The following is a 72,089-nucleotide window of genomic DNA, read 5'->3' as shown; positions in this document are numbered from 1 at the left end:
AACTGCAACTATCTTTGCATCGACGTCTTGAGTCTAGACTATTCTTAGCTTTCCTCCGTTTGTGATCAAATATTGTACCTTCAGCCACGATTTGGGATGTGCTCTCTATTCGTTCAGGAAGATCAGCTCTGTCGTCCATGAAGTTCATGACAGCTACCAGTTGCAGATTGGTATCTTGTAGAGGAAAGTTGCTTGCTTCCAAGTTGAGAAGCTCCAACTGATCCAGACAGTATCTATTGTTTCTTTTTCAGACCTTCATGACTATGTTCAACAGCACCTGATAAAGACAGGTTGAGCTCAGCAGCCTCAGGCTCAATTGATTTGGTCTGAAACAATCTTTTGTCAGACTCACTAGGAATGTATGGTATCTACTTGGCTAGGCTCCTCATTCAAATTATTTGCGAGAAAATTGGTATTCTTAATCCTCAGGGCCTGAAGTGATCCATCAATATCCGTCACATAGTCCATACAACCGAGAGCAATCTTCAGAAGGCCAGACACACAAGTTTGGACATGGGGGATAAATTCTGAAACACATCAGGAGCGGTGTCTGGCGCTCGTGGAATGAGTGGAAGAAATTGCTTCAACTACTTTGAAGCACAAACCAAATTAGCCCAGCAGTTCGGCTCTCATCGTCCAATCTACCATGACCCGAAGTACAAACTGCTTTAAAGAGGCACTTATTAATCGCATCCAATGCTATTGAAAATGCCCCAATTCTCTTCTGAATTTTTATAGACCAGTCATACAGCCTAGCATCCTGACACTGGTGAGGAGCTTCAAGCAGAAATTGCTATCTTGCTTTTACATCAGTCAGAAAACGAGCCAGTTCACCTTCTTCTCCAGCACCTCTCAGACCAAGTAAAAGATAAATCCACCATCCCTTAATAACAATTCAGTGAGGATTTGCTCCAGCGTCAGATTTTTCTGCCATTGCTGACTTTTATTACCTCTTCCAGTTCATGACAACTGTCCATCTCCCCCTGCAGCGGCAGCTCATGCATAATATTTCAATACTGTTGAAAGATCATCAGCACGTAAATACATTGATCTATATTGTTGAATCATGCCAGATGCCTCTTGTTTCAGATTGATCAGTAACCTCTTCTAGAGCACTTGGAGAGAAGTTCTGCTTTTCAACTTGTGAAAGCTTCTGAAGAAAGGAGACTATTTCCTTTGAAGTGAGAAACCCACTTGAGGCACTTGAAATTCCAGGCTTGTTGAAGACATCTTCAATCCAGCCCTTTACTACATCAAGTATGCATAGAAGCACACTGGCATCAGTACCTTTCTCAGACAACAATGCATTAAGGATCTGAGTTATAGCTCGTTTGCACTCCGGAACAAGCATGACCCTTTCACTAATTAGTTTCAGGACAGACTTTAGATTAGAGATAACTGCTCCGATATCAGCACCTTGACGAGAAGAAGTGACTGTAGAATCTGGATCTGTTCGTTGACCTTGCCTCATATGAGAACTAGCGGACGTTCCCATATCTCGTGCTAGGCGTTGAAGGATGCGAACCAAGATGTAGGGACCAATGAGGTTCTTTTGCACTTCAGTCAACGTTTCTCAAACTTTGATCTCTCATGTCTAGATAATGAAGGAACTTTCATCATCAATTTTCCACTGGTAGTGTTGCAATTAAGGTCTCGTTCTGGCCTAACTCTGCTGACAATTTCTCATTTTCAGAAACATGCATTTCTATCATAGAATTGCGATCCCAAGAAGCTTGATTTAAACCATGGCTGATCTAGCGAGCATATTTTCTTGTTAAAAGCATGGCAGTAGTTATTTACCCGGAAGAGGATTGTCTTTTGCGTTCTGAACATTCCATTAACTGCTTGAAGCTGGTAAAGGATTAGGAGGAGTGGACATTTGAACTTTTATTACAGCTTTGCTATTTAAATTTGAAGAACTAATTGGTTTGCACTGTGTCTCAACAGCACTGCTGTTGGATTTGACTTGCTTCGATTTACTATAAGTAGTAAAATCGTTCTCAAAATCCACCAACCCAATGGACTCTGGGGAGAAAGGTCCAGCCTGATGCATGCTATTAGCATTGGAAGTTGTCCCGATCATAGCAAGATCAATCAGACTTCTACCTAGCTGACTTATCTTCATTTCAATCATAGTATCTTCGAGGAGCAAACTGTCATTGGACTACATGTCGCACATGTCCAATAGTAGGAATAATTGGCGCTTCTCTGAGAGCTTCACAAAAGCAATATGTGTTTCATCAACGTTCAGATCAGATATTGGAGTTTTCTGTAAACTGGCGGAACTGTTGGAGACTTTGGCATCATAAATTGCAGCAAGATTGAAATTCTGAATTACATCTCTAAGTGTTTCAGAGAACTTAGTCACGAAGCTTTTGCACAAAGATGAACTTCCCACCAGCAGCAGTAAGAGACTCCTATAGAGAGCAGTGATATCTGACAGTGAGGAAGATAAATTTCCATCAGTTCTAGTCTATGTTGACATGGTTCCGCCATGGGATCCCTCAAGTCTCTTTATATTTTGTCCGAACAGATGTGTAAAGTCATATTCGTGCGATATCTGCATTGCAGCTGGAAAATCATCAGTAAAATCCGGGGAAAAGAAAAGATCAGCCTGTTTCTCTGTAAATCCCAGTTCCCTCGAGTTGGATCCAAGTTCAATGACATGTAGCTTTGAGACAATCTGTCCAGCATTAAAGGATATTGTGGCAAAACCAATAAGTGCACAGGATTGATCATTCCCTGGAACTTTACATGTGGCGAATGATGCAGCCTGAGTTTCAAGAGCTTGACTACGATGCTGTTCAACAGAGAAAAGCTGCATATTCCTTTTGATAAGTTGTGGTTTCTCAAGTGAACCCAGAGCAATTCCAATCAAATCCAACCACTTTTCATACGGATTATATCGACAGTTAATTATCTGATTGTTTACCAAATTAATAGTTTCTCTCAAACATTTTTACAGGTTCTGAATCACCTTCGATTGATCAATGATATACTGAGGTCTACGTGACTACGCTCAGCATCTTCAGGGTAATCCACTTCCAGAAAACAATTTGTTCAGGCATTTGGTGTGATTTTATTTTGGCTTTGAATGATCGAGGACCTTGGTTCTCAGCATCTGAACTCGAGCGAAGTTCACCCGTTCGTTCCCGCGTTGACGTAATAAAATATAAATGAAAGTAGCACTTTCTGAGCAACTCAACAGGTCTTGCATTTTATAGCTGAGTCCTGAATTTCTCAGTCTTGAAGGATGCTTTCGAGGTGCCCATAGAGAACTTCAATCTTTCAAGAGGATATGAATTGGAGTTGGGAGTGAGTCGAATTTTCTTTTGAAAGATCCAACAATGTGCTTATTGTCTGAAGTTCTAGGCAACATGACCTTAACCACATCATTCTCATCAATACTTGCAGTTTCCATATCAGAATTTTCATCTGATGAAGCAAATGGAAGAAAGACACCTTAAACTTCAGCTTGCAGGTGTTGCACCAAAAGAGTTTCCTGCAGCAAAACTAAATGTAGCGCCACAATCAGGTACTTCATATTAGATTTCCTCATTACGTACTCTATTGTATGACAGAGAGTCTCAAGAAGCCTCACTCCTCTCCTCGCAGCAAGTTTGCCGTCTTGAAACATACAACGTCTAATCATTCATGCTTCCAGAACCACTGCACACAGGAGAGCCAGCATGCGTTGAGGGCGGCTTTGCACATTCAGTGATAGAATTCCCCGAAGACTCAAATAAATCATCTGATCCCTTTTGTTATAGAATGTGAAGCCTCTGAGTTGAATGAATATCTCAGAAACTCACCCGACCTTTGCATTAAGTTGAATAAATTCGATGCCCTTTTTTTTTTATTGCCTATATTGTGCATCACGAAATCATTGTATTCTATGCAATAGGGTCCTTGTGGGGCATTTTATCAAATGGCTTAAAAGCAAAATCTCTCACCTTGGCATATGTACTGACCATTGCCGTTTGTCACACCAAATCTGGCTCACAAATTGATGAAGACACCCAATGGCAAGCAACCAAACCACCCAATCCTGTGTTTATGTAAATCAAGCCACTTTGAACATGTGGCTCATGCTCAAATCCATATTTCGCAACGGCACCATGTGTAGATGAACCAATCCCATGCGCTAATAGCTGAGCAGAGGTGCAAACCAAGAACATGAAAGTGTAGTTATCAGAGGCCAGATAGCCGACAGAAAGAAGAATTCTACTATAGATGTGAGAGTTCTGACCAAAGAGTCGAAGATGAAGGAAGTTGGGTTCTGAGAGTTGTGACAGAGGCTTCATTGGGACTTCAATCCTTGATTGTTCTGTGAACTGAAACTATCACACGAAAAACATGCGAAGTTGGATGAACTGCTCGTCACTAATTCCCGCTCAATCACCCTCCTCTGTTTTCTGCTCAAATCTGACCCCTGATTTGCTCAAAGATAATAAACAGAAGACCCCGCAATTATGTGGTAAACAAGTGCAAAACTCCTCTGCCACATACGAATCTTTAAAATCCCATTAACAAGTCAATCACGGTTCTGGATTCAACAATAACATTAGTAGGGAATTGGACTGTTTGAAGGGATTGTCGGACTTGCCAAACAAAATGTCTTTTGAAACATCTTTGCATCGGAAGAATTGGCACCATTAAACTATGGCAGTGGCTTGAGCGGAGCTTCAGTCTTTAATTTCTCAGCAAATTATCAGCAGGTTCCAGAATTTTCCAATATCCGGAATACACTAGGATTGATACACACCTCATCCCTCATCCCTCATCCCTCATATCGACACTTCCGTCATTCCCCAATGCGCACCCAAATACAAAAGCGAGGATTCGAACACCGTGTGGGGAAAGGAATATAGAACAAATAAAATAATAATAATAAAAAAAACGAATTAAAACCCGGGGAAGGAAGGAGCAGAGGGTATTGATCAGTAAACGTAAATAGCCCCCACTTCAAGTGTTAATCCATGGGTTGATAATAGTGGGAATAGAGCAGAATAGGATTTAAACAAAAAAAAACGAACATGATCACATTCAGGCATGGAGTCATATACTTTCGAAGACATCTATAAACCCAAAATCAAAACAAGGCAAACAAGCAGGCAACGAATCTCAACAAAACAAATTGTGGCCCTTTTCGTCCACACCAATCAACAATACATTGAGTATTCGGAAACGAACACGAGGAAAACGAACTGCCGAGGACAGTTGGCAATCTGCAAGTCAAGACTTTACAGAGGAAGCTTATCTAAAAATACACTGATCTACTGCAACAACCTGTAATGCTTATTCTTAACCTGGAAGCTACACAAAGGGGAATAAAATTTAAATCATTCCCCTTATTTTTATGAATATTTAATTTTTATGGATATTTGAACTTCTAGAATATGGGAGCTTAGTAAGTTATTTAGAATGAGGTTGGCCACTGATGGAGGGCAAAGCATTTCTATTGGTTGCATATCTTATCATTACCAATGGGATGCTATAAAGTATAGTAAAGATAAATACAAAAAGATTTCTGGTAAGAAATATCAAGCCAATAGAATTTATCAAGTACAAAAAATAAATAAATAAAATAAAAAAAAATAAAATAAATTAGTAAGATATATTTCATTCCCAATTACAGAAAGCCAGGGCAGCTAGTATTAATTCTTGAAGCAACATTTGCAAACACAAAATGTTGGATTCATATGTAGTCCAGATTCACCACTGCATTGTTCATCAGTTAACTAGAGTGGAAAAGTTGAGTCCTATGTTCAATGTCATTTAAATTTAAGGTTTAATTAAGCTGCTGCTCTTGGATTCATGTGAAGGTCAAGCAAAAGTTCTATCAAGAGAATGCCCGGCAAAAAAAATTTCAGAGTTTGACCTTAATGGTATGTTGCCAAAGGCGCATGGTAGAGGTTAAGCTAAACCAGTTTGAGTATTTAAGGTTCAGAGTGTGATGAGTTAAGTCCCTTTTCATCAATAGATGTAAAACAAATGCACCATCTCTCAATTGATTGCAAGTAGCCTACAAGGATTCTCGAATCTTGACTGAATCAGATGTTGAATGACTACATTGAAAGGGCTGGTCTGCAATTAAAAAATGAACTAAAAGAATTTTAATAGGGAACTGTATAACAACAGCGTTTACAATTTAGTGTATGGAAAATAGCATAAAGAAACTGTCAGGGTGATAACAGAGCATAAAAAGCTTTGAAAATCACATGCTATAGATTAGTACCAAATTCAAATATATCTATCAGCTAGCATAACTTACAGTCATAGGTGAATCACAATACCATGTAAAAGAAAGGAATCAAAATCCTAGTGACAGTGGGATTTGGTTTCCATACTAATGAATCTTTTATTCCCACTTCCATTCTAAAAATCAATTCAAAGAGATTAATGAGTAGAAATGGAATTGATTTCCCATTCCCATTCTCTATTCCAGAGATCCAAACATGACCTTAAGGTAATGAGTCTAATGACTATTTTGGCAGCACTCCCTACCCCTTGGAAGTTAATTTAGCATGTTGTTAGTAGTGTGGTTGATTCACATTACATGCATTAACTTTGAATAAAAATGGAGGCCACATTACTCCAAATTTAACCCAAATTCACAACTCATATCAAACAAAATACATAAATAATACATACATATATACACACATAAGCTTGCATTCATTTTGAAAGGTGGCAGCATCCTCTGGGTAATGTCTCCTCCAGGTAAATACCCTCATGTATGTTGAGTTAAATGTTACATTCATTCTGAATGGTTTAACAAGTTTCATATCTATTGTCTACTAATAAAACCACCAAACCCAAAGAAAAAAAATAAAAATACAGTAAGCGCCTAAAGCGATTGGATAGCAAATAAAGTACCCAGATACCAATTCTTGACGAGAATGAAACCCAGATTCGATTCACTCATGCTAATGCCACCACCCAGAAATTCCAAGAATTGATCCAAAATATGACCAAAGGTAATGCCACTCAAGAATATTGAAAATTTGAATTATAACACAATGTATAACTCAATTCATTGTTGACAAGTAATTGTTTGAGACAATCCAACAGAAACCTTACAATAATACGCCCAGCATTAGTATCAAAATAGATGCACATCCTTCTACCAAGTGATACAGAATCAACCAACTCTATATGCTTGAGCTTTCACATTGCCTTCAGCGTGCTTCATACTGCACAACTGTAGAAAAAAATTAAAGAAAGTAGTGTTCAATGATTATAATATAAGTGAGAGCTAATAAATAAACCAACCAAACCAACAATTGAGTTAGATTCAACCCATTAATTGTTCCCTTTCTCTTTTCCTTCCTTTTTTTCAATTTGAATAATTATAGGCAAGCAAGAAAACCAAAAGGCACAACACTTGTGCTACCTAGCTCTTAACCATTCCATAATAACACATGCTCTCTCAATTTTTTGCTCCCCTCTCTTGTACACTAAGGCAAGGGATACTTACTCTGCATGCTAGGAAGTTCCTAATTGTAGAAAATCAGCATTCGTTCTCTATAGACAAACACCCACTGAAGGGGCCAAGAAATTAGTCCCTAACCAGATACATCCCCCACAATACCAGAACACCTAGAAAGGGGGAACGAACCAGACAAAAAAGGAAAACTAAGCTACATGCCTTCAAGACCAAACCTAAAAAAGCAACTTGCTGCAACCCGCTAAAACACAAAAACACAGACAATTCTAGAAAACTGATGCGAAAGCCTGCTCACGGAGATCTCCATACCCACCCCACCACAAAAGCTCTATTACGTTCTTTCCAATAAGTCTACAACAAGCTCAAAGAGGCTGCTTTTCGCACCACTGACCTTCTCTATAGACACCATAAATTTTTAAAACACAACCCTGATAGCTGAAAGAGAAGCAACCACAAATCTGAATTGGTTCAAATAAACAATGCAAAATCCAATGGTCTAATGTCTTGACACATCTTTCTTACAGATACAACACCAACAGCATCTCGCCAATATTGTTAACATATCTTGGAAATCACACTCACTGTCAACTGGAATGACTGGAAGGAAGAGGAGAAAAATGCAGCAAGAGAAAAGGAGAACACAATTAAAATAGAAAAGATAAGCACCATTTTCAAGGGGAATTTTCATAAACATGATAGTCAAGGTGCCCACATCGAATAGAGCTGCAAATAAATGATTTAAGGAATTCATATTTGAATTGTCAGCATGTGCAAGAAGATTATGACAACCTCTACCAAGAATGTCGGCTATGTTGCATGAGCAAATTAAGCAAAAGTTCACTTAGTATGCTGTCAAAATTCATGAACAAAACATTAAGGAGGTCAATCACCCTGTAGAAAAGTAGGCAACATGACACAATGCATCACATTTTGGATTAAAGTAATTGCTGATGACTCTTTCACTACATACATAGTGACATTAATATAAATTGAAAGGCTGGAAAAAATGTAGTTAATGAAGGAGGAAACTGAATACAAAAATGCATTTTTAAGTCAACTGCCATAGAGGCAGTTATTCAAGCCTTTCTGTGCAATAGAAATTCAATTTAAGCATCATTTTCTTCAAATCTGTCATTCATACCTTGTGATCATCCTCTCTTCTTAAGAAAATTTCCTATAAAATCTAAAGAATTCTTCTCAACATGGCAATATCCTAATTCAATGTCAAAAAAAATAAAAAATAAAAGCTACCATGCTTACACCTTTTAGATCCTCTTCCACCATCCCTCCTCCCTCCATTTCTCCCTCCCTCTAGTTTACAAACAAGAGAAACATTTAGACCCAACCTAAATCTCCATTTCCATGATTATCAATGTCAACCCCTTCTGCTCCATTTACAGGACAAGGATTCAACATTTCCTTAGACTATTCTCACTCTCTGATTTTCAAGACGGTGTGTCATGTTACACAACCAATACTTTTGTCCTATCATCTTCTATATATATATTGATAGTCAATATACAAATGGGCACACAAAAGCATACACAACATAAACAATGGAGCCACAAGGCCAACTAAAGCTGAGGAATACACACAAAGCAGCTCTCTTCCTCCTTTTTCCCTACAAAAGATCCATGCCAACTTAGAGCATTCTTTTCAAAGAACTACATCACCCACTTTATTCCAAAAAGAGTGTAAATTAGATGTCACAAGATGACTACTTTTGAGCATCAAAGGAGAATGCGATCAACCGTTTCTTCTCCTTTGCACAAATAGCACATGTTCAGCATCTTCCATTTCCTCCTTTTGAGCTGATACAACATTAATATCATTCCCCACACAGCTTTCCAAGCAAAAAAAATCCAGCTTTTGACAAGTCACAAGGATTCCAAACAATGCTGGAAAGAAAAGTCCCTATTCTTCCATTAGATAAAGTGTAAAGAGATTTAACTAAAAAATTGCCACATTTCAAGTTCAATTAAACCATTTTATCTTCAACATCCTTGCAAATTGATAGTGCTTGGAATCTCCTAAAAAAGATCCACCCCATCTAGCTCTCAATCATGGATGTACCTAGTGAAATGAGGTTTGCAAAAAACTCCTCATTTTTTTTTTGCTCTCACACATCAGTTATCATCTTTGGCAATAGCTATGGAAAACAACTCAAGGAAAGCCTCTCCAAGAGATGGGTTAACACACCCTCTATCCTTCCAAAATTTCTACCTTCACCCATTGCCCACACTAAACCGGTTCTACTGTTGAAGGCCTCACTTCTGATAGTCTTCCACACTCCCCACTTCATACCCTTCCCTTGCTCCTCTTCACCGTCATCCCCTTCCTTCCTCCCCATACTTCCCTATAATCACCTTCTTCCAAAAGGAGCCCTCTTAGCAACAAATCTCCAACAACATTTGTCAAGGAGAGAGCCTTGTTAAGGTTGGACAAACTTCTAATACCCAAGCCTCCATTCCTCTTATCCATATATGGACCAATTCACTAGATATGGCTTTTGCACGAAAGCAATTCCCCTCTTTGCAACAAACAAGATTGGGGTCTAAGAGCAAGATATTGATTGGTTCCTCAATCAAGATCAGTTTCATGATTGTCCCTCGTGATGCTACTTATTTTTATAATAAACATGTTCAAGCAGGGGCAATTAATTTTGATTTAGAAGACAGGTCTTTCTATTTGAAAGCAAGTATCCTAAAAATGCCTTGCTGCCATTTCTTCCTTCATCTCTTTACAACACAACCCCCACCTTTGGGCACCACCTCCCACCTTGAAACCTTTTGTCCATATCACCAACAAAGCAACCAGAACAAAAACCAAGTACAAGTAACTCAAGAAACACCTTTAGCCTGCCTCAATATTACAAAAGGATTAATTTTTCAGAAAATTTTCACATATCCTATAATTGCCGTCAAAGCAGTGGGAACAAAAATCAACTATATAACTAATGGAATACCTTTATCCTACCACAAGACTACAAGAAAAGGATTAATTTTTCTGCAAGTTATCACATAACAACTGCCACAATCTCCCCCATAAAGATCATTTTGTACACTTCTACTTTATGTTCCTACAGCTACACTATAACTCAACCAATCCATTACTAAAAAGGGGCTCCAAAAAAAGGAGAATAAAGTGGAGTGACTTCAGAAAATGAAAGGCAAAGAACTTAAATTGGGACCATAATACAATTTAATGTTTTTTTGGGTCCCCATTGGGACTTGAACTTCGAAACTCCTGTAAACCCACCCCAACCCTTTGCCACTAGAGCTAGGCCTCAAGGGTCATACTACAATTTAGTGTTAAACAAAATATTCACAAGCTGAAACCAATTCAAGGCTGAAAGTAGTTTTTTCTGCTAGGTTTCTAATAAAGCAGTTAGCCCGAATCCCAAAAGGGCCTATGGGATCAAAACAAACTCATGAAAAAACACTTTATAAGAAAATGGAAAAGCCATTAATGCAGGTTCCTCAAACAAATCACTCCTATAAATGGGGAAACAAGCAAATTAATGAATAAAATTAACTCAAGTAGAAGTATAAGAGGTTAACACCATGGCCATGGACAAGGACAGTGGCAGAGCCAGAGAAAGAGTGGAGGGAGGGGGGCGGGCAACATATGATCTTTACCTTACATTGGGGCAAAATGAGACCAAAGTGCCCATATAGCCTGGTGGTAGATATGTATATTTTGCACAATCTGGACCTGGGATGGGTGGGGGGCGGCATGGGCATAGCGAAAAAGATGGTTGCAACTCAATTCAATAATGAAGAAAGAAGCGAATAATCCTACCCAACAAAATGACTTGGAAGAGATAGTCATATAAGGCCATATAGAAGACTAGGGTGTAACTACTTCCGGTATACTGTGTTCGCAACTTTAGTTATATATACATATACACAGTATACTGGAAGTAGTTACATATATATATGTATGTAGTTATGTATATACTCTTATTTGCATATCCAAAAAGGAAAAAAAAAAAAAAAAACCTGAGGGTGTAACCAATAATAAATTAAATGCTACAGTTTGTACCACAATATTTTGCAAATCATGTGAACATGTTCCACCATATAAATCAAACAAACTACAATTTATGTAATTTATATCCTTTCCATCACTTTCTCACAAAATTCAATTCCTATTTTTCCCTTCCAATTTAATTATACTACAATATTAGGGCTTAACCGAAAGCCCCAATTATGCTAAATTTGATAAGTCTCAAACCCGAAGAAATAAACCAAAATATATGAGCAACTTTCAATTACCAATAAAATAACCAATTTTCAAGTTTATAAAGTGAATATCAACTAACACACTAATAAAGTGAAGATGCTTCAGATATTGCTTACTTCTGCGGGTTCGCTTTTTGTACAAGATGCGGTAACCACATTCACGGCATTGAATCACATCGCCAGGCTTCAGGGTGTTTTCTTGCCCACAGTCTACATCCAATTAAGGGTCAGCCACTAAGAACCAAACATCTTCATGGTGATAACAAAATTATTTTGATAAAAAAAAAACAGCGAGAAACTAATAAAGCTCTGTTCGTACGCCCAACAAGAGGGAAGAGGAAAAGAAAATTCCATAGCAATTCAACCAAAACTCGTTTTACATTACATTCCTGAGATTTCTCGGGAACCAAACAAGTTGAACATCTTTAATGTGGGGTTTTATGAAATTATTGAACATCTTAAAGGTGAAAACGATTTTATGTTTGGTTTGGGTTTTATAATCAATTAATTTATTGTAAGGATGATAACATGGTGGGTTTGGGTTTAGAATGAGTCACTCCACCCCGATTTTATGTTATTTATATAAATTAGTTTTTTTCCCCATCCTAATAAGAATATTAAATGAGATGGGACTAAGAATGAAGATCTTTCATCCCTTTTCTATCCGACTTTTTGGTTTTAAGGAGCTTTTGCCTTTGCCAATTCTATGAGTCTTTTTCTTTTTTGCATATGACATTTTTATTCCCTTTATTAAGATCTACTAATTCAAACTAAGTTGTCTCATGATATTTTGAACCCAACTCATATACCGTTTTAATGGACGAACAATTTAATTCTTGAAACATTCTATAACCTTAAATAAAGAAGAACCAATAGATTTGATAATTATATTAAACTAAATATATTTTATGAATAAATAAATATTACAATTTTTAATATATATATATATATATATATATATATAATTGTGATGACACAGGATAAGATTAAAACTTGACTCAAGTTATAAAAAAAAGTTACCAAATCTATCCCTTTTCCGTTTACTTTTATTCTAAATTTGAATATCCTCATTATTAATAACATATTGAAAAGGGGTATATGCTCAAGCCAATTAGCCAATGATGGGAACGATTTGAGGTTGGGTACATGCATGAATTTGCCAATTCATCAATTTGAAAAAAGGGGGTTTAGGAAAGGAAGTTGATTATGGATTATCAATAATCCTAGAATTGATTCTTCTTGGGTCGATGCCCGAGCGGCTAATGGGGACGGACTGTAAATTCATTGGCAATATGTCTACGCTGGTTCAAATCCAGCTCGGCCCAATAATTCGCTGATCCAACATGAAATACTATAACCCATTTGTTCGTTAGAAATGTCGGATACAGAAGAATAACGAAAGTCAGATTTTCTGATATATACCTACCCCCATTTATTTGTATTTGCTTTACCTACAAATTCTGATCTTGCTAATGATCTAGATTCATATCAGGATTTGTAAGTATAAAGTCTAAGGAAAGGAAAAGAGTAAAGAAAAAAAATACTTTTTTCATTGAAAAATGGATGTACCTCCACAGATGTAGCTAACAGGTTCGGGTTGCGGATCCATTTTGGAAACAGAGCTGCTGCTATGCAAGGCGGCGTTAGGGTTCTGGAGCTGCTGCTATGCAAGGCGGCGTTAGGGTTCTCCTACAGTAAAAGCGGTCAACATTGAAATGAGAGGCGCAGATCTTTCTGGAGATATGTATTATGTTCCCGGCTGGACCGGAGCAGGGATTGAAAAATCGGAAAATGTCGCCGATATTTCGAAGAAATATCGGATATCGGACAGCGCCGAAACGATAATCGTCACCGATTATCGATCGACGGAAAAATCGACAAAAAATCGGCAAAATCTCCGATATATCGGCGAAATATCGGCGAAATACCGATTTATCGGAAAATTTCCCAATATTTTCCTACCAGTCCAGCCCGCGCACAGGATACAAAATCTGGCTCAAAAATCGTGGATTTAGGGTTCGTGAAATTTAAATCCAATGGCACAACAACAAAGAGACCCTTAAAACAGATCCAGAAAACACAGGGAGCAAAAGAAAAGCAAATTTTTTGGTTTTCTTTGGGGGTTTTGAATGGATTTTCTCGGAAATCAAACGAGAATGAATTTTCCCGGAAATCAAATGGGGGATGGATTTTCTTGGGAATCAAACGGGGGTTGCAAAAAAAAAAAATATCAACGTGATTAGATTAGTACCTGCGAGGATTGAGAGTGGCAGAGGAAGATAGGTCTTGGCTGGAGGGCAGCTTCAGCGGCTGCCGAATTCTCTCGGCTGGAGGGCAACTTGAGAAGTGGGTGGCCCTTTTAATTTTTAGATTTAGTAGAGGTAAAAAAAAAAAAAAAAAACCAAGTTGGAGATATGTATTCTGTTCCCGGCTGGACCGGAGCAGGGATTGAAAAATCGGAAAATGTCGCCGATATTTCGAAGAAATATCGGATATCGGACGGCGCCGAAACGATAATCGTCACCGATTATCGATCGACGGAAAAATCGACAAAAAAATCGGCAAAATCTCCGATATATCGGCGAAATATCGGCGAAATACCGATTTATCGGAAAATTTCCCGATATTTTCCTACCAGTCCAGCCCGCGCACAGGATACAAAATCTGGCTCAAAAATCGTGGATTTAGGGTTCGTGAAATTTAAATCCAATGGCACAACAACAAAGAGACCCTTAAAACAGATCCAGAAAACACAGGGAGCAAAAGAAAAGCAAATTTTTTGGTTTTCTTTGGGGGTTTGAATGGATTTTCTCGGAAATCAAACGAGAATGAATTTTCCCGGAAATCAAATGGGGGATGGATTTTCTTGGGAATCAAACGGGGGTTGCAAAAAAAAAAATATCAACGTGATTAGATTAGTACCTGCGAGGATTGAGAGTGGCAGAGGAAGATAGGTCTTGGCTGGAGGGCAGCTTCAGCGGCTGCCGAATTCTCTCGGCTGGAGGGCAACTTGAGAAGTGGGTGGCCCTTTTAATTTTTAGATTTAGTAGAGGTAAAAAAAAAAAAAAAACCAAGCAATTTTCCTCCACCCATATAAATAATTATAAATTATTGAATTTTATTTTGATTATTAAATAAATTAATATTAATAAAAAAAAGTTGTTACTATATGTTTTTAATAAAATTTTAAAAATTAAATCTCAAATAAAATATTTATATAAATTAATTTAATTTTTATTTAAAATATAATAAAACATATTTTAATAAAAATATTTTAAAATTTTTTAAATAAACATTATCTTCAGCAAATTGGGTCATCTTCATCTAACAATATAATGAAATCACATCGATCTCTTCATTAATATAAGGACTATTGTAATATCATATGTATTATATTTATGTATAAATTATTTTTATTCAATAAAATCAAATATTTTTTAATTCAATTCTAACTCTATATACTTTCAAAATTCATATATATTATTTTTAAAATTCAAATATCGAATCTACCAATATATCTTTGTTTAAAATATCTTTTTAATTATATATATATATATATATATATATATATGTGTGTCAATTACACTTACAAGATAACTTTAAAATGTGTATTTTTACTTATTTTATCATTTTTTAAAGTTTTTTCAAGCATTTCTATTAATTTTAAATAATTTTCACTTTATCGATATTTGTGAAAAAATATCCACCGATATTTCTCCGATATTTCCGATATATCCGTAAAATCGAAGTATCGATATATCCGTAAAAACCGATATTTCAATCCTTGGACCGGAGGCTTTCACTGGTCCCATATTGGTGTTAATGGGTGGGGCCCTGTGCTGTTTTTAGTTATGTGACCTATCATCCTCAATTGTATGGCTCTCGCTCATTCCATGTCCTTGTGCCTTTCGTTCCGATCCTCATAAGATCCTGCTTGCTCTCCATTTATAATGCAATCCGTTGAAAGTTAAATCACCACCTATATATATATCAAATAATTAAATTAGATCCGATATCTACATTATCCATATATGGCCTAATTTTTGTGATATGTGGCCTAATTTTTCTTAATAAAATAATGAAACTCCACTAGCCTATTTGCAGCTATTTTTTAAAATACTTTTCTTTTCTTAAAAACAAAACATTTGGAAAACTCGTTTTGTTTGTTTAGCGACCGATTTCTATACTATTTTCAAATAACATGTTTTATTTATTTCCTAAAAACTGTTTTAAAATAATAATTAAACAAATATTTAAAATAATTCTATTCATTCTTAATTCATTTACTAATTGCATATAATATAAGTCCATATAATATTTAAGGATATGACCATCATGTGACAAATTTTGATATAGTAAATTATTTTTAAAAATATTTCAATTCTTAAATAGACTTTTGTTGTGTTCTACAAAAATTAGAAAATAGTTTTCAAAAATTGTTATTAAAATTTGTTTTTCATAATAGTTTTTAAAAATAATTACCCTTTATTTTTCTCTTTTAATTTTTTGACCCATAAAATTGATTCACATATTACATTTTCTTTTTATTATTTTCACTTTTTTCAAAATTTCACTCACCACTTTCACTGAAAGATGGGAAACTTGAATGGCGTGCATTTAATCATTTTCTTTATATTTTCATAATAAGGGGCAACACCAACTTCAAGTAGTAACTTGTTTTGTTAAATTTGAGATTTCAACGTTATTATATTTCTAAAAATAATTTTAATTTTTTTTCTTAAAAACTGTTTTTTTAAATATTTCCAAACAAACTTTAAAATAAGTCTTTATTTTTTTAGAAGTGTTTTTCAAAATAAAGATAAGTTCATAATTTGTATTAGAAGTTTTTCATTTAATATAGAATTTATTTCTATTTTTTATTTTTAAAACCAAAACAAATATAGAGTATATTTAAACAGTTGCTCAAGTTAATATTTTTTTTTCTTAAAATTTGAGTTATTCCCACATCCGGGAAAAAATTTTAATTCTATTAAAACTTATGCATTAAAATAAGTTTATTAAATTAATCAATTTGTTTTCTGCTATGTTTCATCCTCGTAGAGTACTTAAAAAGAAAAAGAAAAATGAAGATATTTAGACTATATTTGGTTCTCAACAAATTTGAGGGAAAATATGAAAGAAAGAAAATAGAAAGGAAAAGTAGAATGAAAGAAAAAATAAAGGAAAATAAAAAGATATATTTAAATTTAATAAATTATTTTTATATGTTTTTAAATTTTATTTTACTTATTTCTCTCATTTTTAACAAAATTAAATAATTTAAAAATATATAAATTTTAAATTAATTTTGATTTTATTTTATTTTCTTTTATATTTTCTAAGATGAAAGGGAAAATAAAAAAATCACTTTTCTTAACAGTTTTTTCTTTTTTTAATATTTTTTGGGAAACAAATATAGTCTAAAAAAAATAATTTTCTCGTGTTTGATTTCATTATGAAAAATGAGAAAACAAATCCATATAATTAAAATTAAGTAAAATTTTATGAATTTTTAAATTATATAATCTTTATATATAATTAAAGAAAATATATGAAATGAATTTAAATGAATATACAAAAACAAATTCTTTTATAATTTTTTTTCTCACTATTAATATTTTTAATAGTGAAATCAAATATAAGAAAATAAATTTAAAATTTTTTTTTTCCTTAATACTTTCTTGAAATCAAATATAACCTAAAGATTAATACTAGAATTTATCATGAACTCGATTTAAGTAAAACAGAATTAGATTTATTTTGTGCTCAATATCATAGAAGATCCTAACTCTACCTTATTCATTAAAATGCAAAAGAAATTAAAAAATTTTACAATTATAAAAAATATAGAAAATATTATGAAAAATAAAAAATAAAAAGGAGAAACCCCAGAAATACAAGAGAAAATTCAAGTCCAAGGCAAAACCCTTGGGTTACAACTTACAAGTGTGGTAAGGTGAGATATTTCTGTTATGTTTGGTTCCTAGAAAATAGTAAGAAAAAAAAAATGATTTTATCATGTTTGACTATTTTATACAAAATACCAAATAAAATCATATAATTAAAATTAATTAAAAAATTATATAATTTCAAATTATTTAATTCTTATATAAAATGGTTAAAAAAGTGAAATGAGTTTGAAATCGAATATAAAAATAACTTGTTGATTTTAAATATATTTTTTATTTTTATTTTCCACTTTTCCTCTCTATTTTATTTTCCTCATATTTTCCCTCAATTTTTTTAACCAAACATAGCCCTGTAGCCTTGATGTCTATTTAGATAAGATAACAAATATAATAAGTGAAATAAATTTAAAGAAATATATAAAAATAATTTGTTAATTTAAATTTTTTTTTTATTTTTCTTCATATCAAACTTTCCCTGAACCAAATATAATGTAAATGTTTATATTAAAAAAAAAAAGTTTAAATTGTTTAAAATAATTTTTAAGGAGATAAATTAAACCCTTTTTTTTACAAGATGTTCTATTTTAATATAAATTTATTATTATTTTTTATTCTTAAGAAAAATGTATAAAAAAAGTCTTAAATTAATATATATATATATATATATATATATATATATATATATTTACTTAAATCTATAAATTATTCCCACATCATGTCCGAAAAGTATTAAATTAATTCACTTTCTTTTAATATTGTGAAATTAAATTAAAAGTGAATTCCTTCCACATTTCTTTCGTGGAAATAATTTTATGGACATATTGAATGCCTAGGAATTATGGATGAAAAGAAAGATACTCGAACCACCTTTCCTTGTCCTTCTTCCTTTATACTTGACCGGTTGACGTTACGTGACGTAAAATGAGACGTTGTCAGCACATGGCACGCCTCTTTGGCATCTCACTATTATCATGTCACATTATGCATTATCTATTTATCCGGTCTCTTTAAGTCAAATGTTTAATTGTGAAATTTTTGAAGGAAAATATAAAAATGTACGAAAAAGAAAAAAAAAATTTTAAAAATAAAAAATAAAAGATATTATAATTGATTTGAAAATCAATAAATTACTTTTTATATATTACTTCAAACTCAATTCACTTAATTTTCTGATTAAATATTTTAAAATATATAATTTTCAATAAATTTTAATAGATTTGATTTTGTTTTGTATTTTTTATAATGAAATCAAATATGAATTTTTTTTTTCTTTTATTAGTACTTTTCAAAAACCAAACATAACATAAAAGTTATCCATATTTTTCTATCCTCTCTCAAATATATCTCATATATAAGCTTTAAAGAATTATTTCATTAAAAATAAATAAGTGATCACATTTTTATTCTTTTCAAAATCAATCAATTTTGTTAGTGCATTAGGCGACCGTTTAAATTAGTAATGCAAATATTGGAAAAAATGAATTAGTCTTCTCTCTGCATCCCATACTTTCAAAGAAGTTCATCTTTACATTCTTTTGGGTTGAAAGATAGACTTGTATCCCCTCAAGTGCTAGGATAGAGTCCACTAGAAACATGTGTGATGTTGCAACGTTTTGAGGTTTGAGGTCTCTAACCTCATGGTTTTTATATCTACATAGTCTTTGAGAGATTGTATAGAAGGTTTTCCATATAAAAACCTCCATGTTTCTTTTTCTACTTCCTTATATCAAAGGAGAAAGTAAAAAAATAAAATTCTTGTGCTTAAATCAATAAATACCTATTCACACACCCCCCTCCCTTTAGGCGTATCATAATTTTAGTCTACAAACTTTCAATTGTTATTTGAGTAGGGAAAAATTTACAAATCAAAATTTTCTTTAATTCACATCTTTGATATTGTTTTCATGGAATTGAAAGAAGAGAATGCTCGGAATCTCGGATTGCTCCATTCTCTGACCCTGGATCTTGTAGGGTGCATGCAACTATCCCTAAAGTTCTTTAGATCAATTAGAGCAAAAACATATGACATTAGAAACCAAAATGAATATGGATCTAAAGAGGAAAAACTCAAACTTGTGATCTAGATGTTCCTAAATCTATTTCCATCTTATGAAGATTTTGAAATTGCGGTATGGTCATCGTAGAACTTGTTTACCCAATGATCTTTTACTCGATTTCTTCCTCTATTAGTCTTGAAATGAGATAAGAGTGAGCTTCTCTCTTTGTATAGGGTGACTAGAGTTCCTCTCCTTGGAATTTCAAAAAACTGAACTATCAGCCTAAAGCCCTAACCCTTAAGGAGGTTTATATTGGCTTCCTTGTGGGGTTAAGTGACTTGAACCCAAATTAGGCTTAGGTCACTTAATCTAGCTCATTTGAATCCTAATTAATTAATTATCCTTAATAGGTTTCAAATTAATTAATTAGCTTATTCCAGAAAGACCATTTATAAGATCTAGTGCAATCTCACATTTTTACCAAAATGCCTTTATGCACACTTATGAATTATATACCCAAAGTACCCTCAAAGTATGTGTCACCATGAACTAAAAGCTTGAGCAAGGACCACTAGAACCCATAGGAAAATACTAACTTCCTTAAAATCCAATTTTGAAGTTGACTCAACACTCCACTAAAGAGAGTCAATTGCTCTCTAGTATCGTATGGAATTGCAAGGAGAAACTGATATTCGTAATCTAACAAGGTAGTGTTATCAACCCAATAAGATTACCTCTTCGATCCTTGAGTTACAAATCCTCTTATTATGTGATCAACATACATGTTCTAACTCAAATGAACATATGTTAAATTCTACTAAGGGAATTACTACAATCACAAATTTCATGATCACATGTCCTTTGAATCATCAAAGGGGACACGTTGTCTCAATTCCATGAGATATCATAGTGTCTTTATTGAGAATACCTATTGTTAATTTGCCACTAACCTTCATCAACATTAACCCGATCCGTAAGGAATATATGACCATTTATGTCTTATCCATAAGTCAAAGTCTCCTGTTGATTTCAATACAAACTCAATATCCTTTTAAGATTGAGAATCTATGTAATATACTAAATTGGTGAATCATGACAATCTAATAGTCTTACATAATGATTCACCGTAGATCCTGTCCGATGTGTAACCATATACACTAGTGCATTCACCATGGGAATCTTATGCCTATGACTAATACAACTCATCTCTCCAAGTAAGAGATAGTGTATTATAGTCTCTACTAAATTGCCTAAATTCATGAATTGACTATGACCAACTTATCATCCTACAAGGAACCCATGACTTGTATTATCTATGCAACTTTTAATATACCTAAGTCATGTACAATGCAAGTGATATGGACTGAATGATCAAATCAATGTTAATTAATAAAAAGGATAACAAAGGGACAATGAAGTTTAACTTTGTTACATCATGTCTTGCTTTTAGGATCTCAATCACATTAAAGAAAAAAAATGTTTACTTTTGGCTTGTGAAAAAGTTGTTCATGATTGGGAAAAATTGCATAAAGAATATAAAAAGTTGAATGAAAAACTCAAGAAACAAAAATATTTGTGTGGATCTTTGTCCATTGAATGAAAAAAAAAAAGTAATTGTTAAATCGAATTAAAAATAGTTGTCACTTTATAATAAAGTTGTCTTGTTGGCAAAAGAAAAGAATGAATATCATAAAAGTAAGGAGTCATTGACTCTAGAAGTAAATAATTTCAAGAGAGATTTATCTTGTAGACAAAAAGTTAGTCCCAAGAAAAATAAGAAAGTCAAGGAAGTGACTTGAAGTGATTATGTGCCAAATTAGAGTAAATCATCAAATTTCGATGAGAATTAGAATAATCAAAATAACTGTCTAGCTTTTGTTGCATCTATTGCTAGACTGTGTGAAGAATATCAATTGTTATTGAATAAATGCATAAGATAACTATTGCACATGAATCTCTAAAACATGAGAATGTTGTATTAAAATAAGAGAAAAAGAACCATGTACCTTGAAAAAATTCAATTTCTGGAGAACAAACATAGATCTTTGCTTAATAGAAACAATGTTCGATTTCTAGAAATTGCACAACAAAAATAAGAGAAGCCTAAGGTATGTTGATGAATCTACTACTCCTAGTAGTGGAAAGACTAATTTTTTAAGGCTAAAAAAGTAATTTCTATTATCTAATTGTCTAGTAAAACCATGCACACATGTTCCTTTTGTCATAAAAATAGTCACACTAGTGAAAAGTGTCACATTAGGAAGTTTGAAGAATTTCATAGGCAAATTAACAAGATTATGGTTGAGTCTAAGGCATTAAGAGATAATAATAATAATAATAATAATAATAATAATAATAATAATCCTTTTTAATAATAAAAAAAATACTCAATGGTTTAAAAAACTCCCATCCTATTCATGATTCTCATGTTGATACTTTAATTTGATCTTTTAGAGTCCCTAAGACTGAACAAATTTAGATTAGGAAAGGTGCCTTTGTTAAACTTCAAAGTAAAATTCTAGTTTGCTAGGTCTTGTTGTACTCCTTTACAATCTCTCAGAATTTTACCCCTTAGGAAATCTTTAGAAACCTCTCCTTCTCAATAGCATATTTAGTTCCATAACCAAGGGTTGCATTGGTGTTTCATCCTTATCCCTAGAGTTATGTTGATTTTAGGAGTCTTTAGGGTTTTTCAATTTATGTTTTCTTTGTTAGTGCACTATCATGTTGACCTTAGTTTAGGGGGAGTTTGTCATATTTAAGGAGAGTATTTGTGTTCATGAATTTAAGACTTAGCATCATTGTTTTAAGGAGAGTTTTTTTTTCTAGATCTTAGGTCTATTACTTTATATACTTGTGATTTGATAAATTTTGTGGTTATTGGATTTATTATTATTTTCCTAAATAGTTTGTGTGATCTTTCAATTTTGTTATTCTTTGAAATGTTTAGTCTTCTATATATTATGTCCTTAGAATCATTTTAATTTTCTTTTAGAACTTGATAACAAAGTAAATAGAGAATTTGATATGATTACTTTATAAGATCTTCTATTGTTTCTAATTGGAAGGAAATCTTCTTTAGTTTGATTATTATGTGTAGTTTCAAATTTAGGGAACATTATGCCTATTTCAAATTAATTTGAAATATCATTTTGGTATAGTTCAAAATATATGCATCCCGAAATGAATAATGACAACCTTGGTTGGAGTCAATTTAATATCCTTTATCTAAGAAAAATATGGCATCATTGGCAAAATTTGGAAACACACCCTAGTGGAAAAGACTACCATGCATAAAAGTATGATTTCTTTATTATGGTAAAATGCCTCCACTATGAAAAACAATAATAATAAAAAAAAAGGTAGAAAAAAATCATCAATTCAAGGGGAGTAAGTAAAATTGTGCTTTAAAGGTCAATGTTTTGCTTTGTTAAATAGAAATCCAATGTACTATTTTCAAATTGAATAAGTTTTAAATTAATTAAAAGTTAGACATGATCAAATAAACTAATTGGATTTGTAAATTGTATAGTTTTAATCAAACAATAAGTTGATGGCCATGAGGTTAGGTTTTTTAGATGATTTTGTTCTTGTTATACTATTGACCTTCTATTTTGTCCCTATAGCACATGATTTTGATCATATTTGGTGCCCCTCGCCTCATTCTCTTGCATAGTACATGCATAAGATTCTTTTTGACCTTTCTATTCTTCACTTTCCTTAGTGGTCCACCTATTACTTGACTTTGGCATTGACTTTTGAGCCACTTTTGGAGACCTTTTGAAGGGGTTTTTGGATCCATGACATAACTTTAGCAACACTCTAGGTTTCCCTTTTTTTTTTTTAAGGGTTCCTTAGGCTCAGTTTAGGAGTGTTTTTATGAGACTTGCCCTTGGGTTATTGCATTTTAGGAGTTTGGGCTTGGTTTAAGGGGGTTTTAAAGAGAGTTGGGCTTTGGAGGAGATGAAGACAAGTTGTCAAATTTCCACCATTCCTTACCCTATAAGAAGGGGTCTTCGGGTGCTCATTAGGGGAAGGTGGGGGTGGAGGGAAAGAGAGATCTTTTGACATTTTAGGAGAGGAAACTTTGCTGAATTTTTGGGAGAAGAACTTTGAAGATTGGAATAAATTTGTGGCTTGGAGAAAAAGGGAAGCTTATTTGCTTATGAGGAGAAACTTTGTTAGAATGATTTAATTTCTTTTTTTATCTTTCATTTACAATCCATTCTTCTTCTCTTTGATTATTTGAGGATATTTATTTGTTGGATGTGGATATTAATGGCCACACACTTGATTATTGGATATTTTGTTCTTCATCTATGAAGTTTCTTATTCTTTTATTCACTTTTTTCATCTTTATTATTTAAGAAATTTCTTGATTTCTTAAATAATTGCTTGTATAGTGGGTTTTGATGCTTTAATTGATTTGGTTTTCTTCTCTTTTAGGTTATTTTACTCTTCTTCAAGCCCATTGATTAAAATAATGAAACGAGACTTTGAATTTGAAATCCTTATTTTTTATTTTGATTTCTCTTTTAAGGATTTAGTTTTTTCCTTTCATTTAATGGTTTTTGAAAGTCTTTTTGATTGATTTTAAAATCAAATTTGAGAGCCACAAAGTATTTGTTTATTTGCCAAAGAGATTTTCCATAGAAATGATTCTTTGAACCCTTTTTTGGCACTTTTTTCTTCTTTTAAATTTATTTATAAAACCCATTTTCAAACCGTCATTGGCTAAAATTTCAAGTATTTATAATGACCAATTTCGTTGCCCAAGGTCAAGTTTCCTTCCATAGGCTTTGATTTTACTTTTATGCTTGAAAAAAATTGATGGACCGCTTTTATGATTTTTAAGAGATTTGAATGGTTTTTCAAACTGATTTTAGAGAATCATTTTCATCCTATTTGAACACTCTTTCATGGTCATTTGAGGCTTAAGTTTATGGTCATTTTAAGTTCAATAATGGCTACCATGTTCCTTGGTACATGATGCATGATTTCACATGAAACATCCTCATCTATGAGTGGTTTTTTTTTTCTTGTGAATTTAACACTTTTTTTTTTTTCATGGATGAGTGCTAATTTGTCCTCCCATTCCTCTTTTGAGCTTAATTTCATACTCATTTGAGGGTTGAGAAAGATTGAATGTCTTGTGGATTGGTCCATGACTATTTCTTTTGGCTTATATTACTCATTTTTCAAACTTATAATTTTTAGATTTTCTTGCCATATCTATCAAAGTTTGATATCTTCTTTTCATCTCTTCATTTTGCAATGGAGTCCCTTGTGCATATAACTGGAATATAATCTTATGCTTCTATGGAAGAATCAAACTTACTAGGCATTTCATTTGGATCCAATCAAAGTGCCTAATATGTTTACCTAGTGGGTTATCTAATTCTACCTTAAATTCAAAGAATTTATCCAAGGCATTAGATTTACTATACACATATCCAAACCTAGAGTATGTATCAATAAATGATGAAATACCAACACTTTCCATGCATAAACACAAAAAGGTCCATACATGTCAATATGCACTAACTCCAAGCATTCCTTAGCTCTAGTTCTATTGGTCATTTTACCATCTATATATATAGTATTCATAGACTAGATGATCTTTTGGAATCAAAGAGTCTAGACTTGACTAGTCTTTGGACCTTATTTAGATTAATATGACTAAGGTCTAAACACCAAATGTTTAATTAGTGCTAGGTTCAAGCCTAGGATATGACTGTTCTCATTACTTGACAAAGTGATAATGAAATACATATAAAAGATGAAGATATTACTTCCCACTTACCTGCATAACTAGCCTTGTAATTGAAGCCAAGGCAAGTGTAATCCCATCATTTAACCTTCTCACTTGTTAAATACCCTATAAGGACTTACAAATAATGGGCATGGAATCTATCAACAAAAAATAGTGAAATCCACACTAAATATTCAATAACAAAAAAATGATATGTACCTTCCTTGTTCCTTAGGTAAATCAGACATTCATTTTTTAGCGTCACAAAGGAATCACCTGCGCCTAAGCTTGCTTTCTTATTCCTTCTGCTGAATTTTCCTTATTTGGTGTTGGTGTTCTTCTTAGTAGAAAAACCTAAAGAACCCTTGACTTCCATATGAACACCATGTAATCTTTGAGAATCTCCTTATCCATATGAAGGAAACTAGCAAGGCCTTTAAGATAGTATAAAACTTGGTGTTCATAATAGTCCTAAGGGCAGCTTATCCTACGCCTAAGCTTGTTTTCTTATTCCTTCTATTGAATTTTCCTTATTTTGTGTTGGTGTTCTTCTTAGTAGAAGAACCTAAAGATCCCTTGACTTCCATATGAACACCATATAATCTTTGAGAATCTCCTTATCCATATGAAGGAAACTAGCAAGGCCTTTAAGATAATATAAAACTTGGTGTTCATAATAGTCCTAAGGGCAGCTTATCTAGGTTGGCTTGCCCTTATCACCAAACAACCCTTGTAAACTAGAAAAAGATTATCAAAGTCCTTGGAAATAGACATGTGTTGCTATTACAACCAAGGAGGAAAATGTCGGGATATATTGACGATATATTGTTGATATATCTTGTATCGGGAGATGTCGACACGATATCTTATGGAGAAAAATTGGAGAGGAGAAAAATAGCTGAAAATCGGTAAAAAAATCGTCGATATATCGGCATCAGGCGATAAATCGCCGATTTAATGGGAAAAAAAGGCCTAAAAGGAAGAAAATCGTCGATATTTCGGCCAGTTAATGCGCTATAGTGCACTCTTAAAATGCCTTTTTTTTGTGCTGTTGAGGGGATTCGAACCCTAAACAAAAGGTTTAGGATTCAACTCATCAGACCACCAGGGCAAGCTTGCCGTTTGTTAAATGTATTGCACTAAAAATATATATTCAAAGTTATCATGTAAAGAAAATTTTAGATAGCAAATTAATTATTTTATAATTAAATACAAAAATTTCTTTTAATTGATTACCAAAAATATAAAAATTATCATAATAATTTTCTTTATAGTGAATTTAATATCATTAATAAATTAATTAAATATTAAAAAATTGTACATATATCATAATTTATTTTATATCATTTAATACATTTGAATTAAATGGATCATAATTTTAATATTAATATATATTTTTAAGTTAGAGATATTATAATAAAATATCATAATATTATTATGAAATAATATTTGATGTAATTTAATAATAAATGTACACTTATAAAATTCATATTTTTATCGATGCATACGATATTATTATCAAATATGATAAATCATATCATACATATATTAAATTCTTTAATAAAACAATTTTAAAATATCTATTATACTTCTAATTACATTTTTATGAAGGTTTTCTTGTATTTTTATAAATTTTGATCAATTTTAGGCTTATCGATATTTTTTCCAAAATATCCACGAATATATCTCCAATATATCCGTGATTACCGATATTTTCATCATTGATTACAACATATTGTAGAAAAATCTAAGTATTATACATTTGGTCTTCTGATTTGTCTAATGCCACCTTTGATATACCACTCTTTTCTTTTACTAAGTTAGTTCAAAAGGAATAGCTAGTTCTACCTAAACTAGCTTTTATGCTATTAGTTACTATATTAAGATTATAATATTAGTCCAAATAATTAGTTGGGTTAGGTTCCTTATAAGAAAAAGAGTAATAAAGCAAAACAGACATGATATCTATAACAAAGAATAACTATGCATATGTGTAGAACCCTCTTGGACCATTGGTTTTTTTTTTCTCACACCCGAATGAGCTGTCACCATTTGGAGGAGTGGGAGACCTCTTTCCGCTAAGAGCAAGCTGCATGGACATGTGGCCAAGGACACCACCACCTTACCATGGTGGTGGTTGAGATGGAGACTTCTTCTGAACAGAGGACAGAGGAGTGGATGCTGAGCAGTAAAGCTGGTGAAGGCTTGAAGGGGAAGAGAACAGAGCTAGGTGTGGAAAAAAGAATATAGAGGAAGTTTGTAGGGGGAACAGGGGATGTAAAGAACTTGAGCTATGAAGGAAGAGCATTGAGAAATCCAACTATCCGTGCTTTGGAGGAACTCTCAGCTAATGATGTTGGAGATTGACCACAGGATATTTGGATAAGCTAGTGAAGAAGTTGATTCCATGAGAACTTGAACTACTTGAAAGCAAATGGAATCCATAATGACCCTCTCGATGCAATTTCCTCTGAAGAAGTTGTTCAGAAAGGCGACCAGATTCATTTGGTTGCCCTCTTATCAGAATCCCTCCTTTACTTCCCCTTGTAACCACAGCATGAGCCTATCAGGATTTAGAACTCACCATTTCTTCAGCAGTCTAGCCATGGCTGCCGCACGACTCGCTGTCATCACCAATTGGCTCATCTCCTTGAATCAGATATCTCAAGTTCGCAGTCTACGCTGCAACAATGGAGTCTCACTGTCAGTCTCAAAAAGGCTATTCGTTTGCAATGCTCTCCTCTTTGGCATGATCTACCACTACACTTGGGTGATGGTGTTTTCAATTTTATTGTGGAAATACCTAAAGATTCAAGTACAAAGATGGAGAAGCAAGCTGTGATGGAGAAGAAAGTAGTTGTTGAGAAGTTTAGTCCGAGAATAGTGCGTGAAGGTGTTAGGAATCGGTGGGTTTTGTGATCAGAAAAGTACTGAATAAATACACCTATTTCTTTGACTTTTTTTTTCCTCTCTCTATCTCTCTTTTAACCATGGCTAAGACTGTTGTTGAAATCCCCATGGTTGTTCCAATAAAAAAGGCAAAAGACGTTGAAGGAGAAGAGCTCTTCAGCGAATGAGGCAAACATCTTGGCCGGACAGATCTCAGAGTCCTCTTTGGCGCCAGTTCTAACACCACCTAAGGACGCCGAAAAGGAGAACCAAGAGAGCTTGTCACAGGCTCGATCCGAGAATAAGAAGGGTAAAGGGGCTACACAAAAGAGTTGGAAATCGTCTTATAGTGCTAACAAAGGAAGACCATCTCCAGGAAGGGCCATCTACAGTGCATAGTCTTGGATTGTGCATTATTCCTCAGCTCCCAGCCTGTCCGGCTTGCATGGCTGCCCCTTTTATGCATTCCTCTGTTTTCTGTATCATGGCTATGCATGGGCATCCTCCAATGCACCACCCAAAGGGCCAAGTGTTCGGTCCTTTTAATTCTTCATATTTTAATTTTAAATATTTAATTTTTATAAAAATTCTATTCTCGAATAATTTTCCGAAATTCCAATTTTCAACTAATTTTCAAAACTCCAATTCTCAATTAATTTTCAAAACTCCAATCTTAAATTTAATTGTTAAAACTCCAATTTTTAATTAATTTTCAAAACTCAGATTTCTTTCCAAATTAATTTTCAAAACTTCAATTCTTAAAATTAATTTTCAAAACTCCAATTGCTTTCAAATTTAATTTCCAAAACACCAATTCTTAAATTTAATTTTCAAAACTTCAATTCTCAAATAATTTCCAAAACTCCAATTTCTTTCAAAATTAATTTTCTAAACTCCAATTCTTAAATTTAATTTTTTTAAAACTCCAATTTTCAATTAATTTTCAAAACTCCAATTCTCAATTAATTTTCAAAACTCCAATTTCTTTTAAATTTAATTTTCAAAACTCCAATTCTCAAATAATTTCCAAAACTCAAATTTCTTTCAAAATTAATTTTCAAAACTCCAATTCTTAAATTTATTTATTTTTTAAACTCCAATTTTCAATTAATTTTCAAAACTCCGATTTCTTTCAAATTTAATTTCCAAAACTCCGATTTCTTTCAAAATCAATTTTCAAAACTCCAATTTCTTTCAAAATTAATTTTCAAAACTCTAATTTCTTTCAAATTTAATTTCCAAAACTCCTATCCTTAAATTTTATTTTCAAAACTCCAATTCTCAAATAATTTTCAAAATTCCCATTTCTTTCAAATTTAATTTCCTAAATTCCAATTCTTAAATTTAATTTTCAAAACTCCAATTTTCAAATAATTTTCAAAACTCCAATTGTCAAATAATTTTCAAAACTCCAATTCTTAAATTTAATTTTCGAAACTCTCATTTTCAAATTTTCAAATTTTAAATTTAATTTTCAGAACTCCCATTTTCAAATAATTTTTTCAAAATTCCAAATTTTAAATTTAATTTTCGAGACTTCAATTTTCAATTAAATTTCAAAACTCTAGTTTTCTTTCAAATAGTTTTAATTCCATTCCAATTTTCAAATATTTTTTAATTTTACAACTTTTCATCCTTTATTAGGGTTTTTAGGTAAAAAAAAATCCCCTTTTTAATAAACTTGCTACATTTCCCTTCTGGTAAGCACTTTCACGAATTTTCTTTGATTTTCAAATAATCTTTGATTTTTCTTAATTTTTAATAAGCATGAATGCAATTTTCATAATTCCAAAACAATGGAATTTGTGGGATTAATTCATGCAAAATCAATTGGGCTTTGGTGGGGGCTCTACATGAGTTTTATCTTCTGATTATCAACCGTTATGCTTAATGAATATTATTTGATCTTTGTCTTGCTCTTTGATATGCATGTGATAATTTTATATTTGAGCTAACCTTATTTTCATGATAGTGCACTATTACTTGCTATTAAGGTATGCTCTCACTCTTACTTTATTTATTTATTCGTTCTCATGCTTGATTTATTTTATTATTCAATCATTTTATTGATATCCATTGATTTTTTTGTCAATTGCCTCGCTTGCTTCACCTTATTTAGTAGAGATCCGTTTTTAGCGACTTAGAGGGGTGCGATGACTCACCACCATACCTTCCCAATAGCTAACTTGACTCCCAAATTCAAACTCAATTTTTCAAAGACCTGTTTTTCCTTCAGGAGTCATACTTAGGGATTTTATTTCTTATTTTGTTTTTCCCTAAAAAAATAGAACAAAAATAATTGGCAACTCCAAGTCTTTTCTAAAAATCATATTTTCACCAAAATAAATAAAAAGCGAGTTGCACTGTTGAGTGGGAACGCATCGTGTGAAAATGCGGGGTCCACAATATGACTTAATATTTGAGCATTCAAGGCAATTGGAAATTAATTTAGCAAAAATGTAGTGCTCTCAAACTACATATCCTTTTGCAAGATATCCTAGTATCATAAGAATCAAGCTTACGTGGGGCAAGTTATGATCTTATTACTAGTTAGAGACCGTTTCAAATTGATCTCCTTGCCTTAACCATGAAAGGTATCTAAAGGTAAGATTAGCATACCTTTTGAGTTTGGCCTATAGACTATGTAAGTGGGACTGCGTGGGGCGATTCTACCACTTCATATCCAATGTCAAGTGTATAACCATTGTCCTTGAACTATCAATATCATCAAGTCAAGAATCTCACTGTAGGGGTGATTGCTCCCACTACAGACATATCTAGTTTCATCTATGTGGAGAGTTCATATATCCTAATTCTTAAGGCCAAACCATCGTGGGAGTGATGATGAACCCAAATCAAGATGGGCTTGACAATGGAGGTTGTGGGCTTGCCTAAGGTCCTCTCCTACTTAATCTTATGAGATAAATAAGAGTAATTTATGTCCTTAGTAATTATCTTGATGAATAAATTATTTACTTTGAGAATTTCCAAAAATAGTTATTTCCTTATTGGAAACCTAGTGTAATAGAAAAATCAATTCTTCTTCTCTTACACAAATCCAATTAATAAATATTCTATTTAGTAAATGTTTCAAAGAAATTTATTTTCATCAAATTACTAAGCCTTTTGGTAATAAGTCCCTTGAAGAGAGAACACCGTCTCCCATCTTCGCTCTCTAATGATAGCGGGGAGAGTAGTGTCCTGGAAAGCTTTGAGATTGATTGAACGCTCGATCTCAACACGCTTATCATGAAAGGAGGCATAGAAGCAATCTCGTGCTTCCATGCTATGGAAACACTTCATTTGAAAAGCTACTAGGTCGAAAGGACCCTGCAGTGCAATGCCCTAATGCATTTTGTGGGTCACTTCTCACCGGCAACAATGACTTGCCATACTAAGGCAATAGAATATGAAATAACACAAAAAACAAGAATAATTAAAAAAATTTAAAAGAAAACTAAACCATTAGGAAAGCTAAAAACAAGGTATAGAACAATAACAAGTGAATCAAAATGTGAAAAACGAAGCGAACTAACCTCAAACGATAAAGAAATGGAAACCTAAAGAGCTTGAAATAACTCAGAAAGGTAAAATAGTGCAAATGGCGCACATGATGGATTTAAATAGCCTAAAAGAGCGCTTAATGCAGATTAACACTTAAGCGTCATGAGCGTTGGAAGCGGCACTGGATATGACTTAGAGCGTTTAAGTAGTCTAACCACTCAAAGCGACACCAGATAGAACTTATAATGCTTGAGTGCTTAGTGCTCGAGTGCTTAAAGCCTTAGATCAATATAATGAAAAAAATAAAATTTACCAAGGGAACTGACAAACTAAACTAGCTCAATTAGAAACCAATTAATATATCGAAGTCGAGATATGAAACACAAATAAATAAATAAATAAATAAACTTAATTAGATCATCATGTTCAAGAACTCTCAAGATTAGTTTAATCAATAATAAATCAAGCGAGTTTCCTAGATATTATACATCAATCCATTAAGAATGAGGTTTCAAGTTCAAAGGTCAGAGTCAATCATAATTTCAATTTCGATACCCGATACATAACCATTAGTGTATAAGAGGGCCAACATAAAAACATAATTATTATGTTCAAGGGAATACGACTTATTGTTTAGTTTTATATTTTGAAGTTGATCACTTAAAAGAGATTTGGTCATGCCTTGGTCAAATTAAAGTACACATAAAGTCAATTTGATCTAAGATCGTTGGATTTCTATTTAACGCGATCTTGTTAATCTACATACAGTGTAACCAACTAAGATTCATTAATAAATTTAGTTATTTATGTTTCTAGTTCCCTTTGTTATCCCTTATGCATTGATTTATTATATAAACATTCGTGCTCATATCACTTGCGTTGTACATGACTTAGGTGCATTAGGAGTTGTACAAAAAATATAAATCATAAGTCTCTTACAAGATGATAAACAATTCACAATCAATTCATGGATTTGGGCAATCCAACAAAGATTATTGTGTGCTACCTCCTAATTAGAGGGATGACTTGTCTTGACCATCAAGATAGGGTTCCTATGGTAAGTGCACTAGTATATATGGTTACATATTGGATAAAATTTATGTTAAATTGTGTTGAATTAGTTGTCATGATTCACCAAGTTAGTATATTGCATAAACTCTCAACATTGAGAGGATATTGAGTATATACTGAAGTCAACAATAGGTTTTGACTTATAAATGAGACTCTAATATGGTCATATATTCTCATAAATTGGGTCATTGTTGATGGAGGTTGGTGACAACAAATATTCTCAATAGAGGCACCATAATATCTTATAGAATTGAAACAATGTTTCATTTTAGGTGATCTAAAGGACATGTGATAAAAAAGACTGGTCATAACAATTTCTTTCATTGATTTGACATATGCTCTTTATAAGATAGAGTATGTCAATTGATCTTATAGTAAGAGGATCTATAAATCAAGGATTGGAGAGGTAACCTTGATAAGTTAATAGCACTATTTTGTTCTATTACAGACACCAATTCATGGGGGATTTCCATGCAATGGATAACAAGTCACAACTTGAGCTTTGCCTCATAATAATATAGAATACTAGAATGTAGTTAACTCTTTTTAGTGAAATGTTGAATCTATTTTAGAATTGGATTATGGGGAACCATTATTTTCCTATGGATCCCAATGTTCTCACTCGAGCTCCTAGTTCATGATGTCACATTTTATTTGAGAGATTTAGGTTTCTAGTTCATAAATGTGCATAAGTGTGTTTTGGTAAGCGTAAGGTTGCAATAGATCTTATTAATTATTTTTCTAGACTAAGCTAATTAATTAATCGGAGTCCAATAAGGCTAATTAATTAATTAAGATCTAAGTAGGCTTGACTAAGTCCAGTTTGGGCCCAAGTCACTTAAACGCGTATGGAAGCCTATAAATAACCCTAAAAATAATTTTAAAATTCATTACTTTTTAAATATAAGATTCTAAAAAAGTCTTATATCTTGTATAGAAGTTATTGCTATTCATTCATTTTTAAAATATAAACATGAAGTGTATTCAGATCGGCACTACATTACCATCTAGATGCGGTTCATATATATATATATATATATATATATATATATATTAAATGAATGAATAGCAATAACTTATACAAGACCCCTTAGAAGTTCATATTGAAAAAATAATGATTCTAAAAATTATTGTAAAATTGAGATAACAAAATTTTTTTTACTAGCTCAAATTGAAAGTGATTTGAAAGGTATTATAAATCTATACTTGTACCAAATATTCTATTTTATATAGACATTTCAAAATTAAAAAAAAAAAAAAGTACATCTAAATGGACACTAATTTGATGGAAGTTAAAACTAGGGCTCCTAAATTTGGAAAAAGATTATAAAAAAAATAGGTATCCTAAATGGTTAATACCCATTTTTCTTCATAATTTTAAGATTTTCTTATTTCAAATTATATAGGGGTTTTGGACCCATGACAGCAATCATACTCTTAAGGTGTGAATATGAAACCGAGACTTGAAGCCATCAAGTGGGCTTCACAAATTGATATTTAAAGATTCAATGGCTAGAATGAGCATTGTAGAAGTACTGAATGTGGAACTTAAATGCCTAGAATGAGCATTGTAAAAGTACTGAAAGTGAAACTTGGACAACAGAATTATGGGCAAGGAGGGCAGGTGAGAGAGCTCAATCCAAAGTCCTTCCAACCGTAGGCTAATAATATATGCGTAACTGTGGAAAGCCACTTAACCGCGTTTCCCCTCAGGTTATAATAATCTCTTCTCCTTTCCAAGATAAGTTGAAACTACAGCTACATCAGATGGGACTGTTAATAAGATTTTGTGGCAGCCAAGCACCAACCTTTACTCACACTTCACATTCACCAATCCTGTCCTATACATTCCTCTGCTACTAACCCTATACATCATAAAACATGAACAAAAGACTTATCTGAAAACCTTCATCTATGTGTATATATATATATATATATGAACATAACGAAAGATAGAAAAAATAATAATAAAATACTAGGAGATTCACTATGTCCTCTCTCTTTCTCTCTCTCTCTCTCTCTGCATATATATTATATATACGAACGTAACAAAAGATGAAGGGAAAAAAAACTACTAGATTCACTGCTTCCTGGACAGTTCAAACCATTCAATAACTGCAGAGCTATATATATATATACTCTAGTTGGAAGTCTTCAAACATAAATAGTAAGTACAATTTTCTAAGACAAACTGAGAATGGAACCATGTTGCATCAAAAACCCCTCAATAGATGGAACCATTTTGAAAATGCCTAGTTGAAATTGAAATGTCCTGCTGGGTTTCTGTTCCATGACAAGAAAGTCGGATCCCCAAGCGGCCTGCATTTAAGATAAAAGTCGTATCAAATCACAAATCATGCATGAATTTAAAGTAAATAACAAAACTAGCAGAAGCAACATTTTAACAGTAACATTCAGTTCTATGCAATGCATTACTGTTGTGCAAACTTCTATAAACTACACATGAAGAGATACAGATACTCAGCAGGAGTGATAAATATCTGAACCTCCATATCAATTGGATAGTGAATCACTTCAAGCCACTGGCTCCCTGTTCTTCAACAGGAACAGTGAAAAGCATCCAAGACCAGTGGCAGAGCCAAAGTAAAGAAAAAAAGATCATGCTAGATGAATAATACATGTTAATTCAGGACATGCATATCTTGTTACCAGGACCTATCAGATGTGTCATGGACCTTTTGGAGGGGACATATCCTTGTAGAATCTGGATGCATTTTGGTAAATTTTGAACAGACAGGATAGCATCGATAATCCAATAAGCTGGTACAATATACTAGAATGCTGCTGAATACCTAAAATTAGGGACAACTTTTCTAAAAATTCCTCAACAAAGGAATGGATAGGACAATAACTTTATCCATGATTTTCTCAATGAAGGGAAGTTTTGTTACCAAAGGAAGTGCAGTAAGAACAAAGTTTATAGTCATCTGTTAAAGAAAGATGTGAGAACCATTTACTCACCTTGGTTTAATGATGTAAATAAGTAAAAAGCTTATTGCTAAGAATAAGCTCAGTCCACCAAGGGTGATATATGCTATGCCTAGGAAATCATTTTTTCCACCGATCCAACTTGTGGTTGAAAGAACCAGCTTCTTTTTACCCCCAAAACTATAGGTGTTATAATTGTTCTCTATTACAACTGTAAGCTCTGTATTAGCTTCAAGGTCCACCTCTATCTTCCCATATAGTTTTCTGAAAGTTGGCAGTGCTGCAGTTCGCATCCAAACAATAAGATCCACTTGTTGACTCAACTGTCACATGCATCACGAAGAACAGATAAAGAGTTAGACAAGACTGCAAAATAAAGACACAAAGAGAAGGGAAAATCAAAAAATAAATCAGAAACAATTAACAAGTTCAAATAAAAAACAGAGGTATATTTACAGGTATGCTTGAATTGAGTTTTGCACCCCCGATCAAGCCTCCACTCTGAAAATTTTTAGGATAGACATCAGACCCAAATTTATGCTGCTGATCACTTTTCCATGCTATATTCTTTTTGCTGACCCCTAGCAACGTGTTATTTACAGAAAACCCATATGTGTCATTGAAAAGACTCCATGCAATGAGACCACAAGGGACAATTGCAGATTTATTGGATGTGACGTCTTCAGGATCACAGGAACTTGTGTCATTCTCACTTGCCCTGCTCCGCAATTGCTTGTCACTTCTACCCTTCACATATCTGGAAACATTTTTCACAAGCCAGGGAGAGGATTGTCAAATTTCTCTAGAATTTAAGCATATTATGATGATTTGATACCTAAATTTGTTGCATAGACAGGCAGGTGAATCTTGCAGATATAGGACAAAATTTCATGTTTCTGGAGCATTATACATCTAGGAGCAGAGCACACAGTTTTGATAAGACATCCTAACTTAGGTGAGTGATGTACAAAATCTACTGAAAACAAGGTAAAATGTGGAGGAAAAAGGTATGAAACAAACTAGGTCTGGGTTTCAAATTTTAGGATACCTAGCTTTGAACCAAAAGAATTAAAAATAGATGGGACAACAGAAATTGAGATGTGAGCCTTAAGGAAACAGGATTCTTTTAGATATCAAAATGAAATCATTATATTTAGCAACATAGTTAGAAATTTTTGTATCACCTACTATCAATAAATCTTTCACAACAAAATTTTAAGTTGGCAACTTTTTCTTTCATATTCTTGTTCCCAATTTCTTCTCCTTTTAATTTATATTCTCTTCCCAATTCCTTATCTCTTCTGATGTGAAAATATCAGATTCTTGACTAATTGCATTGAGAATGAAAAGAGGAAGTCATATCAGGAAAGCTTCAGTCATGCACTGTCACTTATTACATGAAAATCTGGTATGATATCAGTTATTCACTGAACTTGAATCCATACTAGGAATCTGTCAAAGGGAAGCCTAAAAGTTTTTCTTTTATTTTCTTGATTTACTTTATTGAAGAATGTATGTTTTTAACAAGACAAACCACACACCATACAAGTGTACACATGAACAAGCTATATCATGCTTGTATGTTCCATGTCTACTTAAACTTTGACCAGTGAATGAAATATTTTTACTTGAAAAACCTAAAATTATCTCCACTCCTAAGACTTATTTTGATATAAATCAAAATTTGTCTTTTGTGAATAATTGGAGTGATACACTCACAGATGACACGATAAGAAGCTGTATTCTCCTTAAATAAATGAGCAGAAACCACAAGGAATCTGGTCCCAGTTCAACAAATTATTTTCAAACATTTTATGAGTTCAGAAATCAATATCCCACAGTCAATTTCATTAGTGTCAAAAACGCATAATCAAAAATCATTCTAAAGGCACTATTCACATTGTTAGGCATCTCAAAGTTTACAAGTGGAAATTCTTCCAAGAAATACTTTTAATTTCATTCCATCTGTTCACAGTAACATTTCCATGCTTTCACATTTTTGGCATTAGACGATCTCTTGCAGTACTCATGAATCCCAATCAAAGAAAGGAAGATGACATTCAGATATCAGTCATTGCCAGTAAGCAAAAATGGAATTAGCAAAAGTCATTCCATATATTGAACAAAAGATATGTATAGAACAAGTACTACTTTTAGAAATAAATTCTACATACCGGCGATGGTTCTGGTAGAAGTTATCAAGCTGATAATATATATAAACAGGACTTTTCATTTGCTTTGGAACCTGAAAAATACCCAGTTAATACACTTCTCCACAAATAAATGTACCTTGAGCAGGGCAGTAGGAAAGATTGATATTAATAAATGGGAAATATAAGCACTAATTTCTTGGAACACATCAGAACTGTGAGGAACTTGACTAACAAGAAATGTCCTGGTACAGGTCTTATTAGTTTCATTGCTTTGAATATATGCAAGCATGTCATTGCGGTAACTTGCAGGAACACAGTCCGTGTCATAGCGTGTACAATTTCTACCACCTACAAGCCAAACAAAACACAATTTCTTTTTTAATACCAATCAGTTTCGGATAACAGAACTTTCACATAGGCAATATAAGAAGAAAGATCTTAAACATTACACGTTCTGATGCAAACAAGGAAGCAAGACCAATAGGGATGAAGATAATGCCAACAAAGATGAATGATGAAATGACCTGAAAGAAAGAATAAAAAAAATGAAGACAGAGAGAGAGAGAGAGAGAGAGAGAGAGAGAGAGAGAGAGAGAGATAGTGGATTAGTGAAAACATAGGTAACAACACACAGCACTCCAACGAAGGCATGAAAGAATTCTAGCTTTCTACATGATAAAAGCAAATCTTTTTAGATATATTATAAATACCCATCCAGGTGTTAAAATTGGTTTGCAGGCAGGAAGCTCTTGCTGTGTAAACCTAGAATCTGCAACATTGAGGAATGTATATCAGCAAACAGTTCATTCATAATATAAAAAGATAATAAATTTATAATTAAAAAACAAAAACAAAACAAGACAAGAAAACAAACAAACCAAGAAAATCAAAATCCAGCTATTAGTTGTGAAAAGTTGATGAAACGACTCTGCCAAAGGTAAGGATCTAAAAATCACTCAGCTTTCATAGCATGTGTTCTTGGTTAAAATGTGTAACCAACTTTATCCCAGAAAGTACAATAAGTCAATGTATGCCAAGAAAAGAGTTCATGCGCAAAGAAGGAAAGAAATTTTGGAAAAAAAAATTAGAAATATGGAAAAGGTTATGTGGTGTTTGTTCCAAAAAACAAACACTACCTTAGTACTACTAAGCCACTACCTAACAATTTAAGCTTTTGAGTCAATTTAATATTTTAACATGGTATTAGAACCTTGTTTTACGGAAGGTCATTCATTGAGCCCACATGCAAGGCCAAAGAAGGCTGCCCATGAAGTATGGTGTTAGGGCTCTATTCTAGGTCAGTTGGATACATAGTGTTGGATCATTACCTAACAACTTTAACTTTTAGGTCAAATTAGTAGTTCGATATATTTAAGCTTCGGTTAACTAGAGGAATGGAGTTGAGTCTCTCTAACCCATTATTTGGGGCTTGCCTCTACGCATGCGAGTATGGAGGTGGCCTTAAGGGAGATACCTAAAGCAAAAGAAGAAATCCTTCTTCAAACTAAAAAATTTACTAGGAAAATTTTCTCAACTCAAGTTCTGCTCCTTTGCTATATCTGTTACATGATTATTGGGGGATGGAAATGTCATCCATCCCTAATTGTTACAAAGTGTAGGCTCTTACATACAAGTTAAAAGAAATGAATCTCCAAAACAAAGACATGTATAATATATTAATAAAATATTAAGGTATTGAAATAGCTCTTATTGATTTCAAAGTATCTTCTTAACATATTTTCAAACCACTCTTAAACCTTATCCTTGAATCTCCTGATGAAATCCATTATCAAATAGCTTCCCAACTTACTGAGAACAATTTCTAATCAATTTGAACTTCTAGAATATGGGAGCTTAGTAAGTTATTTAGAATGAGGTTGGCCACTGATGGAGGGCAAAGCATTTCTATTGGTTGCATATCTTACCATTACCAAAGGGATGCTATAAAGTATAGTAAAGATAAATACAAAAAGATTTCTGGTAAGAAATATCAAGCCAATAGAATTTATCAAGTACAAATAAATAAATAAATAAATAAATAAAATAAAATAAAATAAATTAGTAACATATATTTCATTCCCAATTACAGAAAGCCAGGGCAGCTAGTATTAATTCTTGAAGCAACATTTGCAGACACAAAATGTTGGATTCATATGTAGTCCAGATTCACCACTTCATTGTTCATCAGTTAACTAGAGTGGAAAAGTTGAGTCCTATGTTCAATGTCATTTAAATTTAAGGTTTAATTAAGCTGCCGCTCTTGGATTCATGTGAAGGTCAAACAAAAGTTCTATCAAGAGAATGCCCGGCAAAAAAAATTTCAGAGTTTGACCTTAATGGTATGTTGCCAAAGGCGCATGGTAGAGGTAAAGCTAAACCAGTTTGAGTATTTAAGGTTTAGAGTGTGATGAGTTAAGTCCCTTTTCATCAATAGATGTAAAACAAATGCACCATCTCTCAATTGATTGCAAGTAGCCTACAAGGATTCTCGAATCTTGACTGAATCAGATGTTGAATGACTACATTGAAAGGGCTGGTCTGCAATTAAAAAATGAACTAAAAGAATTTTAATAGGGAACTGTATAACAACAGCGTTTACAATTTAGTGTATGGAAAATAGCATAAAGAAACTGTCAGGGTGATAACAGAGCATAAAAAGCTTTGAAAATCACATGCTATAGATTAGTACCAAATTCAAATATATCCATCAGCTAGCATAACTTACAGTCATAGGTGAATCACAATACCATGTAAAAGAAAGGAATCAAAATCCTAGTGACAGTGGGATTTGGTTTCCATACTAATGAATCTTTTATTCCCACTCCCATTCTAAAAATCAATTCAAAGAGATTAATGAGTAGAAATGGAATTGATTTCCCATTCCCATTCTCTATTCCAGCGATCCAAACATGACCTTAAGGTAATGAGTCTAATGACTATTTTGACAGCACTCCCTACCCCTTGAAGTTAATTTAGCATGTTGTTAGTAGTGTGGTTGATTCACATTACATGCATTAACTTTGAATAAAAATGGAGGCCACATTACTCCAAATTTAACCCAAATTCACAACTCATATCAAACAAAATACATAAATAATACGTACATATATACACACATAAGCTTGCATTCATTTTGAAAGGTGGCAGCATCCTCTGGGTAATGTCTCCTCCAGGTAAATACCCTCATGTATATTGAGTTAAATGTTACATACATTCTGAATGGTTTAACAAGTTTCATATCTACTGTCTACTAATAAAACCACCAAACCCAAAGAAAAAAAATAAAAATACAGCAAGCGCCTAAAGCGATTGGATAGCAAATAGAGTACCCAGATACCAATTCTTGAAGAGAATGAAACCCAGATTCGATTCACTCATGCTAATGCCACCACCCAGAAATTCCAAGAATTGATCCAAAATATGACCAAAGGTAATGCCACTCAAGAATATTGAAAATTTGAATTATAACACAATGTATAACTGATCCACAACATTGCAGATTTGCCCTTCAAATTCCTCCGCCCCAACCCCACCGACCAAAAAAAAAAACGTAAATGGCAGTAATAATAATCCAATACACGAAAAGAAAGAAGAAATTACAAATATAAATAGCTATAATGAAGGAGAGAGAGAAAAGAAATACACATTTAGGTTTCTTGGAATGCCTCCTACGTGCAGCTGCGGGATCAGATGCTCCATCTGCGGCCCCTGCGGAGCTCGATCCACCATTCGGGTCCATCTTCTCACAGAGAAAGAGAAGCAAAATGTTTTTTCTGGAATGTAAAATACTTATAATTTAACCCTTCCCACCTTCAGTTTCCATCTGATTCTCTTTCTCTCTTTGTTTTATTCTTTTTTTGGTATTTTCCTTTTAACCACTGCAGTGTGTTTGGATTCCAAGAAATTAGTTGGATGAAAATCAGGACCGCAAATTGAATGCTTGAAGTTGAATGTTGGGTAGGTCGCACGTGGATGACCCAAGAACTACCATTCTCGTAATTGTAAAATTAGTTTTTGCTAATAATACCTATTATAATAAAAATTAGCTTAAATGGTCTTTAACTTTTAGATTGTATGTTATACATGTGACAATTTTAACAAAATTGAAATTTAATTTAGAATAATTTAAAATTTGATATATTTTTTTTAATTTGTTATTTACATTTGGAAGCAGACCACATAAAAAATATTAAAATTTATTGTGAATAATTAATTTTTGGATATTGATAATTTTTATGCAAGCGTACAAAATGTTTGGTTTTTGTATATTGGATATTGATAATTTCTACGTCACTGTCGGCACCTCCAACGCCACCCCAATGCGTCATCGCCGGCCGACAATGAGACAATTGTGAGTCTCTAATGAGGACACCACCATCACAATGTCATCCCGATGGCTATAAGTTGTAACATTACCATAATTCAATATAATTTTAAAACTTTTAAGTTTTAATATAGGAATATCAAAGTTTATGATTAAATTTGTGGCTATAATTTTGTAAATTTTAAATCCAATTCTATATTACATTACTATCTAATCATTTGTAGAAAGGAAAACCTTAGAATATTAATTATATATATAGAAGTTTGTTATTGGTTGAAAATACCAATTATATACATAAAAATTTGTCATTGATTGAAAAAGAGATGTGATACGGAAAAGTTTGTTTTTTGGTATAATAGTTAAATTTAAAACAAAAATGTTGAATTAGTGATTTAATAACATAAATATTTCAATCTTAATATTTTATGTGTGGTTCAATATGAACTATAAAATAAAAATATGAGGAAATAACATTTAAATACAAAAACACGATATTATGAGTGTTTCACTCACATTTTTTAGATTTTCCTTATATTTTTTTTATTTTCATTTACTTTATTAGTTTATTTTCATTGTTATTTATTTTAATTTTACAATTGTAATTTTTTTAACTTTATGATTTTTAAAATTTATAATTTAAATTTAAATTAATGAGAACATTATGATTTTAAATAAATTTCTAAAAATATTATGTTCCTCATAATTTATTATTTTTATTTTTTAAATTATTTTAAATTTTAATAATATATAAAATATATATTTATGACATTATTGGTTCGACCATAGTTTGACCGCCGATCCAACCAATGAACCAATAACTTTTCCAGTTCAATGACATATCTGATTATGAAAACATTACTTAAAACCAATGCTTTGAAACTTGAACTTGAAACTCGGATTGACACCCCGAGTTACAAGCCAATTTAAAGATGCCATTAGTTCAATCTATTTTGGATATGGGGTTAACTTAGAGAAATAAGATGATCAGAAAAAAAAAAAAAAGAAAAAAAAAAAAAAACCTATTTTGGTGGAAAGGGTTTGAATGAACTTTGGCTTGCTATAAATTTAGGCCAAGGGATGGCCCTTGGGCCACTTCTCTTTTTCGTTAAATAATGCTGAAAAAAAAAATACAAGAGTGACATTTGGGGTAAAAAAGGCTAGGACAACCTTAGATTTTTCAATTGAGAAAACAAGACACGATGATAACTTTTGAGGTAATTGTTTTTTAATTACTTTTTAAAAACTGTTTTTTTTTAATGTTCATAGAATAAAAGTTTATTTAAGAACTTAAAACATTTTTAACTTGTTTTTAATGTTTTAAAAATAGTTTTTGTCTATTATTTTATTTTTAGTTATTTTATATTTGTATAATTATGTTTTGAAACAACTCAAAATAAGTGAAAGTAATTGAAAACAATTAAAAAATATTATTTGAAAACACTTTATTTGATATTTTTAATAATAGAACAAAAGACAGTTCTATGATAATCAAACATATTTTTCTATTTTTTATGTTTTGGAGAATGGAAAACTATTATAAAAAACAGCTATTAAGTAGCACCTAAATCTCCTTTCGATATATATTGTTTTGAAAAAACTTTCATTTTGGTATAAGTTTTTGAAAAAAAAAAAAAACCTTTAAAAATGGTTAAAGTTTCCTATCAAAAGATAGTATTTATACAATTAAAATATATTATTGATAAAAAAAAATGCATAAAAAGATCAATATTTTAGATGATATAATTGAAAATATGAAAAGATGACTTTCTATTGACATATATCTTCAAATGACTTTTTTCTTTTTCTTTTTCTTTTTAAATTGTAAAAAATTCTATTTAAGTCAAGATTTATTTATTTATTTTTGTTAACACAAGGGTTTAAAACTATTTAAAAATTAAGATATTAAAAATAAAATAAAAAATCAAGACTCACATGTTAGTAGTAAAATAAAAAAAAATCATCCTAAAAACAATATTGAAAACTATTTTCTACCATCCTATAAGAATTGGCACCAATGATCAAAGCGTTAAATCAAAATATAGATGGTCGGATTTTATGAAAAAATTGATTGAAATGGGAATAAAAATTTTGGTAAAAATTAAAAGAAACCATAAAAAAAACTTTGAGAAATAACAAAAGAATTAGTAATTAATACACATTGAATCATGATTTTTATGTTACCATGACATGGTTTGATAGAATTTGAATAGATGAATTTAAAATTTATTTATTTACTATATTTGTGGTAAAAAAATATTATTTTAAAATTTGATTTTCTACACACTTCTAAAATCTACAACAAAATTAGAGTGGTTTATAGGCTCATGCATTATGTAAAAAGGGCTCAGAATGTGGGCTATACCATGGAAATTGTTTAATCTTTTGTTGTGAAATTGATGAGAGATATATTTAAGAGATGAAGTTATATAAAGTGAAACTTGTTTCAATAATGAAAAAAATTAAAATTGTAGATTTAGAACTTATTCCACAGTGATTCTAGGAAGCATGGGTAAATTTTTATTATTAACATTTGAAAATTTTTATTATAAAGTCACTGTTAAACACACTCTTACAAAATCCAAATTGTTAATTTACTTTACCAGCAAATTTTAGATTTACAAATCACCATCAAAATAAGGATTATTTGATTAAAATTAAAATTTTAGATTTAAACAATGCAAATAGGACTACCTCTAAAATGGAATTTAAAAAAGGAAAAATAAAGATAAAAATATTAAAAAAAAAAAAAAAAAAACCTTTCTAGGTTCTAATCAACAATCATCAAGACTTTCGTATAATAATATTTCATTTTCCAATAAGGAGAATTAGAATGTTCAAATTATTAAAATTAAATTATTTGATTAAAAGGACCTAAATAAGACTTTTATTTATATAAATAACCTTAACTTTCTCAACTTTGATCTATGACCCGTTTTTGATAAAGATGCTCTTTCACGTTGATCTTTTCCTTCATGGCAGTTGATTTTTTAAAAATCTTGGCAATCTCAGTATTAAAATGTGTTCAAAATAATAGATTATTTATTTATAACATTTCAATTTTGTAGTGCCATTTGATTAAGATCAAGTTTTCTACATTAGGATAGTCATGAATTTGGGGTGACTCAAATCACATTCCAATATTTGTACTATTCTTTTTTTTTTTTTTTTCTTTTTCTAGAAATGTCTTTTAAAAGCTCATTATGTAATGTATTTAAAACGTATTTTGAACACAATGATTTAAAAAACGCTTTGTTAAATATTTGACAACAAATCTTTTAATAAAAATTTTGAAGTATTACGAAAATTAGGAATATTTCCTGAAATCATTACAAAAAATAGTCTTACAGAAATTAGATTATAGTTTATAACAGAACTATTTAAAAAATATCAAACTTATAAAGTAATTTAGATTATGTAGAGATCATATTACACTTTTAAAGAATAAATTTTTATTCAAAAACTGCTTGTCTATTGTAATAATCAAGAATGTTAAAAAGAAGTTAATTGAGTCATAGTTAAAGATTTTAAAAAATTTCTTGTTTGGGGCTTTTTTTGTTGGTTCTAGAATTTAAGAGAAAATCCAAATAAGAAAGGTTATGCTTTCATTTGTTTTCAATTGCTTTGGCTTTTAATCAAGATTGGTTCTTGATGTTCTTCCACCAAATCCAAGAAATTGATTTGGGTTGGGCTCTGACCATGATTGTGGGTGATGCCTATGCCACTGGATGCCCACCGCTTTCCTTACATTTTGTGGGTTGGGCATTGGGCGAGAACTTGAAATAGATTGTCGGTTCTCTTGGTTTCCTTTAGTGTTCTTCGACGGATAGCAATAACCAAGTGGTCAGTAAGCCTTTATTATTACAACTCCAACGAGAGGATAGGGGGAAAGAAAGGAGGAACCAAGGCTCTAGGACAGAAGACACAGAAAATATGGAAATACAACTCCCTTCTTAAACCCTAATTACTTTAACCTGAAGCATTAGAATCTCTTCCAGCCTTAGGGTCATGACTCGACCTTTGAGGCTGCTGATCATCAGTGGTAGAAGGGCATGTAGTATTAGTTGTGTGAGTAGAAGAAATATTCCGAGCACTGGAGAAGAGATCGACAGGTTCACTTTCAGCAATCTTCCCTCCTTCAAGTGGAGTTCCGGATTTGTATCTCACCCTCAAAGCCTCGTCTTCACTCAGCTTTGCTTGTGCAGTCGCATACTTGATATCATCCTTGCTCTTGGCCATTCCGTCTAGCTTCTTCCTCAATGCCCCCAGCTCACTGCGTCGCATCTCTTTTTAAATTGCCGATGATGAGGGCGGTGTGTGGCAGCTTCATTTCCAGGGGAGTTGCCAAGTGTCTCTTCATAGTTACACGTGGTGAATTTTCTTGACGTCTCTCTTTCTCCATTCTAATACTGCCACCTCTTGCTTTTTGAGGTACAGCACGATTGAGAAAGACTTGTTGTATTTATAGAAAGTCATTTCCTTTTCTATCCATCCAACACCTAGACCTTCGGTTGCTTGGATGAAACCTTTTCATTTCACATACGTCGGTTCATTCCCCACTACAAAAGTCACATTATTTTACATTGTCTCTTCAATGGGCCACTATTCTTCCAATTGGTCTGCCATTATTTTGTGTTGTCCTTTTTATACCCCACCAGTCTTCTGGTTGGCCTTCTTGACTCTCCCTTCTACATGCAGGAGAAGATCTGTAACAGAAACATCCATGGTAGATCAAACACAAAGAATCGACAACTAAGTCTAGGAAGAAAACAACGTTACAGAAATAGTTCATAAAACTATTTTGTATTTCAAATGTTTTAAATTTTGTAGTATCAATTTCCATTGTAAAAGTTTTCTTTATTAATCAAATGTAATCTAATTTTAGTACACATTTAAATGTTTCAAACATTGAAGCATACTAATTAAGATATCAAATTTAACCATCCAAGACACGAAGTCTTACCAAATTTTGTGTACTTTAACAATCAATAGTTTGAAATATGATATTTTATTTTCATTGATTGATTTTCTATCTTTTGGGTTTGGTTGGTTTGCTAAACACATTTGAACAGACTAATTGATGAAAGATTTGACTTCGAAGAATAATGTGATACTCTTCTTTTAGATATTTTATTTAAAAAAATTACTTGATAAATTTATTTATTTGTTTTTCTTTAAATAAATTTGTTTTACTCTTGTGTTGTTGTTATTGTCGTTATTATTATTAAGGCTAAAAACGAGATGATCATTAATGGTGAGATACTATATGAATAGGTCATATAGGTAAAACTGATTATATTGGAAGACATAATACTTCAAAAGCTAATTAATGATTATAAAGATATGAGTTCATTATTTTAAATGCATAAAACTTGTGTGAATAAATTTTTTCCATATTTGATGAGAAAATTAAAATTGAATTGTAGAGTTTTCTATTTATTTATTTTTTATTAAAAAAAATTGTAGTTTGACCATAAATTATTTCCATCAAACATTTTTTAGGAATAAATAACTCATTAAAATTTAACTTCCCAATTTCTTCTACTTTGCTTGTTAATAAAATATAATAAAGTTAACATTTATTAAATAACATTTTTATTGAGAAAATGTTTGATTAAATAGTTAAGGAGAGATTTTAACTACATAACTAAAGGAAAGGATGAAAATTTGGTAGATGTAGAACAACCACATGCAAAAATGTAATTACAAAAGAAGTTATTATATTAGATTAACAATGGAGTAGAGACAATATATCCAATGAGTTATTGATAACCAAAAAAAGAGGCAGGAACATGTCGCATTCATCTCGTCCAACATAATACTATAGACATGGACAAAAAGAAAATTGCTACTTTCATTGAGAAATTCCCAATTCTACAAGAATTACAAGGTATGTCATATAAGTAAAATGTTCAGATATATTTGTACTTACTTTTACTATTTATGTACAAAACTAATGATCAAGGGAGCTAAATACCCACCTTGTTTACTCTCCATTACATGAATTAAGTCAAAGACAACCTTGTTCTTTTTGTGGAGCAAAACCTTTCAAAATGAGGCTCCTAGCTTTTGCTACTATGATAGATAAGTGGTTCTTGTTGTTCCTTAAATTTTTTGAAGATTTACACCATTTATACACGTCTCAAACTATTGAAGGTGTAGAGTTTCAACAAAATATATAAGCTTACAATAACATATTCTCCTTTACAACCTTTTGAGTTAGGTTGAATAAAGAACTCACAAATTTTAAAAAGAAAAAAAAAGGATATATACATTTCGTGTACAAGGGAAAATATACTTCTATCATATAGATAATGAAGTCCATAATAGATTGCACATCCTATGAGATGCAAGGCTCAATGAGGCTATTGTGCAAAAGTTAATGAGGTTACTATTAGAAAAACCACATTCCCAACTCTTTTGTATGCTAAAGAATGCTTCATTAGATGCCTTTGAAATTTCTATACAAAGTGACACCAACTTGGATCATAGAATCTATAATGCTAATAAGTTGATTAAATTTCTGCTATTTGGATTGAAGGGAATAATCCTAATGTAGCTTATGAGCGAGATATTACAAATCATTTACACCTTAGGCATATAAACATACAGTTAAACATTATTATGGTTGTTATGATCCACTACAATACCCATTATTATTCCCTAAAGGAGAAGTTGGATGACATCAAAATATTGTGAAAAGAAATTCTATTAAGGATGGCATTGATGTGATGGAGACAAATGATAATTTGAGTACAAAAAATTGGTCTACATAGAAGATATTTTAAATCAAGAGTAGTAAGGTTTCCTTATTAATTCTGATTTAAAATTTCTTTGATACTTATATTAACTAACTTTAACTATTTCAATAAGAGTGTTTCTTTTGCAAAACGAATTTTAATTGACAAAATTTATTGTAGATGTTGATAATAAAGGGAGGAAAAAGGTATCATGTTGACAATATTATTGTTATAAGTTGCACATTAAAGATGATTAAACAATTTTGCTACTTTCTAGCCAAGTGTTGCAATAATATATAGTTGACATGTATATAAAGCTTGAAACAACAAAATTAGATTACTATAAAAGGCAACAATAAAAAATTAGAGCAAAGTTATACTTGCTGACACCTTAGATCTAAGCAACGGAAGCAAGACCAATTTTTTTAAATAAAACAAAAAACAAAAATTGATCTTTTAGGGTTAAAACACTAACCTTTAGGTTTGGATGTTCCCAAACCTCAAAATCCAAGTGTTGAAGACAACCTTGAAGTTGTTGGAAGTCTCATAAACCCATAATTTTTCGCCTAATGACTCAACCTTGTTCTTGGCACACTTCTAGTGGGAAGGAAAGGGGGGTGGAGACTATGGCTCTCTTTCTCTTTGGATGGTGGAAGACAAAATCTATAGCAGCCCTAACCCTTGAGGGGTATTTATAGGGTTCCTAAGTGGGCTTAAGTGACTTGAACCCATATGGGCTTAAGTGACTTGAGCCCACATAGGCTTAGGTCTCTTAATCTAGCTCAAAATGGGTTCTAATTGATTAATTAACCCAATAGGGTGTACTAATTAATCAATTAGCCTAATCCAAAGACCATGTTCACTTACCCCAGTACAACCTTGCGTAATTACCAAAACACCCTTATGCACAAAGTGAACCTAAAGCTAATCCAACCCTCATAATCCATGCCAACAAGGTATATGAACTCAAAGCGGGGACCATTGAGACCCATAGGAGTATTGGCTTGCTCAAAATCTAATACTGAAGTTGATTCAACATCCCACTACAGAGAATTAACTGAACTCCAGTATCCTATGTAAATAACAATGAGACATTACGTGCTTGGGTCTATGACCTGTTATCCATTGTGTTTAGTCTCCCCATGAACTGGTGTCTATAGTCTAACAAGGTGAAAGCTATGAGCCTTTCAAGACTATCTCGACTATCCTTGAGTTACAGATCCTCTTATTGTATATTCAATTGACATGTTTTAACTCTCAAAGAGCCTATGTCAAGTTCCACTTAAGAAACTACTATGACCATAGTTTCCATGAACAAACCTTTTTAGGATTACCAAAAAGGACACACTATCTCAATCCCCTGAGATATCATGGTGCCTCTATTGAGCATACCTATTGCTATTGGTTTCCATCAATAGTAACCCAATCCATAGGGAATATATGATCAACTTATAATATCACCCATAGGTTAAAACCATTTCTAACTTTAGTACAAGCTCAATATTCTCTCAACGTTGAGAGACAACATAATGAAACAACTTGGTGAGGTCATGACTACTTAATAGCCTTAAGTTATGACTCATCGTAAGTCCTGTCCAATGTGTAACCTTACACACTAGTGCACTCACCATGGGATACCCATCTCGATAGCTAATACCAACCATCCCTCCAATTAAGAGGTGGTGCACTACAACCTCTAATGGGTTGCCTAAACCCATGAATCGGTTGTGAACAAGTCATTTATTTGCAAGAAGCCCGTGACTTAGTTTTTCTGTGCAACGTCTTATACACCTAAGTCATGTACAATGCAAAAGATGCAGACAAAAATGCTCATAAAGTATAATACATGGAATAAGAATAGATAAAAATAAAACTAGAATATCATTAAATAAATAATGAATTCCAAATTTATTACATCATGTTATGCTTTTAAGGGCTCTATCCTAACAATACCAAGGTATTGTCAATAGTGTGCTAAAGTTAGACTACAGAGAAAGCAAAGTTGGAAGAAGAATTGTCCTACCAACATCATTTATGGGAGGCCTTAGAGACATGTGATGTAGATATATGGATGCTATGTCTTTAATGCGATGGTTTAGGAAGCCTAATCTTTTTATAACAATGAAATAGAGTCCAAATTGGAAGGAAATTCAAAATGAATTAAAACAACAAACCTAATTTAACTGCAAGAATATTTTAAGGGAAATTACAATATCTAAAAGAACAATTATTAAAGACATATATTCAAAAAAGTTGCAACACATGTTTATGTCATAGAATTTGAAAAAAGAGGATTGTCTTATGCACATATATTGATAATCTTAAGACACAAGTATAAAATCTTAAGCCCTAATTAGTATGATTAGTATGATACATGAGTTTTGTAGAGATTTGATAAAAACACAATTAATGCATATAGGAGGGCAAATGAAAAGGTCATTACCCTCGCTTAATGCAAAATAGAGGCTCTTATCCAATTTATAGAAGGAGATATGAAAATTGCCAAATCTTTATGTAGAATACAAAATTAGACAACCATTGGGTAGTGCCTTACACCCTATATCTTTTGTCAATTTACAATTGCCATGTTAATGTGAAAATATGTTCTAGTATAAAGAAAAAGTTAAGTATCCTTATAAAAACATCTATAAAGGACATGATAGAGTTGCAAATTTTATACCTAAAACACCGACCATACTATAATTGACAAAAGTCAACAATTTGAAGATGCTTGTGGGGTTTTAGCTTAAGAAGCCATAAAGAAGATATATGAATTTGAATTTCAATTAAATTAAAAATTTATCTACCATTTACGAATTCATAGTTACACCTTTCAAGCAAACAATTCATCTCTTATTAGGAAAATCAAATAGAAAAAGTCATTCACTCTGATGTTGTATCTAGAATAATGCTCACAAAATTTTTCGCTACATGTTTGCAAGATAATGAGGCAAGAAAATTTTTATATAGAGAATTCCCAAAGCATTATACATGGAATAAGTAAGCTAAATGTTGGAAGAGAAAAATAAAAATCTAGAGAGCACTTTATCCTAAAAGGAAAAACTTTTATTTTACAAGGATTCTTATCAAAATTTTAAAGAAAATATTTTAGAATCCTTTAGAATAAATTTTCAAAAGGAAACTTTACTATCTTAATTTCATTTATACAACATTTGTTTCCTTAATCTACATTATTCCAAAATTTAATAAATAATACCCTTTTGGAATCTAATTTTCAAGAAAATTTATTTCCATTACAAATTACTAAAAACTTCTAGAACTATTTTGGTAACCATCTTAAAATAAATTCTCTATTATGAGATTTTTCAAGTTATTTATTTATTTTCCAAATTGGAACATCTGTGCAAAAAAGGAGTTGCTCTTTCATTCCCTTTCCTTGAACTTTCTTTATCTACTATTGTTCTTTTTCTCTTAGGGAGAAGAGCCTAAAGGACCACCTAGGTATCATTTTGCTTCTCTTAAGGAGAAGAGCATGGAGAACCATTTATCCAAACCACAAGGATTGTTCAAAAGGAATATCTAGCAACCTAAATTAGCAACATTCAATTTAAATAAATAATTATATGGAAAAAGATTTCTCATGAAAATTTATTTTTCATTACAAATATCAAAATATTTTATTTATGCAAACACATGTGATTAATAGAAATATCATAAAATAAAAATAAGAAAATAAATAAATATCTCCTCATGGCCTTTGGGGATCTTATCATTGATTTTGGAAATCACAATTTGGAATTACAAAAATCCAAATTTTACCAAAATACCCCTACAAAAAAAAAAGGTTAGGAAACAAAGAACATTAAAAGCCTTAAAGTTACCATGTTGTCACTACTAGGAGTGTTGAGTGTTCGAAGAGCACTTGAGGCCCTAAAATTGCCTCAAGACCATTGGAACCACCTTAGAGCACTTGAATGTCCCACTCAAGCATTTGATGAGTGATTGAGCATTGTAGGCCATTTGAGCACCAAAGCGAGCGCTTGAGAGCTATTGATTGTAGTTGTGCACTTGAGAGCATTCTTCCATCTTTTCCAGCAACTTTTTCATTCGAAAACCCACCTTTATAGATTGGTCCCTACACTAAGGATATTCTTGAATGCATGAAACCTTTGATTTCTAGTCTTAGGTCACCATAGATAGGTAAAAATGTGATTTTTACATAGAATGAGAAAAAAAAAAAAAAACCTATGCGCCTAAAAAATGCAGATTACAACTCATCTATGAATAAATATTTGATTGTTAAACAATCCATTCACAACATTCATTAAGAACATTTATGCATACATCGATTTAAGTCCTGGAATGTAAAATAAACCCTTCAAAACAAAGTGAGCACACCTTAAAACGAATCTAACATGTTTTTCCCTAACCTAGGGTTCTAATACTAGTTGAAATATTTGGATTACTTTATTTCAAGCCTTGGACAATGAGTGTACATACAAAACTATCATAAGGATCTCTAGATCTACGCACATTGGAAAACATGGTAATAAAAACCATAAATAATGGTAAATCTAGAGATAACAATCATATCTATAATTTGGATGTTCCCAAATCTGTTATAATCAGTGAAGAAGTTGGTGCGAATCTAAAAAATTCATCCTATGGCTCTCTTTCTTGGATTTGGGTACTTGAAGATTGTGGAATCCTCTCAGAGGGGTGGAAGCTAAGGTTCATCTCTCTAGATTTAAAAATTTGAAGAAGAAGACTAAAAAGCCTAAAACATTAACCCCTAAGGGGGTTTATATAGGTTTTCTTGTGGGCTTAGGTGACTTGAGCCCATCTTGAGTTTGAGTTACTTAATCTAGCTTACTTGGGTCCTAACTGATTAATTAACCTTATTAGACTCTAATTAAGCACTTAGCCCAATCTAGAGTTAACATTTACAAGCTTTTGTGCAACCTTGTATTTTTATTGAAACACCCTCATGCACACATGTGAATAAATAACCCAGCTAACCCTCAAAATCTATGTTACCTAGGAACATGAGCTTGAGTAGAAACCATTGGGACTCATAAGAAAATACTAGTTCCTTTATAAACCAATCTTTGAAGTTGACTTAATATCTCGCTATAGAGAGTCAACTACATTCTAGTATCCTATGATATTAGATCAAGATAGAACACTCAAGTCTATGACTTATTATCCATTGTATGTAGACTCCCCATGAACTAATATTCATAATCTAATGAAGTAAGTGCTATCAATCTCTTAAGGTTATCTTTCTAATCCTTAGCTACAGATCATCCTATTATGTGATCAATTGACATACTCTAGCTTATAAGAGTATATGTCAAATTCCACTCAAGGAATTATTACAACTCCACAAGTTTCATGATCATAAGTCCTTAGGATCACTCAAGAGGACACATTGCCTCAATCCCATGAGATATTAAGGCATCTTTATTGAGAATAGATATTACCACCAACTTTCATCAACAATGACCCAATCCGTAGGGAATAAATGACCACCTTAAGATCTCACCTATTGGTCAAAGCCTCCTAATGACTTCAACATAAGCTCAATGTCTTCTTAGGTTTAAGAGTCTATGTAATATAGTAGCCTGGTGAATGACTAACTGATAACCGATGTCATGATTCATTGTAAATCCTCTCCAATATGTTAATCATACACACTAATGCACTCACCATGAAAAACCTATCTTGATAACCAAGACCAACCATCCCTCTAATTAGGAGGTAGTGCATTATAACCTCATATGGGTTGTCTAAGTCCTTGAACTAGTTGTAAACAACTCGTCAATCTTGTAAGGAACCCATGGCTTAGATCTTCCCTGTAACTCCTTATTAGCCTAAAGGTTCTCCTAATCATGTTTTGATGATAACAAACCATGTTTAAGTTACTAATTGGTTTGAATTATAAATAATTTCAGGTGGAAATTTGAAAATTCATCAAATGACATAATGGATGCAAGATCAAAACTTTTGGAAGACCTTTAATTAGAGGAAACATATGTAAGATGAATGCATGGGTGCACTTAGGATTCACATATCATGTCATGCATCTTTGAAAAACTCGGTTTATGCTTTAAAGTTACATTTCCATCAAAATTCGCGATCTATCAAATGAACCTTAGGCAACACGTTTCAAAATTGGCATATAATTTTACCTAAAGACCTTGCCTAAGTGTTAGAAGCAAAAAGACCATAAAAAGATAGGTTTTTGGACAAAAAATGGTGAACTAGTCAAGGCACTGTCCACACTGGCTCAATCGACTAGGGTACCGGTTGATCGGTTCCCTCTTCCCGATTGAGGTATGGTCAAGAGATGAAAAAAACACACATACACACTCTCTCTCTCTCTTCTAGTAGCTTTTCTTTCTCGATCGAGGTCCAATCGAGGGTAACGGTCACCTACCAAGCATTAAATGCTCCAACGGCTAGTGAACCGGTCACCCAGCTCGACCAATCGAGACTGTTTTTTGGTTTTTTGGCTCCCAATGTTAGAAACTTATAAATAGAGAGCTCTACTTCATTTATGAGCAAGAGAACACTTGCATTTATTTGTCTACCCACTTGTTCTACCTTAAAAACTCTCATTTTTTTCTTGGTGCATTAAATTTCTATTTGCATACTCTTTAGTGCACTTTTGTGATTCATCCTACCCTTGAGTTTTATTTGAGCCATTGTTAAGCTAGGTTGAGAGACTTAAACTTGTTATTTGAGTGATAAAGCCTTCAAGTGAATTGAGACTTGAAGAGATTGTGTAAGAGCCCATTGGAGTCGGAATCCAAGTGTAAAGGTGATTAGAAGCTTGGTTGAAGTTTCAAGTTAATGACACTATATATGTAGAGGTTCCTCTTAACCTAGTAGACGCGTTTTAAAGTCGTGAGGGTCCCTTTGGGTCCAAAGCGGATACTATCTGCACAATTGGGAGTGAGTCATTACAAATGGTATCAGAGCCGATCCCCGACCCTAGTGTGGGGATTTGTTTGGCCCTATAAGGGGTGTTTGTCTATTTGACCCCGCAATCCCATAGGACACAACGAGGACATTGTGTTTGCATAGGGGGTGTTTGTGATGTCCAACATCGAATATGGGAGAAAGTTCTTGGCACTATATATGTAGAGGCTCCTCTTAACCAAGTAGACGCGTTTTAAAGTCGTGAGGGTCACTTTGGGTCCAAAGCGGATAATATCTACACGATTGAGAGCGGGTCATTACATATTAATATTTTGTTTGCTATTAGTTCATTTATATTACTGACATAGCTTGATATAAAGTTTGTTAGTATTGAAGTTACCATCTAGTAATGTTGAACTTTAATATTCTAGGCTTCTTGGTATTGGTTGATATTTCGTTGGTTGTTAGAATGCTTGTTAGTTTGTTTGTTTATTTATATGGATAAGGTAGTAGTTTTTTATATTCATAATACTAGTTGTTCTTTGATCCTTTAATATTTGAAGATATTTGATTATTTAGGATTGAATGTATCAATATAAGTTATTAATTGATATTTTTTTTGGTTTGTTAATATTCATATGGATAAAGTTATTGGTTTTTGTATTTATGATACTAGTTTCTATTTCATCCTTTAGCATTGAAGTTGTTTGATTGTTTAGAATTGAACATAGGTTATTGATGGATATTTTGTTGGTTGTTAGAATGTTTGTTGGTTTGTTAGTATTCATATAGACAAGGTTATTGGTTTTTTGTATTCATGATACTAGTTCGTCCTTGATCCTTCAGCATTACAAATATTTGATTGTTTAGAATTGAACATATTAATACAGGTTATTAGTTGATGCTTTGTTGAGATGCTCGTTGGTTTGTTTTCAAGAAAAAAAAAATCCTTTCAATTAAAATTTAATTTTTGATTTATCAATTGATTTGTAAAGATATATATATTAAAAAAAGAAAAAGAAACATAAATTTTTTAATTAATTTTTAAAATAAAATTTAAAACTAATTGAAGATTATTATGAAAACTAATCTATGGTTATAATAAAATTTTAATTTTTATTGTAAATATATAATTAATGATTAGATAATATTTATAAAAAAAATAATTGATTTTTCATATGTTTATATTTATGGGCTTGGAAGATGTCACCTCAATTATTATATTATTTTTTTCAAGTTGTATTATATTTTACCATTTATAACTAATAAATAAAAAACCTTTTATCCTACAAATAACCAGCGTTTTAAAAATTGGATTTGACTGGTCAGTCGGTCTGACCGTTAGTCACCAGTCCAGTTGGTTCACTCGTTAGAACCGACCGGCCTATGAACCGGCCTCGGACCGCTGGAACCAGCTATCAAACTGGTTAGCCAGTTCACCCAGCCGGTTTTTAACGAACCGAACGATTAAAATGAACCTTTTTCCTTTTTGTTTTTTGCCTTCCAAAACGACGCCTTCCCTTTTTTCTTCGTTCTTCCAGCGCGTTCTCCCTCCACCCACAGTCGTTGCCCCGCCCACACCAAAACAGTCCACAGGACTCCACAAACCACCCCCCAGTCGTTGCCCCGCAAATCGTTCTCCCCTCTACAATCGTAGCCCCGCCCACACCAAAACAGTCCACCAGACTCCACAAACCACCCCCCAGCCCGCCTCTCCCTTTAAAGCTTGCGTGCTACTGCTCCCGTCAAACTCCCATCTCAAACCCAGCCAACGCGACATCGCCGGCCTACGAGGACGCCATTTCGACGGCCATAAGATTTTCTTTATTTCTTTTACTCTATTACCTTATTTCCTTATTTATCTTAATTTTCACATTTGTAATTCTTTTGACTTTATGATTTTTAAAATTTATGATTTTAATCTAAATTAATGAAACATTATGATGTTAAATAAGTTTTTGAAAATGTTGCATCATCATATTTTAAATAAATAAAATTTAAATTTTCTAATTTTAAATTAAACTTTCTAATTTTAAATTAAAATTCCTATTTTAATCTAAATTTATTATTTGAAACTATTTTTTATATTTTTAAATATTTTATCATTGTTAGTTTACTGCTCATTTGTGGATATAGGATAGTAATGATTTGATGAAAATATCATATTGATTTACATTATCATCCTATATTGTATAAGAAATATGATATATGATGACTTTGTAGAATTTATTATTTTTATTTTTTATAATTATTTTAAATTTTAATAATATATAAAATATATTTATGACGTTACTAATTTGACTGTGGTAACTTTTTCTATTCGATCACCATTCTTGAAAACATTGCAAATAACTACCATTTTATATCAAATTGAATAATGATTTATTTTCTTAATCTTGAATCAATTAATTATAAAATAAAAAATTAGTTTATTTCTATTTTTTTAATTCTTTTTAATTCTTTTTACTAACAAAAGATTTTCAAATTAGGATTAAAATGGTTAAATTTTGAATTAAAGAACTAACATTTTTAATTATGAAGTTTATCTAGTAAAATTAATTTAATAATTAAATTAAAATAAAATTATTCATTTAAAAAAATCATATAATACACTGAAATGAATAAAACCATAATAGTTTTATTTTTTTCAAAACTTGAATAAAATTAAATCCATAAGGTTTTTAATTTTTTTCAAGTTTTTAAAAGTTGTCTTTGTTAAATATGATATAATTTAATTTAAGAAAAAAATTAATATGACCACCTATAAGAAAATTAAACATTTATTTATCCTCAAGATTCTAAATTTAGTGAAAATAATTGTGACCCAATTAAAATATTAGTTTAAAAAAGATATTAAGAAAGTAATATCGAAAGGAAATGAGAAAGAAAAGTACTAAATAAAATTTTAAAACTAAATTATTTATTATTTATAGTTAAAAGAAAAAAAATCTAAATTAGTTTTTATTTTTAAAAATTATAATTTAAATTAATTTAAAAATAAAATTCAAAATAAACAACACTAATTATTTTTAAGAATAAAACTTAAAATAAAGACCAAAATATATTTTGAATCAATATCTAATTTAATATAAGATAGTATTTTTTTTTTTAATGATTTAAATGACATCAACACATCATGTTCAACACAATTTATACTTTTATAAATATTAGTATTTAGACATAAAATATCAAATTAATTGATTGATAATATTATTATTTATAAATAAGATATCCACAATAATTATTATTTATTTATACATGTTGAATTTATTAGATAAACTTAATTAATTTTATAATACATATATTTTTAATAATCATATTATTATAAAAATATAATATGAATTAAAAGTAATTAAAAATAAAAATAAAAATGGCTCTTCTAAAGAAGACTGGCAATTTTTCGGAGAAAGCTGAAATCATGTCTTCAAGGGAGAGATCATGCATCGCACCAACAATGCCTTAAAATTGCTGCTTAGCATTGCACCAATTCTTGAAAAATTCCAGCCCATCTAATTCTTAATCCTCAAACTTCCCCTCTTCTCACTGCCCTTTGATTGGATAAAAATTCTTTTAGGAAGAGAAAACAAATCAATAAAACCTCTCAAACAAACTGTATCAATGCCTGTTCATTTCATTGTTGACAAGTAATTGTTTGAGACAATCCAACAGAAACCTTATAATAATACGCCCAGCATTAGTATCAAAATAGATGCACATCCTGTTGGGTTGGGTTATTTCCTTCTTGTGGAGGAAAGCCCAAAGCCCAAACATTTAAGGCTTCTTAGGCCTTAATGTATAAAAGGGAAGAAGAAACCATATTCTCTTCTTCTTCTTCATCTTTGCAGCCCTAGGAGGAGAGTAAGAAGAAAAAGGAAGAGAAAGTTGGAGAGAAAAAGGACCAGAGCCATTGAATTTTTGAAGTTAGAGAGAAGAAAAACGCTGATTTCTTTTCTTCTCTTTACTGTCCAGATTTCATCAAACGGTCGATCCCGCTTCGTGTGTGATCCGATCGACCTGAAATTTGAAGGAGAGATTTTCAACTCATTGATCTCTAATCTGAACGGTGAAGATCGGATTTGGAGTTCCGGAAGGTTGTTGTTTCAGTCCGTGAACAGTGCGTCTTTGTTGCTGATTTCTTCTCACCCGGGCAGTTATGATATTCAGCCTTGATCGAGATTAATCCGTGGTCTGATCGAGATGATTTTTGGCTAGCACGTTCTTAACTCATTGATCTTCATTTTGAACGGTGGAGATTGGATTTGGAGTTTGGAACAATGGTGATTTGTGTCCGGGAACAGTGACTATGTTTTGGTGAGATCTCTCTATTGTTTTATGCAAGTTGTTTTGTATTTGCCAAGACTAATTGTCTTGAGATATGGCTGATGTAAACCTCTAGTTTCATCTAGAGAGAATTGTGTAACCCATTGATTATATTAGTGGAGGGTTTAAGTGGCCTAAGGGTCCCGTGGTTTTTACTTCTCACATTTGGGAAGGTTTTCCACGCTAAAAATTATTGGTGTTCATATTCTTGTTGCATTGGGTGAATTGTTGTTACTCTATTAAATTGATTCCTATTAGGTTCTCACAAGAGGGGATAAAATCTGGTTGTGCATTGTTTGCGTTTATCCCATCAAAGTGGTATCAGAGCATTGGTTCAAGATAATTTGTGCCTTGTGTAGAACAATGGAAAGCAATACAATTAGAATGATCACTCTGAATGGTTCCAATTATCATGTTTGGAAAGGAAAAATGGAAGACTTATTGTATGTGAAGGATTATTATTTGCCTGTGTTTGCTTCTGAAAGGCCAGAAAATAAAACTGATGCAGAATGGAATTTACTTCATCGACAGGTTTGCGGTTATATCAGACAGTGGGTAGATGATAATGTTCTCAATCATGTTAGTGAAGAGAAACATGCAAGGAGTCTATGGAATAAGCTCGAACAGTTATATGCTCGAAAGACTGGCAATAATAAATTGTTTCTAATCAAGAAGATGATGAGTTTGAAGTATCAAGATGGAACTCCTATGACAGATCATTTGAATACATTCCAAGGTATTATTAATCAGTTGGCTGGAATGAATATCAAGTTTGAGGAGGAGGTGCAAGGGTTGTGGCTTCTTGGTACATTGCCGGACTCGTGGGAGACGTTTAGAACTTCTTTGTCTAACTCAGCCCCAGATGGTATTATGAATATGGACTTAGTTAAGAGTTGTGTTCTAAATGAAGAAATGAGAAGAAAGTCACAGGGCTCTTCTTCACAGTCAAGTGTCCTAGTTATTGAGAAGAGGGGGAGGAGTAAGAGTAGAGGTCCGAAGAACAGAGATAGAAGCAAAAGCAAAACTAACAAGTTTGCCAATGTTGAGTGCCACTACTGCCATTTGAAAGGGCATATAAGAAAATATTGTCGCCAATTGAAGAGAGATATGAAACAAGGGAAAGTGAAGGAAAAGAAGAATGACAATGGTGGTGAAGATGATCAAGTTGCTACTACCACTTCAGATTTCCTTATTGTTTATGATAATGATGTTGTTAATTTTGCTTGCCAGGAAACCAGTTGGGTGATTGACAGTGGTGCCTCCATCCATGCTACACCTCGGAAGGATTTCTTTACATCCTACACATCCGGTGATTTTGGAAGTGTTAGGATGGGTAATGATGGCTCAGCTAAATCCATTGGTATAGGAGATGTACGTTTGGAGACTAGTAATGGTACTATGTTGACTTTGAAGAATGTTAAACACATTTCGGATATTCGCATGAATTTAATCTCCACAGGAAAGCTTGATGATGAAGGGTTCTGCAACACCTTCCGTGATAGTCAGTGGAAGCTCACTAGAGGTTCTATGGTGATAGCAAAAGGAAATAAGAGTTCCTCATTGTATTTGATGCAGGCAAGGGTAATTGATTCCAGTATCAATGCAGTGGATGATGATAGTACATTTGAGCTTTGGCACAACAGGCTTGGTCACATGAGTGAGAAGGGCTTGATGATTTTGGCTAAGAAGAATCTTCTTTCTGGTATGAAGAAGGGATCTTTGAAGAGGTGTGCTCATTGCTTAGCAGGAAAGCAGACCAGAGTTGCATTCAAAACACTTCGCCATACAAGGAAGCCAGGTATGCTTGATTTAGTGTATTCTGATGTGTGTGGCCCCATGAAAACAAAAACACTTGGTGGATCTCTATATTTTGTGACTTTTATAGATGATCATTCAAGAAAGATTTGGGTTTATACTTTGAAAACAAAAGACCAAGTGTTAGACGTGTTTAAGTAGTTTCATGCGCTTGTTGAAAGACAATCTGGTGAAAAGTTGAAATGTATCCGGACTGATAATGGGGGTGAGTATTCTGGTCCTTTTGATGAGTATTGTAGACAACATGGTATTCGACATCAAAAGACACCTCATAAGACTCCTCAGTTGAATGGGTTGGCTGAGAGAATAAATAGGACACTGGTTGAAAGAGTACGATGCTTACTTTCGCAGTCACAGTTGCCAAGATCTTTTTGGGGTGAGGCTTTGAATACTGTTGTACATGTTCTCAATCTTACACCATGTGTTCCTTTAGAATTTGATGTTCCGGATAGGATTTGGTCAAATAATGAAATCTCTTATGATCACTTGCGTGTCTTTGGATGCAAGGCTTTTGTGCATATTCCCAAAGATGAGAGATCTAAGCTTGATGCTAAGACAAGACCTTGTGTATTTATTGGCTATGGTCAGGATGAGCTTGGTTACAGGTTTTATGATCCGGTGCAGAAAAAACTTGTAAGAAGTCGAGATGTTGTGTTTATGGAAGACCATACTATACAGGATATTGAGAAGACTAAACCAATGGAGTCTCAACATAGTAGTGATTTGATTGATTTAGATCCAGTCCCTTTGGCAAATCTTCCTACACAAGTTGAAGATGAAGCACATGATGACCAACATGACATGGGTGATGTTGAAACACCCACACAGGTTGAAGATGAAGTACATGATGACCAACATGACATGGGTGATGTTGAAATACCCATACAAGTTGAGGTGGATGATGATGTTCATGAGCAGTCACCAGCAGCAGAGGCTCCATCAGATATTCCACTTAGAAGGTCTACCAGAGACCGACATCCTTCCACATGGTATTCTGTTGATGACTATGTATTACTAACTGACGGGGGAGAACCTGAAAGTTATGTGGAAGCCATGGAAGATGAAAATAAGATGAAGTGGGTTGATGCTATGCAAGATGAGATGGAGTCATTGCATGAAAACCATTCTTTTGAGCTTGTCAAGTTGCCAAAGGGAAAAAGAGCTTTGAAGAACAGGTGGGTTTACAGAGTGAAGCAAGAAGAACACACTTCACAACCTCGTTACAAAGCTAGATTGGTCGTCAAAGGGTTCAATCAAAAGAAAGGTATTGATTTTGATGAGATTTTTTCTCCTGTTGTTAAGATGTCATCTATTCGTGTGGTTTTGGGCTTGGCAGCTAGTCTTGATTTGGAGATTCAGCAGATGGATGTTAAGACTGCATTTCTCCATGGTGATTTAGACAAAGAAATTTATATGGAACAACCAGAGGGTTTCGTACTAAAAGGGAAAGAGGATTATGTGTGTAAGCTGAAGAAAAGTCTTTATGGCTTGAAGCAAGCACCGAGGCAGTGGTATAAGAAGTTTGAGTCAGTTATGGGGGAGCAAGGCTACCGAAAAACTACTTCTGACCATTGTGTATTTGTGCAGAAATTCTCTGATGATGATTTTGTTATATTGTTGCTCTATGTTGATGATATCTTGATTGTTGGCAGGAATGTTTCAAGAATTGATAACTTGAAGAAGCAGTTAAGCAAATCCTTTGCCATGAAGGATTTAGGGCCAGTAAAGAGAATTCTTGGCATCAGAATTGAGCGGGATAGAGCATCCAAGAAGCTATGTATGTTACAAGAGCAATATATTGAAAGAATGCTTGTGAGGTTTAACATGGGCAAAGCCAAAGTGGTTAGTTCTCCTCTAGCTAGTCACTTTAAGCTAAGCAGCAGACATAGCCCTTCTACAGATAAGGAGAAGGAAGACATGAGAAGAGTTCCGTATGCCTCAGCAGTAGGAAGTTTGATGTATGCCATGGTATGTACTAGACCAGACATAGCTTATGCAGTTGGTGTTGTTAGCCGGTTTTTATCGAATCCAGGAAGACATCATTGGGAAGCAGTCAAGTGGATTATGAGATATTTACGAGGCACTTCCAAGTTGAAACTCACTTTTGGAAGTGGGAAACCAATATTTGTTGGATACACTGATTCAGACATGACAGGGGATGTGGATAATAGAAGGTCTACTTCAGGCTATTTGATGACATTCTCAGGAGGTGCTGTGTCTTGGCAATCGAGACTACAGAAATGTGTTGCACTTTCTACAACAGAGGCAGAGTACATTGCAGCAGCAGAAGCATGTAAAGAGTTGTTGTGGATGAAGTGTTTCATGCAAGAGCTCGGGTTTAAACAACAGCGCTATGTGGTATACTGTGATAACCAAAGTGCTATTCACCTCAGTAAGAATTCTACCTATCATGCAAGATCAAAACACATTGATGTGAGGTATCATTCGATGAGAGATGCTCTCAATGATAACTTGTTTGAAATTGAGAAAATACATACAGATAACAATGGCTCGGATATGTTGACAAAGACACTACCAAGGGAGAAGCTTGGAGTTTGTTGTTCCATCGCTGGGATGGTGAGTCCCTCCACATAGTCGGAAAGGGGGAGATTTGTTGGGTTGGGTTATTTCCTTCTTGTGGAGGAAAGCCCAAAGCCCAAACATTTAAGGCTTCTTAGGCCTTAATGTATAAAAGGGAAGAAGAAACCATTTTCTCTTCTTCTTCTTCATCTTTGCAGCCCTAGGAGGAGAGTAAGAAGAAAAAGGAAGAGAAAGTTGGAGAGAAAAAGGACCAGAGCCATTGAATTTTTGAAGTTAGAGAGAAGAAAAACGTTGATTTCTTTTCTTCTCTTTACTGTCCAGATTTCATCAAACGGTCGATTCCGCTTCGTGTGTGATCCGATCGACCTGAAATTTGAAGGAGAGATTTTCAACTCATTGATCTCTAATCTGAACGGTGAAGATCGGATTTGGAGTTCCTGAAGGTTGTTGTTTCAGTCCGTGAACAGTGCATATTTGTTGCTGATTTCTTCTCACCCGGGCAGTTATGATATTCAGCCTTGATCGAGATTAATCCGTGGTCTGATCGAGATGATTTTTGGCTAGCACGTTCTTAACTCATTGATCTTCATTTTGAACGGTGGAGATTGGATTTGGAGTTTGGAACAGTGGTGATTTGTGTCCGGGAACAGTGACTATGTTTTGGTGAGATCTCTCCATTGTTTTATGCAAGTTGTTTTGTATTTGCCAAGACTAATTGTCTTGAGATATGGCTGATGTAAACCTCTAGTTTCATCTAGAGAGAATTGTGTAACCCATTGATTATATTAGTGGAGGGTTTAAGTGGCCTAAGGGTCCCGTGGTTTTTACTTCTCACATTTGGGAAGGTTTTCCACGCTAAAAATTGTTGGTGTTCATATTCTTGTTGCATTGGGTGAATTGTTGTTACTCTATTAAATTGATTCCTATTAGGTTCTCACAAGAGGGGATAAAATCTGGTTGTGCATTGTTTGCGTTTATCCCATCACATCCTTCTACCAAGTGATACAGAATCAACCAACTCTATATGCTTGAGCTTTCACATTGCCTTCAACGTGCTTCATACTGCACAACTGTAGAAAAAAATTAAAGAAAGTAGTGTTCAATGATTATAATATAAGTGAGAGCTAATAAATAAACCAACCAAACCAACAATTGAGTTAGATTCAACCCATTGATTGTTCCCTTTCTCTTTTCCTTCCTTTTTTTCAATTTGAATAATTATAGGCAAGCAAGAAAACCAAAAGGCACAACACTTGTGCTACCTAGCTCTTAACCATTCCATAATAACACATGCTCTCTCAATTTTTTGCTCCCCTCTCTTGTACACTAAGGCAAGGGATACTTACTCTGCATGCTAGGAAGTTCCTAATTGTAGAAAATCAGCATCCGTTCTCTATAGACAAACACCCACTGAAGGGACCAAGAAATTAGTCCCTAACCAGATACATCCCCCACAATACCAGAACACCTAGAAAGAGGGAACGAACCAGACAAAAAAGGAAAACTAAGCTACATGCCTTCAAGACCAAACCTAAAAAAGCAACTTGCTGGAACCCGCTAAAACACAAAAACACAGACAATTCTAGAAAACTGATGCGAAAGCCTGCTCACGGAGATCTCCATACCCACCCCACCATAAAAGCTCTATTACGTTCTTTCCAATAAGTCTACAACAAGCTCAAAGAGGCTGCTTTTCGCACCACTGACCTTCTCTATAGACACCATAAATTTTTAAAACACAACCCTGATAGCTGAAAGAGAAGCAACCACAAATCTGAATTGGTTCAAATAAACAATGCAAAATCCAATGGTCTAATGTCTTGACACATCTTTCTTACAGATACAACACCAACAGCATCTCGCCAATATTGTTAACATATCTTGGAAATCACACTCACTGTCAACTAGAATGACTGGAAGGAAGAGGAGAAAAATGCAGCAAGAGAAAAGGAGAACACAACTAAAATAGAAAAGATAAGCACCATTTTCAAGGGGAATTTTCATAAACATGATAGTCAAGGTGCCCACATCGAATAGAGCTGCAAATAAATGATTTAAGGAATTCATATTTGAATTGTCAGCATGTGCAAGAAGATTATGACAACCTCTACCAAGAATGTCGGCTATGTTGCATGAGCAAATTAAGCAAAAGTTCACTTAGTATGCTGTCAAAATTCATGAACAAAACATTAAGGAGGTCAATCACCCTGTAGAAGAGTAGGCAACATGACACAATGCATCACATTTTGGATTAAAGTAATTGCTAATGACTCTTTCACTACATACATAGTGACATTAATATAAATTGAAAGGCTGGAAAAAATGTAGTTAATGAAGGAGGAAACTGAATACAAAAATGACTTTTTAAGTCAACTGCCATAGAGGCAGTTATTCAAGCCTTTCTGTGCAATAGAAATTCAATTTAAGCATCATTTTCTTCAAATTTGTCATTCATACCTTGTGATCATCCTCTCTTCTTAAGAAAATTTCCTATAAAATCTAAAGAATTCTTCTCAACATGGCAATATCCTAGTTCAATGTCAAAAAAAATAAAAAATAAAAGCTACCATGCTTACACCTTTTAGATCCTCTTCCACCATCCCTCCTCCCTCCATTTCTCCCTCCCTCTAGTATACAAACAAGAGAAACATTTAGACCCAACCTAAATCTCCATTTCCATGATTATCAATGTCAACCCCTTCTGCTCCATTTACAAGACAAGGATTCAACATTTCCTTAGACTATTCTCACTCTCTGATTTTCAAGACGGTGTGTCATGTTACACAACCAATACTTTTGTCCTATCATCTTCTATATATATATTGATAGTCAATATACAAATGGGCACACAAAAGCATACACAACATAAACAATGGAGCCACAAGGCCAACTAAAGCTGAGGAATACACACAAAGCAGCTCTCTTCCTCCTTTTTCCCTACAAAAGATCCATGCCAACTCAGAGCATTCTTTTCAAAGAACTACATCACCCACTTTATTCCAAAAAGAGTGTAAATTAGATGTCACAAGATGACTACTTTTGAGCATCAAAGGAGAATGCGATCAACCGTTTCTTCTCCTTTGCACAAATAGCACATGTTCAGCATCTTCCATTTCCTCCTTTTGAGTTGATACAACATTAATATCATTCCCCACACAGCTTTCCAAGCAAAAAAAATCCAGCTTTTGACAAGTCACAAGGATTCCAAACAATGCTGGAAAGAAAAGTCCCTATTCTTCCATTAGATAAAGTGTAAAGAGATTTAACTAAAAAATTGCCACATTTCAAGTTCAATTAAACCATTTTATCTTCAACATCCTTGCAAATTGATAGTGCTTGGAATCTCCTAAAAAAGATCCACCCCATCTAGCTCTCAATCATGGATGTACCTAGTGAAATGAGGTTTGCAAAAAACTCCTCATTTTTTTTTTGCTCTCACACATCAGTTATCATCTTTGGCAATAGCTATGGAAAACAACTCAAGGAAAGCCTCTCCAAGAGATAGGTTAACACACCCTCTATCCTTCCAAAATTTCTACCTTCACCCATTGCCCACACTAAACCGGTTCTACTGTTGAAGGCCTCACTTTTGATAGTCTTCCACACTCCCCACTTCATACCCTTCCCTTGCTCCTCTTCACCGTCATCCCCTTCCTTCCTCCCCATACTTCCCTATAATCACCTTCTTCCAAAAGGAGCCCTCTTAGCAACAAATCTCCAACAACATTTGTCAAGGAGAGAGCCTTGTTAAGGTTGGACAAACTTCTAATACCCAAGCCTCCATTCCTCTTATCCATATATGGACCAATTCACTAGATATGGCTTTTGCACGAAAGCAATTCCCCTCTTTGCAACAGACAAGATTGGGGTCTAAGAGCAAGATATTGATTGGTTCCTCAATCAAGATCAGTTTCATGATTGTCCCTCGTGATGCTACTTATTTTTATAATAAACATGTTCAAACAGGGGCAATTAATTTTGATTTAGAAGACAGGTCTTTCTATTTGAAAGCAAGTATCCTAAAAATGCCTTGCTGCCATTTCTTCCTTCATCTCTTTACAACACAACCCCCACCTTTGGGCCCCACCTCCCACCTTGAAACCTTTTGTCCATATCACCAACAAAGCAACCAGAACAAAAACCAAGTACAAGTAACTCAAGAAACACCTTTAGCCTGCCTCAATATTACAAAAGGATTAATTTTTCAGAAAATTTTCACATATCCTATAATTGCCGTCAAAGCAGTGGGAACAAAAATCAACTATATAACTAATGGAATACCTTTATCCTACCACAAGACTACAAGAAAAGGATTAATTTTTCTGCAAGTTATCACATAACAACTGCCACAATCTCCCCCATAAAGATCATTTTGTACACTTCTACTTTATGTTCCTACAGCTACACTATAACTCAACCAATCCATTACTAAAAAGGGGCTCCAAAAAAAGGAGAATAAAGTGGAGTGACTTCAGAAAATGAAAGGCAAAGAACTTAAATTGGGACCATAATACAATTTAATGTTTTTTTGGGTCCCCATTGGGACTTGAACTTCGAAACTCCTGTAAACCCACCCCAACCCTTTGCCACTAGAGCTAGGCCTCAAGGGTCATACTACAATTTAGTGTTAAACAAAATATTCACAAGCTGAAACCAATTCAAGGCTGAAAGTAGTTTTTTCTGCTAGGTTTCTAATAAAGCAGTTAGCCCGAATCCCAAAAGGGCCTATGGGATCAAAACAAACTCATGAAAAAACACTTTATAAGAAAATGGAAAAGCCATTAATGCAGGTTCCTCAAACAAATCACTCCTATAAATGGGGAAACAAGCAAATTAATGAATAAAATTAACTCAAGTAGAAGTATAAGAGGTTAACACCATGGCCATGGACAAGGACAGTGGCAGAGCCAGAGAAAGAGTGGAGGGAGGGGGGCGGGCAACATATGATCTTTACCTTACATTGGGGCAAAATGAGACCAAAGTGCCCATATAGCCTGGTGGTAGATATGTATATTTTGCACAATCTGGACCTGGGATGGGTGGGGGGCGGCATGGGCATAGCGAAAAAGATGGTTGCAACTCAATTCAATAATGAAGAAAGAAGCGAATAATCCTACCCAACAAAACGACTTGGAAGAGATAGCCATATAAGGCCATATAGAAGACTAGGGTGTAACTACTTCCGGTATACTGTGTTCGCAACTTTAGTTATATATACATATACACAGTATACCGGAAGTAGTTACATATATATATGTATGTAGTTATGTATATACTCTTATTTGCATATCCAAAAAGGAAAAAAAAAAAAAAAAAAACCTGAGGGTGTAACCAATAATAAATTAAATGCTACAGTTTGTACCACAATATTTTGCAAATCATGTGAACATGTTCCACCATATAAATCAAACAAACTACAATTTATGTAATTTATATCCTTTCCATCACTTTCTCACAAAATTCAATTCCTATTTTTCCCTTCCAATTTAATTATACTACAATATTAGGGCTTAACCGAAAGCCCCAATTATGCTAAATTTGATAAGTCTCAAACCCGAAGAAATAAACCAAAAGATATGAGCAACTTTCAATTACCAATAAAATAACCAATTTTCAAGTTTATAAAGTGAATATCAACTAACACACTAATAAAGTGAAGATGCTTCAGATATTGCTTACTTCTACGGGTTCGCTTTTTGTACAAGATGCGGTAACCACATTCACGGCATTGAATCACATCGCCAGGCTTCAGGGTGTTTTCTTGCCCACAATCTACATCCAATTAAGGGTCAGCCACTAAGAACCAAACATCTTCATGGTGATAACAAAATTATTTTGATAAAAAAAAAACAGCGAGAAACTAATAAAGCTCTGTTCGTACGCCCAACAAGAGGGAAGAGGAAAAGAAAATTCTATAGCAATTCAACCAAAACTCGTTTTACATTACATTCCTGAGATTTCTCGGGAACCAAACAAGAGGGTTAAAGAAAATGGATGTACCTCCACAGATGTAGCTAACAGGTTCGGGTTGCGGATCCATTTTGGAAGCAGAGCTGCTGCTATGCAAGGCGGCGTTAGGGTTCTCTTTCAGTCCCCCGACTTCTTCAACTTAGCGGAAGAGCTGCTGCTATGCAAGGCGGCGTTAGGGTTCTCCTTCAGTCCCCCGACTTCTTCAACTTAGCGGAAGAATGGGCGGATTTTTTTTATAAATGTACGGTTATTGGAGCTGCTGCTATGCAAGGCGGCGTTAGGGTTCTCCTTCAGTCCCCCGACTTCTTCAACTTAGCGGAAGAATGGGCGGATTTTTTTTATAAATGTACGGTTATTGGGGAAAATAATTTTTAAAATGATGTAGATTGAAAATTCTTCAACTTAGCGGAAGAATGGGCGGATTTTTTTATAAATGTACGGTTATTGGGGAAAGTAATTTTTAAAATGCTGTAGATTGAAAAATAATTCCAAATCTACAACAATTTTTTAACACATAGGATGAAAGAGGAAAAAAAATATATTTTATAATTGAAAAGAAATGCAAACCCATTTCCCCACAACCCTTTTTCTTCTCTGCCTCAAAACTCATTTTGTCCTCTATTTAAAAACCCATTTTCCCGCACGTTGAGCATGGGGTGGAGCTCCTTGAATTAACACTAATAGGAAAGAGAAAACAAATCAATAAAACCTCTCAAACAAATTGTATCAATGCCTGTTCATTTCATTGTTGACAAGTAATTGTTTGAGACAATCCAACAGAAACCTTATAATAATACGCCCAGCATTAGTATCAAAATAGATGCACATCCTGTTGGGTTGGGTTATTTCCTTCTTGTGGAGGAAAGCCCAAAGCCCAAACATTTAAGGCTTCTTAGGCCTTAATGTATAAAAGGGAAGAAGAAACCATTTTCTCTTCTTCTTCTTCATCTTTGCAGCCCTAGGAGGAGAGTAAGAAGAAAAAGGAAGAGAAAGTTGGAGAGAAAAAGGACCAGAGCCATTGAATTTTTGAAGTTAGAGAGAAGAAAAACGTTGATTTCTTTTCTTCTCTTTACTGTCTAGATTTCATCTAACGGCCGATCCCGCTTCGTATGTGATCCGATCGACCTGAAATTTGAAGGAGAGATTTTCAACTCATTGATCTCTAATCTGAACGGTGGAGATCGGATTTGGAGTTCCGGAAGGTTGTTGTTTCAGTCCGTGAACAGTGCGTCTTTGTTGCTGATTTCTTCTCACACAGGCAGTTCTGATATTCAGGCTTGATCGAGATTAATCCGTGGTCTGATCGAGATGATTTTTGGCTAGCACGTTCTTAACTCATTGATCTTCATTTTGAACGGTGGAGATTGGATTTGGAGTTTGGAACAGTGGTGATTTGTGTCCGGGAACAGTGACTATGTTTTGGTGAGATCTCTCCATTGTTTTATGCAAGTTGTTTTGTATTTGCCAAGACTAATTGTCTTGAGATATGGCTGATGTAAACCTCTAGTTTCATCTAGAGAGAATTGTGTAACCCATTGATTATATTAGTGGAGGGTTTAAGTGGCCTAAGGGTCCCGTG

General features: G+C 33.2%; 2 protein-coding genes and 1 long non-coding RNA gene across 8 annotated transcripts; all 3 read right to left on the bottom strand.

Annotated features, from left to right (window-relative positions):
• Positions 1-13,345: 13,345 nt before the first annotated feature.
• LOC104882028 (uncharacterized) lies at positions 13,346-14,743 on the bottom strand. 2 transcript variants are annotated; one of them, XR_787861.3, is made up of 3 exons: positions 14,617-14,742; positions 13,946-14,050; positions 13,346-13,383 (listed from the first exon to the last, which is right to left on the bottom strand). It is a non-coding gene; the product is annotated as an uncharacterized LOC104882028 (long non-coding RNA). The 2 variants fall into 2 exon arrangements; XR_009467931.1 differs by lacking the exon at positions 13,346-13,383 and adding an exon at positions 13,391-13,685 and having other exon boundaries at positions 14,617-14,743.
• A 20,180-nt stretch (positions 14,744-34,923) lies between these two features.
• On the bottom strand, positions 34,924-41,819 carry LOC100242202 (ALA-interacting subunit 3). Of its 5 annotated transcripts, XM_059733696.1 has the most exons (9): positions 41,564-41,801; positions 40,399-40,456; positions 38,629-38,687; positions 38,368-38,442; positions 38,151-38,266; positions 37,940-38,010; positions 36,222-36,522; positions 35,799-36,088; positions 34,924-35,135 (listed from the first exon to the last, which is right to left on the bottom strand). In XM_059733696.1, the coding sequence occupies exons 3-9, from the start codon at positions 38,630-38,632 to the stop codon at positions 35,069-35,071; spliced, it is 924 nt and encodes a 307-aa protein (XP_059589679.1). In that variant the 5' UTR covers positions 38,633-38,687; positions 40,399-40,456; positions 41,564-41,801; the 3' UTR covers positions 34,924-35,068. The 5 variants fall into 5 exon arrangements, with proteins under 5 accessions (XP_059589679.1, XP_059589677.1, XP_059589678.1 ...); XM_059733694.1 differs by lacking the exon at positions 40,399-40,456 and having other exon boundaries at positions 41,564-41,819; XM_059733695.1 differs by lacking the exon at positions 40,399-40,456 and having other exon boundaries at positions 41,248-41,811.
• A 4,245-nt stretch (positions 41,820-46,064) lies between these two features.
• Positions 46,065-46,581, bottom strand: LOC100247337 (SEED MATURATION PROTEIN 1). The gene has a single exon (XM_002272209.4). The coding sequence runs from the start codon at positions 46,521-46,523 to the stop codon at positions 46,209-46,211; it is 315 nt and encodes a 104-aa protein (XP_002272245.2). The 5' UTR covers positions 46,524-46,581; the 3' UTR covers positions 46,065-46,208.
• Between the last annotated feature and the right edge of the window lie 25,508 nt (positions 46,582-72,089).

The sequence above is a fragment of the Vitis vinifera genome, chromosome 16 (assembly GCF_030704535.1).
Source record: "Vitis vinifera cultivar Pinot Noir 40024 chromosome 16, ASM3070453v1".
NCBI lineage: Eukaryota > Viridiplantae > Streptophyta > Magnoliopsida > Vitales > Vitaceae > Vitis > Vitis vinifera.
Note: the sequence above shows the minus strand (reverse complement) of the source record. Positions and strands in the feature narration are given on the sequence as shown.

Bases quoted from the DNA above. Each gene is read 5' to 3' on its own strand.
- LOC100242202 (XM_059733699.1), bottom strand. From the start codon at position 41,657: ATGGACCCGAATGGTGGATCGAGCTCCGCAGGGGCCGCAGATGGAGCA. The intron at 38,260-38,362 runs GTTTAAGATCTT...TGTAGGTGGTAG, and splicing joins TTTGCATCAGAACGTGTAAT to AAATTGTACACGCTATGACA. The intron at 35,136-35,798 runs GTGAGTAAATGG...TCTTAAATGCAG, and splicing joins ATTTACATCATTAAACCAAG to GCCGCTTGGGGATCCGACTT.
- LOC100247337 (XM_002272209.4), bottom strand. From the start codon at position 46,523: ATGCGACGCAGTGAGCTGGGGGCATTGAGGAAGAAGCTAGACGGAATG.